At 33.1% G+C, this 72,089-nt stretch overlaps 6 protein-coding genes and 1 long non-coding RNA gene across 10 annotated transcripts; 2 read left to right on the forward strand and 5 right to left on the reverse strand.

Annotated features, from left to right (window-relative positions):
- Nucleotides 1–225: 225 nt before the first annotated feature.
- On the reverse strand, nt 226–2,906 carry LOC132729216 (sec1 family domain-containing protein 1-like). Its single transcript, XM_060714933.1, has 2 exons — nt 1,922–2,906; nt 226–1,226 (listed from the first exon to the last, which is right to left on the reverse strand). Exons 1-2 carry the CDS (start codon nt 2,854–2,856, stop codon nt 266–268), a joined length of 1,896 nt encoding a protein of 631 aa, XP_060570916.1. The 5' UTR covers nt 2,857–2,906; the 3' UTR covers nt 226–265.
- Nucleotides 2,907–8,109: 5,203 nt separating this feature from the next.
- Nucleotides 8,110–20,129, forward strand: LOC132729209 (lysosomal aspartic protease-like). 2 transcript variants are annotated; one of them, XM_060714926.1, is made up of 9 exons: nt 8,110–8,263; nt 9,752–9,887; nt 12,231–12,354; nt 12,855–12,973; nt 13,378–13,577; nt 14,176–14,298; nt 14,934–15,075; nt 15,875–15,973; nt 19,872–20,129. In XM_060714926.1, the coding sequence occupies exons 1-9, from the start codon at nt 8,202–8,204 to the stop codon at nt 20,046–20,048; spliced, it is 1,182 nt and encodes a 393-aa protein (XP_060570909.1). In that variant the 5' UTR covers nt 8,110–8,201; the 3' UTR covers nt 20,049–20,129. The 2 variants fall into 2 exon arrangements, with proteins under 2 accessions (XP_060570909.1, XP_060570908.1); XM_060714925.1 differs by lacking the exon at nt 19,872–20,129 and adding an exon at nt 16,591–18,572.
- Nucleotides 20,130–25,052: 4,923 nt separating this feature from the next.
- LOC132729211 (succinate dehydrogenase assembly factor 2, mitochondrial-like) lies at nt 25,053–31,500 on the reverse strand. Its single transcript, XM_060714928.1, has 4 exons — nt 31,341–31,500; nt 28,392–28,579; nt 27,696–27,805; nt 25,053–25,983 (listed from the first exon to the last, which is right to left on the reverse strand). The coding sequence occupies exons 1-4, from the start codon at nt 31,416–31,418 to the stop codon at nt 25,871–25,873; spliced, it is 489 nt and encodes a 162-aa protein (XP_060570911.1). The 5' UTR covers nt 31,419–31,500; the 3' UTR covers nt 25,053–25,870.
- A 265-nt stretch (nt 31,501–31,765) lies between these two features.
- On the forward strand, nt 31,766–43,555 carry LOC132729210 (prohibitin 1-like). Its single transcript, XM_060714927.1, has 6 exons — nt 31,766–32,013; nt 37,037–37,198; nt 37,422–37,564; nt 40,946–41,062; nt 41,635–41,730; nt 42,758–43,555. Exons 1-6 carry the CDS (start codon nt 31,929–31,931, stop codon nt 42,971–42,973), a joined length of 819 nt encoding a protein of 272 aa, XP_060570910.1. The 5' UTR covers nt 31,766–31,928; the 3' UTR covers nt 42,974–43,555.
- Nucleotides 43,556–44,614: 1,059 nt separating this feature from the next.
- On the reverse strand, nt 44,615–50,009 carry LOC132729227 (tumor necrosis factor-inducible gene 6 protein-like). Of its 2 annotated transcripts, none has more exons than XM_060714948.1 (5): nt 49,822–50,009; nt 48,482–48,572; nt 47,005–47,129; nt 45,830–45,979; nt 44,615–45,219 (listed from the first exon to the last, which is right to left on the reverse strand). In XM_060714948.1, exons 1-5 carry the CDS (start codon nt 49,886–49,888, stop codon nt 44,993–44,995), a joined length of 660 nt encoding a protein of 219 aa, XP_060570931.1. In that variant the 5' UTR covers nt 49,889–50,009; the 3' UTR covers nt 44,615–44,992. The 2 variants fall into 2 exon arrangements, with proteins under 2 accessions (XP_060570931.1, XP_060570930.1); XM_060714947.1 differs by lacking the exon at nt 49,822–50,009 and adding an exon at nt 49,295–49,783.
- A 3,627-nt stretch (nt 50,010–53,636) lies between these two features.
- LOC132729225 (uncharacterized) lies at nt 53,637–60,355 on the reverse strand. 2 transcript variants are annotated; one of them, XM_060714945.1, is made up of 8 exons: nt 60,244–60,355; nt 59,024–59,063; nt 58,060–58,254; nt 57,304–57,500; nt 56,997–57,052; nt 56,518–56,727; nt 56,048–56,176; nt 53,637–55,057 (listed from the first exon to the last, which is right to left on the reverse strand). In XM_060714945.1, the coding sequence occupies exons 3-8, from the start codon at nt 58,252–58,254 to the stop codon at nt 54,681–54,683; spliced, it is 1,164 nt and encodes a 387-aa protein (XP_060570928.1). In that variant the 5' UTR covers nt 59,024–59,063; nt 60,244–60,355; the 3' UTR covers nt 53,637–54,680. The 2 variants fall into 2 exon arrangements, with proteins under 2 accessions (XP_060570928.1, XP_060570929.1); XM_060714946.1 differs by lacking the exon at nt 60,244–60,355 and adding an exon at nt 59,340–59,442.
- A 2,387-nt stretch (nt 60,356–62,742) lies between these two features.
- LOC132729226 (uncharacterized) lies at nt 62,743–65,600 on the reverse strand. Its single transcript, XR_009625579.1, has 2 exons — nt 65,529–65,600; nt 62,743–64,873 (listed from the first exon to the last, which is right to left on the reverse strand). It is a non-coding gene; the product is annotated as an uncharacterized LOC132729226 (long non-coding RNA).
- Nucleotides 65,601–72,089: the final 6,489 nt, after the last annotated feature.

Below are 72,089 nucleotides of genomic sequence, written 5' to 3' on the forward strand. Positions count from 1 at the left end.
TAAATTAGCGCCTTTGAAATTTTGGTTGCAAAATACAAAATTAAATTGAAATTTTGGTTGCAAAATACAAAATTAAAGAATGACTAATTTACGGTTAGGTTCCCAATAAAAAAAAAATCATATAATTATGGATGTCTATGAAAATTAGGATATACTTCTGACTTAATAATTACAAATAAATAGCCACCTCTTTAAAACTGTGAGCACTTTGACTATATTGCATGTAAATCAAAAAATTGAAATGAATAACTATCACATGTATGTATTACATTTCTTGACCTAAATGAGATAATTGTTTGAGGAACTGTGATGCATTTGACAAGTCACTACAGCCATAAACAACTCTTTTTGGCGATGTTGCTGATTTTCCTTTAGCATAGTCTACAAGATTCTGGTACTCAATGTAATTACCCCCACCTACTACAAACACATATGCTTCCTGGAATGGAGATTTGTTACGGGGAATAGATGAATCTGCTCTTAGAAGTTTTGGGTCAAAGTAACGATAATCTTCAATGTCTTGCATTGTTTTCAATTCCATTAACGCATCTACAATACGAGTTGCAGGGAGATTATGTCTTTTAATCACAAGATTTTTCACACCTTCCATGAAGAATTGTGACCCCTGTGACATTAATTTTGAAAACATGTTCACAGTTTTAGTACCTCCTCCACCATATTGACTCGGAGCTGCAGTCATCTTGGTGTAAGCTTTCCATCTTCTAATATATTGCAGAGCCGACACATCACAATTAGCGGCTACTAAAGCATCCCTATACTGATCAATCTGTCCATCGCTCAAAGTAGGCCCACAGATGAGAGCAATAAGAAATAACCTTAGCTTATCCTCTGGTGTCCCTGCTTCAGGATCTGATATAATCTCCATTAGGTTATCAAGCATAGCTTTACTCATAAGCTTTTCTTCAGTTTCGAAATAAACATCCAATTTACGACTTTTTATCTGATCGAGAAGAGCTGTTGCAATATTAGTGTGCATATCAATCAAACGTTTCTTCTCCAGGAGTTCTGGTAATGAGCTAACAGCAGAGGTTAACTTTGCTGTATTATCAGACAGCATACTGATAGCTGATTCATCCTCTCCCTCTATTCCCATAGCAGCTTTCAAGCTTTTCACTTCATCTTCCTTTGCACGGTAAGCATCAAGTTCTTCTTGAACTGCTTCTGCTACAGTTGGAAATGGATTACCCTTTTGTATCTGCCAAAATCTGAAAAACAACAAGTAATTATTTAAAATATTTATTGAAGCCAATGTCATTTATAACAAGATACTCCATTGATATTTTAAATTAATTATTATTACTTTAAATATTGATGAGTAATAGACTCTTTTGGGTACCTTTGTTATTATGTTGCATGATAAATTTTGATAGTGCAAATTAAAGGGACCCCACTGAGGTTGTTTGACATGATGGGACTGAAATTATTTTTTCCAGATAAATGTACCATTTGATGAAGGTTTTGACCACTATTGACTAATCTTTGTGCAAAATCTAGATCATTCGCGCACTTTGTTTTTCCAGAATAATTATTCAAATTGTAAAAAACTGACCCAAAATGAAAAGCGTTTAAACGCTTTTTACTCAAATTGGGCTAAGAAAAGCATAAAAATTCGATTTTCAATTTATTTCAAAGTATATTTCTTATTTATCTTTGCATATATTTCTGTTTAAAGTGCCCCAAGCTCATTTATGCAAGAAATTCAAATGTTATGTTTTTAGGCTTTTAAACCTCAGTGGAGTCCCTTTAATCACATTTAATTTTATTTATGCCAAACTGATGTGAGTTAGAATTTCGAACAAAAATGTTTAAAAACACTGTGACTTGCTGCATCATATATCTCACAATCATAAAAATGAATTAATTACTTGTCAATTTGACAAATCTCATATACACTACACACCTATCAGTATTATGCATATCATATGATTTTTTCTTTTTAATTGGCCTTGTTCCTCCAGGTGATCTTACTTCAGAGGCTTCTTCTATTTCAACTCTGTTCAACTTAAAGTCTAGAACATCATGACTAAGTGCCTGATATGTCCATGTATGGTGAAGCATTGTTGCTATGTCAAGATTCCTATCCAACAACACTAAGAGAGGGCGTTGAAAACTGAACTGTCCAGCTTGAACACTATCAGATGTAAAGAAACTATTGCGGGCATCTCTCAGATTTTCTCTTAACTTTTTGTCCAACTTTTCTGCTACCATTTCTGCAGCATTACCTCTGGGGCATCGTATAATTGGTACTGTTCCTAATGTAACAAATACTGAAAACAAACTCTCTACTATAGTGTCCATTATTTGTTCCATTTCGGAATCTTTTACATCTCCGCGGTTGATCGAGTAGTATGATATACTGTCTCTATCCTGATGTCTCAATGTAAACATGTCATCTTCTAATGAAATAAAGTTCAAATATTGGTCAAACACTTTAGAAACTTGTGTGACACTGCCACTGCTGATGGCAGTACTTGCCAAGTCTTCCAATTTCTGTCTGGGGATGGCAGAAATAAAATTTAGGTAGTATGACTCATACAACTGATTTTCGAGATCTCTGCAAATTCTCTGGACATTGTCGTCTGTTGGCATGACAAAGTACACGGCTGGAACATCTGGTATCGTGTCTCGATCAGAGTGCAAATTCAGGTGTAGTGTCACTCCCAAGTCACGCAGTTCTTTCACTCCAAGAAGAGGCGAAATAATGTCCTGGCCGAAACGATCATAAACAAGAACTTTCCACTGAGGTTCAACATTAGTTGTTTTGTTTATAGGGGCGTTAAAATTCAACATTCGCTTTAAAGCAGTAATTTGTTTTTCTCTCAACGAAGTCGCCATTTTGACACAGCGACACCGGCTATGACGTGGCGATAATTACGTTGCAAAAGGGAGAAAACTCTCTAGCGCTTATTAGGTCAGACGCTACCATTCGAATTCAATTTGTATGAATCTATATTCTGGATTACCTGCCCTTTTCTCTCCGTTCAATAGTAAAATTTATAGTACGACGGGAACCAGACTAGAATCTATAGTGATATTTTCTTCTAGATAAGTAAGAAATCACATTTTTTCAAGAAAGTTCAAATAAGATTTGATCAATATCAGAGACTTTTATTAAAAATAAAGCTCTGTGGCAAGGAAAGCACGACATGTTCGTGCATTTGACAGAATCCGCGTGGGATCGAATTTTACGGTTTAATTAAATATACTGTAACACAAATCTTTTTTTATGGTTTTATATTATAAATATGATGCTCAAATTAATATTTATCAATTTTGTAAATTCCAAAAAGCATTATTTATAAAGATATTACTAAATTTAACATTTCATGTAAATAAAGGGAGGTAATAAAGAAATTATTTTCTATAAAGTCTAAGTCAAATTTTTCAATAAGAAATGAATGCATATATTTTAATGATTACATATAATATGTACAAATATTTGCAGTACATGTACATATTTCACATATTCTTCGATGTTAGAAAACTGTTTAGATTATTATAAGCATAATTATATACATATATATAATTTCACATAAGTGTGGTATACAACCTCAATTACAACATAGCCAGGATCTTTAAAGTACTGGAAAAAAACAAAAGAAAAAAAAGAAGAAGAGAAACGCACGCCTGTTTCATATGGATTTTTATACGAAAATTATTTAAAAAGGGTCCCATCAAATGTATATCGAACATCTTAGTTTTCTACTTTTGCATGGGTAAGTATTTGTTTTACATCTTGGATGGGTAGCACTTTATTGGCGGCAAATGAAAAAAATATCATTTGGTCATTTATATCTAGATCTAGGCACTTTTTTTAAACATTAAAATTTTATGTCATCTACAAAAAAACAACTTTGATTTATATGACTCAGAATGCAATGGTCATGAAAGGGGCCGGTCAATCTTCTTTTAACAAAAATAACGCTGTTTTTTTTTTCATTTTGTTCATAATTATAGAATCTAAAATGTACGTAATCTAGATCTACCTGCAATATTATAAACGAGAAGTGTTTTTGAGGCTCAAAGAGCACGCAGATCTATCGGGTAAGTATGGAACAGAATTAATGCATTTATTCAATCTTGCTTGATGACATTGGAACTTGCATTATGCTTAATTCCATCTTGCTTGATGACATTGGAACTTGCATTATGCTTGATTCCATCTTGCTTGATGACATTGGAACTTGCATTTTGCTTAATTCCATCTTGCTACATGACATTAGAACTTGCATTGTGATTGATTCCATCTTGCTTTATGATATTTAAACGTTGCATTATTCTGGATTCCATTTTTCATTATTTCATTCAAATATCTCATACTGACCAATTCTTTCATTGAGTGATAACTATTAAACTGGAACAAGCCATTTGGAATACTAAAATGTTAACGTCATATACCTTTCTGTATAAGCTACCTTTCTTCATCTCTATACAAACTATTTACGGTTTAGTTTTTTTGTATTACTTTTATGTAGAAGTCATTTAAAATTGACTACTTTTTGTTCCCTGATATATTTTGTTAAAATGGGACTTATTTGATTTATAGCTCGCATGGCGTGATTACTATTAGCTTTCGCTTATATCCATTATTCAGTGTTTATGCTTAATAAAGCACGGTGTCTGAGGCTTTGTGGATTATGTTTGATCATCTTACATTATGATAGACAATTTAAACAATGTCTAGCGATTTGTGAACTGTTAAGGGGCGAGAACTCTGTTAGCGAGATCAACGGATTTTTTCCATGATTCGCCTATCATCGGAATTTTCCGTACATGTATATATTACGGAATACCGTTAGGGCCATCGTGGTTATACGTTAAAATACAGAGGGCGACAATGCTATAAATACGTACCAAGCGCTTTATACATAAATTGCAGTGGAAAGAATATAAATACAAGTAGTAAGGATTATGCAATATAATTTTATGCATGCATATGTATACAGTCTAATAGAAAAAAAATATGCTCGTAAACAGTTATTCAATGGGGCAGTTATACGTACAGTGGCGGATTCAGGCCATGGCTTAAGGGCTGCACCTACCCCCAAAGATACGTTGATGAGCTGGGATGGTTTATATACGTGTAAGTTTCATGCAATAGTGGTCATAGTGTACTCCCTTATCAAAACATATAATGCTGTCATCCAGTTGTTAAGCACCTGCCCAGGTACTGCGATTGCGAAGGTCTTTATCTAATGGCTTGGACATTAAAAGCAAAACTTATTAATTGGCCTTTTAACTTAATAAATGTCTCAGAGTCACTAATAGTTGCGAATAGGTATGTAACACATTAAAATATACATGTATAATAAGGAAAGAAGGAAGTTGTTTATTTTTGTGACATGTGCATAGTCAATTATAAATGTTAGGCATATGAGTGTCTGATTATAGATCAGACATCCCGCACACACCACCACATTCACATACATTTGTGCTTAAAGATATACTATGATCTTTCAGTAATATATTTTTATCACAGAAATTTATTGAAATCTATAAAATTCTTACTAAATATGTTTTATTTAAATAAAAACACATACACATAATGTATAGGAATCTGCTTTCCTTATTACGGGTCAAGTAAAGTTGTGCCTGTCTTTAAAAGAAACTTCCATATATATTTTTGTAATAACACTATATATGAATATTTATACTGCCCACTTACAGTGTAAAGGATTTAAAGCACAATGTTTGTGTGAAGCCAAATTATATTTATTTTATTTTACAAAAAAAAAAAATCAAGTTTGTACTGTACTAAGTCGTGGCCACGAGTTTCTAAGTGACATGTGTGTGTTTTTATTTATCTCGTGCGCACGAGATACTGTGTCGTGGCCATGAGCTACTAAGTCGTGGCCACGAGATAGTTAAGTCGTGGGAACGAGATACTATATCGTAGCCACGAGATACTGTGTCACGGCCACGAGTTACTAAGTCGTTTAAGTCGTGGGAACGAGATAACTAAGTCGTGCAGACGAGATAGTTAAATAAGATAACACCATGATTTTTTAAACTTAGAAAATTTCTGTTTAAAGATTTACGTGCAACATTAATCTTTGAAAATACTGAAGTGTTCACTTTGAACTTAATACATGTCTTTAGGATCATAAGGCCCATAAATCAAAGGCCTGTTAACATTGTTCATACCATAACTTGAGAGGGACTTAGTCCTGGTTTTTTTATTGGGAAGGGACATTGCCCATGGACAGTAGATATCCTATAAGGATGTTTGTGGTCACAGGTCAGGTAAACATGACACTGCATGTAAAATCCTTGTCTGATGAATGATAAAGAAAGAATAAGCCGTAGTTTATATAACCTAAAAAGATCAGTAGATGGCACCTAATAATTTTTAGGCAATTTGGTCAGAAATAAGGGTCACAATGACGCTAAATCTTTGACCAATCAATAACTTGTATAAATGGCACTTTTACGGGCAAGTGAAGTAGGGGCATCCTTGTTAGGAAAATTCATTTAAATAGTGTAATTTGATTGGTTATTTATCTCGTTCGCACGACTTAACTTTCTCGTGGCCACGACTAAACTTTCTCGTGGCCACGACATAGTAACATGTTCCAACGACTTATTCATCTCGTGGCCACGACTTAGTAACTCGTGGCCACGACTTAGTTATATCGTTCCCACGACTTAATTATATCGTGGCCACGACTTAGTAACTCGTGGCCACAACATAGTATCTCGTTCCCACGACTTAACTATCTCGTAGCCACGATTTACTTATCTCGTTCCCACGACTTAATTATCTCGTGGCCACGACTTAGTAGCTCGTGGCCACAACATAGTATCTCGTTCCCACGACTTAACTATCTCGTGGCCACGACTTAGTAACCCGTGGCCACGACACAGTATCTCGTGCGCACGAGATAAATAAAAACACACACATGTCACCTTTGTGCCACCTTAAGTTTGATAATATTCAATTTCACTTATCACACACGCTCAAAAGAAGTGTAAACAATTGTATAAGAGGTGAGTTGCCACTTGTAGGATGAGTTATTAGAGACATATATAACTTTTTTTCCACATGCTGGCGGAATCTTCAAAAACACGCACTTTTCGTCTGTCGCATCGTGTTCTCTTGTTTTTCAGTAAATTTACATGTCAGTCCCCAACTAACACTGTTCTGTATACGCCCCTATATAAAGTGGACGTAACTGTGCCAAAATACGGGATCATCCGGAAAATAACGGGATGTACCGACAAAGCGACACCTGCTGTCATAATATGAACACAAATTATTGCAACTCGCAGCAGTGATCATGTATTGCATTATATTTGTAATCAGTGAATATATTGAAGCATATGAATGCTAAGACACATCAAATTCGCCAAATATTGATCAAAATGAATATTGACATAATGTCGACAATATAAGTGGCAGATTTATAGCAAATTAAAGATACAATTAACTACCATGTTACATATAGTTATAATTAAAGAATGTTATCTTAAACACCAAACATAATACGTTGTCCTTAAAAAAAGATGCAACTAAACATATAGCATATTAAAATATGTGAGTTTGATGGTTTAGTAGGGAACACACAAGGTTGCAATTACATGAAAGTGCATTCAGTAATCATAAAGCATGATTGAATTCAGCAAAACGCAGGCTTTCATTGTCATAAAGAAGTATAGAAGCAAGCATAATGAAAGTTCCGATATCATAAAGCAAGATGGAATAAATGCATTAATTCTGTTCCATAGGTAAGCTTAAACTGCCCGTGTTTACCTAGGTAAGTCTAGAGGTTGGCTGTTGAGGTGTAGAATCTGAACATAGATAAGATATATCAGAAAAAAGATCTATAAGACAGATAGATGATATCTTCATCTCTGGAAAGATCTAGATTTTATCTAAAGATGGCAAAAAAACAACAACAAAAGTGCGCGTTTTAGTATGTTACTTAAAACCTGTTTTCTAACAAATTTTCTCTATCTCATCTTTAAAGCTCCAGTATATGCAAGAGCTCCTGAGCTCAGACATTTCATTTTAATAGTTTTGTCGGGCATTTGACGTTTTTCTTTTAAAATTTCCCGCCAAAATAAATTTTGGTCACGTGATACCATGACTGAACAATGTCACATGATCTTCACGCGAGTTGAACATCACATGATTCTTTGTTTTAAATCCTCACTTTGCAAGTAGTGGACATAGAAGAAGGATGAAGGGTTTAGCGCTGTTACTTTTGGGGGTTATTGTATCCATGTGCAATGGACTTGAAAGGTAATTTATGCTTTTTAGACTGTCATTCCGGTGAGTAATGTATGTTACTGCAATAGTAACCGGATATGATCATATGTTTTATATTTTTGGATGACACAATGCATTATCCTATTCCACAGTTCCTGCATTTTTTAAATTTTCACAAGGGGCCAGTATCTATATATCTATATAACTTTCTATTCCCATTTTAAAACATATATACATTTATACACCTAAAATAATAGTAGATCTAAACATATTCGCTACTGGTCAGGGACTAGTCGAAATATCAACGCGATCAGAGCTACGCCCTTTTGACCATGTCAAAAATTATCTAAAAATCCCGTAGGTTAAAATATTTTGACTAGTCAGGGACCATCAACCGGACACTTTTTGAACATTTTTCTATACAAATTTCATAATTTTAAAGCTAAAGGTACAAAAATTTGACACAGTACAGCTAGGTTCTTCTCCTAACTAACAAACTAGTTTGTTTAGTTCTGATTATGTTGACACTTATATCCGAGGCCCGTCAAGGAGGGTATCAAAATTACCTAAATTGTACATACTACAGTACCATGTGTCCGGACAGATATGTAATAATGTTGATTTAATACAGATAAAAGCTTTGGTGTTCTTTTTTTTATTTTTAACATGACACACAATATTTCAGCAGCAAATGCTGAAGTTTTGGATATTCTATTGTTTACTTTGCAAATAATTATTGCTGTTATATGAGGTCAGGCATTGCTTTCTTGACCCCCAAATTTCAACGTCAACATTCTTGAAATAGACATTAAAATATTACCATTTACGGAGGTTGAAATAAATTTATTTACTTAATTATAGAAGAAACATGCATTTATTGTTGATAAAAAAGTGACTGACAACCACTGAACAAAGAAAATTCTAAATCAAGCATTTTCGGGGCCGTCCGGGTTTGGTGGTTGTCTGGTTTTGGTGGTCCCCAACCAGTACAGCTGGAAAAAAGTTACCTATATTTTTTTAAAACTATTTTTACAAGTTTTTATAGAAGTACACCTGTACACAATCATACACATTATTAACCTTTGAAATTCTTTAGGTAAATTTTGAACCAAGAAGCCACATAATTTTTCTTAAAAGGCCTTTTTAAAAAAAATGTTATGAGGAGGCCCTGGCACAAGAATGAGTGATTAAATTAAGTCAAATGATGCTAATAGTCAGTATATTTGCCAAATAAAATCAAATATAGCTGAAATTCATCTTTGAAAATTGAAATGAATTGTAACTAAACCTATGAAATAATTCCTACAATGTATAATGTATATGATAATGGGGCTAAAGCTATTTTTGTTACAATGCTAAGACAGTTGCATAAAATGAAGATATGCAAGTCTTTCTAAACATACATTGTATTGGGTTTCACAGCTAAATAGTTCTATATGTAACCCTTGATGGGTATGTATACATGATTGTTCTCTTTAGTCATTACAGATAAAGATATAATCAAATCTTTTGATATTACAGGATCAAATTGCACAAGATGAAATCTGTAAGGCGTACTCTCCATGAAGTTGGAACATCAATTGAATCTCTTAGATTGAAATATAACAGTTATCCTATAGATGGCCCAGCTCCTGAGCCACTGTCAAACTATCTTGATGTAAGTTTTTATTGTTTAACTACCTTGATAAAAGTTTTTACTGTCCAGGTACATTAATTAGTTTTTACTGGCCAAATATCTTGGTAAGTGAATACTGTCTATCTTGATGTAATTTTTTTACTGTCTAACTACATGTACCTTGTCTTGATGTAAGTTTTAACTGTTTAATTATATTAATGTAAATTTTATCTGTTTCTGACTTTCACTACCAATATATAAGTTTAACTAACTTTACTTTTGATGTTTATACTTTTTAACTACCATTAAGTCTTTACTACTTTGATGTTACATTTGAGCTGCTGTCTGTCTGTATTTGTTTTTGAGGCACTGTCTAACTACTTAGTTTTTTTCTGCAATTTCTCTGTATAATTTTTAATATGCTACTTTTTCTGTCTTTGATTTATTTCTAATTTTCTAAATGGATTAATTTAAACCATGCCAGACTTTCAAACATTTGGATTACATTTAAATAGTAATACTTATTAAGAAGCAATCAGGGAGTGTCTCCAAGCCCATCTTTTCCATTAGGAAGATTTCAATGTTTATTTATGATACAAAATTTAAAAACAAAAAATTAAAACAATCAAATCAGCCGAAGATAATTAAGACACACACAACTATAAACTTTATAAATCATACCATATACATTATCTTAAATCATTGTTAACAACTTGTTTATTTCTGAAAAGACTTTGTTCCAGTGGCAATGAACTTGAGTCATGAGGCAACATGATCATTCATGTGAAAGTCCTACATCTTATTGATACACTTATCAGAGTCATAAGTAGATAGGGGAGATTATTCAGTAGATAACAGTAACCTATTGTTCTAGTTTATGTATAGAATAGTATCAAGATACAGTTCATGTACGTACATATAATAAATTGTATGATTAATAAAATGCTTGATGAAGACAATTTCTTCTATGCTTTTTAGCATCATTTTTCGAAGAGAATTTTCCTCATTCTATGTAGACTTATTACTTCAAACTTGGTATACATGCTCGCTATTAAATGCGACACAATTTGTAAAGAAAATATAATCCTAAATTTAATGTTTGCAAAATTATGCCCCTCCTTTTTCTGAACATTTTTGTGGAGGTCCATTATTATCAAAATCTACAAAACAATTGCTTTAAATTTTGTAAGGTTTGTTCACTATACAAAATTGTATGCCTATCAAAAGGGAAGATAACCTGCAACTTCATTTTGCTCAGTAGGGATATTTACTTCAAACCACTATCAATACGGGATCCCATTTTAATAAAGGGCAATTAATCGTGAGTAGTATTTTTGCACAGTTATTCCCTAATTGATATAGCATTTTAATATCTCCCAATTGACATAGCATTTTAATTTCTCACAATTGACACAGCATTTTAATATCTCCCAACTAACACAGCATTTTAATATCACAATACTGACACAGAATTTTTGTTTCTCTCTATTGACACAGCATTTTAATATCCCCAACTGACACACAGCATTTTAATATCTCCCAACTGACACAGCATTTTAATTTCTCCTAATTGACACAGCGTTTTAATTTCACTCAATTGACACAGCAATTTAATTTCTCCCATTTGACACAGCCTTTTAATTTCTCCCAACTGACATAGCATTTTTGTTTCTCCCAATTGACACAGCATTTTAATATCTCCCAACTGACACAGCATTTTAATTCTCCCATTTGACACAGCGTTTTAATTTCACTCAATTGACACAGCAATTTAATTTCTCCCAGTTGACACAGCCATTTAATTTCTCCCAACTGTCTTAGCATTTTAATTTCTCCCAATTGACATAGCATTTTAATTTCTCCCAACTGACATACCATTTTAATATCTCCAAATTGACACAGCATTTTTGTTTCTCTTAATTGACACAGCATTTTAATTTCTCCCAATTGACACAACATTTTAATAACCCCAATCTGACACAGCATTTCAATCTCTCCCAACTGACACAGCATTTTAATTTCTCCCAATTGACACAGAGTTTTAATTTCTACCAATTGATATAGCATTTTAATTTCTCCCAACTGACATACAATTTTTGTTTCTCTCAATTGACACAGCATTTTATTTCTGTCATTTGACATAGCATTTTAATTTCTCCCAATTGACACAGCAATTTAATTTCTCCCAGTTGACACAGCCTTTTAATTTCTTCCAATTGACACAGCATTTTAATTTCTCCCAATTGACACAGCATTTTAATATCTCCCAATTGACACAGCAGTTCTATCCCTCCCAATTGACACAGCATGTCTGTTCTTCTCAATTGACACAGCAATTATGATGTTTTCTGTTTAAGTTATATAGCATATATATTTGTGTTCTAGGCTCAATACTATGGACCAATTACCATTGGTACCCCTCCTCAGAGTTTCAATGTTGTGTTTGATACTGGGTCATCAAACCTGTGGGTACCATCTAAGAAGTGTAAACTCTCAGACATTGCCTGTTGTAAGTATTTATCAACAAAAACAATGATTTTATGTTATGTACTAATAACTTCTAGTTGAATGGAATTTCTAAACGGCAAATGCTATCATCTTAACTGTAAAGAATTAATGTAATTGAACATAGGATAGACATATCTGATACCAGATTTCTTGAGAATTAATTTGAAAGTGTCTTGTAATTATAATTAAACCAGAGTTCTCTGATTACCTGGTAACTAGATTAATCTACTTTTTTGCTTTATTGATTTTGAAAGGGATTTATTATCATCCAATAAATTTCCTAAAACATTATGTGATGTAATATAATGCTAACTTTACCATGGTGTCAGTCTTAATAAGTATTTTGAATTTAGCTTATTGAGTATAGCTTATTGCAATACAGATAGAGACTTTTTTCCTCATAAAACCTTTATTAATAGTGAACAAACATTTTTCAGTACTTCACCAGAAATATGACAGCACCAAATCTAACCTTTATTTATAGTAAACAAACTTTTTCAGTACTTCACCAGAAATATGACAGCACCAAATCTTCAACATACAAGGCTAATGGAACAAAATTTGAGATCAGATATGGATCTGGATCTCTTTCAGGTTTCCTAAGCACAGACACTGTTACAGTAAGTTAATCTTAATCATAACACGCCCTGATAGAACCCATTTACTTTTAAATTATTTATAGTTATTTTAGATGTTCAAAAACCTTTAAAAACACTTTCTTTCATTGTAAACGTTTGTTTGATTTTCTAAAATGAAACCATTGTAGTTTATGTAATGATATAGAAATGCATGCTCCCTATCTCTGTTGGTTTGAGTTATATCCTGATTTTGATTTTAAACTATTTTATTATAGTATTAATATATAGTATCAAACCTAATTTCAAAACATGGAGTTACATTGCTGTCACATACAATCATGTACAATGAAAAGAGTTAACCCATTACTGCACTAAGGTGACGATTATAACTAACAATATAGATTTTAAGAAGACTTTGAAGGAGTATCATTTCCTCTTTTTTTCAGATTGGATCTTTGAAAATCACTGATCAGACATTTGCAGAAGCCACCCAGCAGCCTGGTATAACATTTGTTGCTGCTAAATTTGATGGTATTCTTGGTATGGGATTTAAAACAATCTCTGTTGATGGTGTTACACCAGTATTTGATACAGCTGTTGAAGAGCATTTGGTTCCAAAGGCAGTTTTCTCATTCTGGTTGGACAGGTATGTATAGCTACTTTTTTAATGCTGCACTCCCTTCTTGTTTTGGGGAACAGTACTTGTAAATTCCATGATTTTTTTTATGGAAATTTTCAAATTTGTGACTTCTAAAGGAGAAAAAACGAAATTAAACTTTTAACAACTGAGAATGCACTGTTGCCACACATTAAATTAAAATTTCAATGTAATTAATTCCATGCATTCATGCTACATGTATTTTCATATTCAAATTGTCATGTCTGGAGAGGTTTAACCAAGGATGCCTTTATTGTTTTAATATACATGGTTATAAAAAAAACTAACTGTAAAATTCCTAAACAAAATAGTCACCTGATATTTCTAGGTGGTTTAGCAATAATTTCATTTGTGCATTACCCGTATTAATTGAAAATTTACTTACATCATTATTTCAATTAAGGTACTTTAGTACAGATTATTTTAAAAATGTTATTTTAGCTTTTGTAATGCAACAAATTAAGAATATTTGTTTCAGAAGTCTTAAAATGTTTCTTCTTTTTCAAGGGGTGAAAATGTGAATCAGAATATCAATAATCATGTAAATTGTTTGAAATCACAAATTTATTATTTTATGGAATTACAGAAACCCGCAAGCTGAAAGTGGTGGTGAGCTGATCTTTGGAGGCAGTGACCCAAAATATTACACTGGTAATTTCACATATGTACCTGTCACTAGACAAGGATACTGGCAATTCAAAATGGACGGGTATGTTTAACTTGATACTTATTGTAAAATTATTTAGATTTGTAGACACCCAGTATTGTGAGAAAGAATAAAAATTGTTGAAACATGCTCTTAAAACACATTCAATACATTGTATACACTTCACTTGTATATGTAGGTGAATATTGTATGCAAGATGTAAATAATAGTAGGTTTTGTACATTTAGGACAAGATAGGCAATACCTGTAAAGTACTTCGATATTAGTAAATCATAATTATATGATCTTGTATCAATTATTATGATACATCCTTTAACTTGCATCTTAGTACAAATATACCTACATACTTGGAACAAAAAGAGCTTCTTTGAACAAGAGGACCAGCTTGGTACAAGAGGACCTACTTGGTACAAGACTAGTGGAACTTCTTGGTACAACAGGCTAGCCTGGTACAAGAAAAGCATCTTGGTATAAGAGGAGCTTCCTGGTACAAGCAGAATTTCTTGGTACAAGTGGAAACTTGCTGGTACAAGAGGAGTTTTTTGGTACAAGAGGAGTTCCTTGGTACAAGTGGAACTTCTTGGTACAAGAGGAACTTCTTGGTACAAACAGAACCTCTTGGTACAAGAGTGGCAACTTGGTACAAGAAAATACATGTATATGTTTGTATATTACAGCATCACTGTTGGCTCTAGCACTTATTGTGATGGTGGATGTCAGGCTATTGCTGACACTGGTACTTCACTTCTTGCTGGACCCACTGAGGAAATTGCAAAACTTAACAAACAGATTGGTGCTACACCCATTGTCGGAGGAGAGGTTAGTTATTATTATACTAGTTTTTTCATGGTAACAAAGTCAACTTACAGCTTAAGGGGTGAATAAAAACCTCTGTCACTCCTCTATGCAAGTGCACAATTGACCATTTCTGCATTATGTGTTAAATTCAGTACATTTGAACATTTCTGCATTATGTGTTAAATTCAGTACATTTGAACATTTCTGCATTATATGTTAAATTCATCAAAATTTAGTACAGTTGATCATTTTTGCATTATGTGTTAAATTCTGTACATTTGACCACTTCTGTATTATGTGTTAAATTCAGTACATTTGTTCATTTCTACATTATGTGTTTTTTCAGTGAGTACATTTGACCATTCCTGTATTATTTGATAAATGCATTAAAATTTAGTATATTCGATCATTTCTGCATAGTGTGACTAATTTTTTCATTATTTGATAGATTAAGAATATTTGATCATCTCTGAATATATAATAAAGTCAGAATATTTTATCCTAATTATTATTTCTTTATATATTTATGATTTTAGCTCGGATTTATTAACATCTGCATCACAATTTACAAGTTAATATCTCCAAAACTACTTAATTGAATGGGTTGAAACTTCACACACTTCACTTAATTGAGAGCTAAGTAGGAGGTCACTGCACAAGGCCTATAACACTAACATGGTTTTTGACAGAATTATGGCCTTTTTTTAACTTAGAAAATTCTACATTATCCAGGCTCATGTTTTATTATCAAGCACTTATAAAAGTTGAGCACACTGTCCTACTGACAGCTCTTGTTTACTTGTTTATTTAATTGTTTCAGTATATAGTTGACTGTGGCAGCATAGACAGCCTTCCCCCAGTTGTGTTTACACTTGCTGGAAAGGAATTCACTCTTACAGGAGCAGAATACGTCCTAAAGGTAATTTTTCATTCTTTCCCAAAACCAGTCAGTATTACCCATCAATCCACACATAATTTTCTTATATTCCATATTTGCACAGGTAAATATTGCTTACAGGTTTACAAATATCCAACTTCTTTCAATGTAATGGTCTTTTCCGAAATTATTGATGGCTGTGGTGGTGGGGATATATGTTCAAAATGAATTCTTTTTTTATTTTCATTTAAACAAATTATCCTGTGTTCTTGGTGGAAAAAATGTAAGAAACTGTAAGATAAGATTAAAAATAATTTTTTTTTTAAAATTCTGATGCCAAAATTTCTATTTTATCATTTATATTAAGTGCCTCAATGTTTAAATGTTAATGACCATGCTGACTTGGCTAAGCCATCAGTTTATGACCAAGTCAGCCTGTATATTGGTACAGTCTGACCACACTTTTGACTGCTCAGATTTACCATAGTAGTCTGATACCGATTATAATAAAATCAACATTGCAGTGTGTGTAATTAAATGTAGACAAAGCCAATACCTTTTAGAGTAAGAAACATATAAATCCCTGTAAACCCTTTCAATCAATTATCCTGTCTTACCCATGCACTTATTTTACACCACTTTCCCCATTGTTTACATAGGTCAGTGAGATGGGACAGGAAATTTGCATAGTCGGATTTATTGGTCTTGATGTACCCAAGCCTCTAGGTCCGTTATGGATTCTTGGAGATGTTTTCATCGGCAAGTACTACACAGAATTTGACGAAGAAAATAGCCGTGTGGGGTTTGCTACCGCTGTACAGAATACAACACAGTCCGGAAAAGAAATGCCAATGTACAGGTTACAGCCGGCTAAAACTGTCCGGGCGGACAAGAAAATTTCTGTGATAATGAATTAAAGACTTTTTCAAAATCTATGGATAGCTTGAGCAGTGCCTGGCTTGTGTTAATTTGACTAACTGTTATCTCTTCCCTCAGATTATATTAATTTGGAAAGCAGTAAATTTACTAGGTGTTTTGTTATTCAATTTCCTTCAAAAATGACTGCAGGTATGATATTTGTAAGATAAAGTTGCATCATATTAGAAATTATCATAAGCTTTTAACAGATATAAAATTTTTATTTAAGTTATAGGAATTGGAAAAATAATTGCAAATTTTTTAATCAGACTGATTTATATAAACATCACAGTACTGGAAAAGGAAACGTTTGTGCTATATAGCAAGAAAAGTGCTCATTTTCAAAGATCTGTTTCTTTAGAATAACAGTTTAACCGCATATATAATTTGCCATACAGTTATAGTTTTTGTTGTGTCATCATGTATGAAATATCACATAATTCTACCGAATATGAAATAATATTTTTTTGATGGTTTGAATTTTCTTGTTATGGGTGCATATGATTTTAGGAATATTCATCTGTGTTCTATTTCATTTTTCTTTACTTTAAAAAGAATCTCGGTTGTTTTATTTGAAGATCTTTTAAAATAGTGAAAGTGGACTTCTTTGCTCTGCTTAATTTGTATTTTACAAATAGAATTGTTAAGAGTTTCTTCCTATTTTTTTCTTGTATGGAGATTTGCATCGCACTTGCTCAATGAAATTGTGCTTAGATATATATTTTTTTCCTGGCACTTATTTTTCTTTGTACATATTGCAGTATAAAATTCAAGTCAGCAATTTCTTGTATATTAAAGTTGTTGTACCTATCGTTTTTAATATTTATGAATGTCAAATGGATAAAATTATTGCATAGCTTTATTTGATTGATCTTTGGGAAAAATAAAATTACTTCACAGAAAATGTAACATATGGGAAATACTAAACTATATTTATGGTACAATGGATAACAGTAAAACTTGTCTTTAAAGACCAGTCTTATGTAATAAAATTGTGATCCTTGTTGACATTAGTAGTCTGTCCAAACAGAAATTTTATTTAAACACACTGGCTGAACATAAAAGATAGGTGAAGATTTTATTTTTATTGTTATATTTTTAGTATAATGGAAAGAAATTATGTCTGACACAGGTTTGACTGTAATGAAGAAAAATCTAATACCAAGAAATTTTTTTGAAAATGGTTGTACTAACTAGAATTTCTTTATTCTGTACACCATCATTCCATTTGTATCTGTGTTATTTTTCTTGTTGTTGATATTATAATAAATGTTTTTGTCCTTGTTGCCTGGCAACACTATATATGCTTTCGTCCATTTTTATCACAGTGAATCAACAAAATGTTTGGATTTTGGTACAATATTGTTGTTGTTCACTGACTTAAGACTAAGGACTTGTGGAGAAAATTAAATACTATATAACTTTATTTCTACATATCTATGATTATTTTGTTGTATATTTTTGTCTTTTGCAAAAAGATCTTATTTACTTAGTGTCATTATTTTAGTGACCACAATAGTCTGTGCCTTTCTTACTAGTTTTGGTTCTCCTTTTTGTAATTCAAATATTAGATAGCTATTTGGCATTTTTTTTATGAAACATCATGCTTATTTTTTGCACAGATAGACTAGTTTTCATTTGTAAAAAATGACATAATTTTCTTCTGTGTTTACCTATAGAATGTGTAATATGTTGTCAGATATTACATGTAATTTAAGTTAAATTATTTGAGTTGTTGTTCCTTTCCACCATTTCCCTTACCCCCCCCCCCCCCAAAAAAAAAAAAATAAATAAAAATATTGCACTTTTATTTAGTGAAAATATACATAGCACTCATTTTTACCGTACTTATTCTAATAAACAGTTGCCTATTTGTATTTATATATATATATACATATATATATATCTTTTATGCTCACCAACCAACAAATTTAAGGAGTATAAGTTGCTACTTCATTCTTATGTATTCTGTCACATACATTTGTATATGCATATAGTTATGTTTCTATTCCTTTACAACATTTTAAGTTACTTTGAAATGATTTTTACTGACAAATTACATCATGTAATATTGTGAAAATTTATTCAACAGATAATTATCTGATACTTAAGTTAACTTAAGTTTACAAACAAAAAGGTTTGATAGATAAACAGATAAGTAATAGAAAGAGCATCAAAACACGAGGCTATCTGATTTGTACGAGGGGTCATAGCCCCTGAGTTTAAATCAGATTGCCGAGTGTTTTGATGTTCTTTCTCATTTGTGTCATAGTCAAACATAATAACACGTTCCCTGTTGTCACAATATGAAACCCCGGAGAAAAGTAACCAATGAATGAGCATCTAAATATGACATTTCTGTCGCTTTCCCTTTCTGCCGTCACAATAAGTAAACCCCAGCAAAAATGAGCCAATCAATGGGTATGCTCTGGAGTGCGGGTAACTAATACCTGCACTCCAGTTAACGCACTGTGCATGTATATGTATACGATTTAACTCGGACACATTTTCAGCAGAAAGGTCCCCAAACTATGATACAATTGTCTATTATTTAACTGGTAAGTGGTTGCAGTTATGGGCATGTGTTAGTGTTTTTGGAAGTTAGATACTTATTTGTTATTTATCTAACAGAAAAAAATATCTAGGTAGTCTGTGTTGTGTTAACATGAAAACTACTAGTTAGTCAGATAGTTAACGTGGTAATTATATGGTTAACTGTTGGCAGAAAGATGCCAACATAACCTACCAAATAATTATGGGAGATATTGATCAAAAAATAAAGTTGCTAGAAGAAATTTTTGAAGTTGGACATAACCAAATCTTGTTTGAAATTCTTTCCTCTGAAGTTATCGAGGTTGTTTCAGAGGAATACTCGGTTACTAAAGTGTTTGAAAACAACAAGGGAAAATGGATTCTTTTTTTCTTTAAAGTCTTCAAAGCAGTGAATTTATGCTGCCATATTACTCAGCTATTACAGAAGGCTAAAATTAACCCTTATTTTAACGATATTTTTTTTGTGCAGGTTTCACAGGGAGGTCAGACACAGTGTATCAGTGGCTTCCTTGGACTAAATGTGCCACCCCCTGCAGGACCTTTATGGATTCTTGGAGATGTGTTCATCGGACAATTCTACACAGAGTTTGACCAGGTTAACAGCCAAGTTGGCTTCGCTACATCAGTGCAGCCAGGCAAAAAATGAGAAAAAAAATAGACTTGAAAATTAAGAGAAAAAAAAGAGTAAAATGTGTGTTATGGAAAGATATTAAATTGATTTCCACTCCTGATATTTGTTTTCTTTTTCATTCTTTTTCAGGACAATTTGGAAAAGGATGTTTTTTTTATTTAAAATTCCTGGTTAGACATACTTGTACATGTAATATGTAATGTGCAAAATTAAAAAAAAAAAACAACATAATTTTTCTTGCATTTTGCATACGGTACCAGTGTACAGTAATACTCCAAGGGGTAACCTGTAACTGCCAGTTTAACATTTTCAATAAGATCTATTAGACAAAAATTATTCTTACAAATAAATTCAGTATACTAGTATCCTAAGCCTGTAAAATTCAGAATTGTCAGTAAAATTTTGGCCTGCCAATTCATTTAGAACAGCAGGATTCAAAACTAAAATAGCAGTCAACTCCATATTAGCTGCGCACTTTCAGAAAACTAGATCAGATATTAGCAGTTAATGAAATGAACCTGAAATAATCTGTTCATAAATGATAATAAATATCTACTTGACCTTTACACATGATTAGTGTACCATTTGTTAAAATACTTTAAGATTAGTGTCCAGTCACAATGATATTTATACAGATAATGCATATAATACAGCCCTTTTGGTCACACTTGGCTGTGTCACGAAGTATTGAGCTAAGCCAGTCTGAACATACACAGTATCTGATCAGACATGTTACTGATAGGTGGGCTCAGTTTTGATAATAAAATCCCCTTCCCTACCCGCAGATTAACAATGGACTTTTCCAATATCTAAGTAAGACAAGACCATTAGAGTAAATGTTAGTAAGAACTTGAGGGTTTGAGTTTTGATCATACAATATTTTATGACTTTTTGTTAAGCACATCAGTGGTGATAATTATTATTTAACCCATTACCCCATGAGCATTTTGTGAAAAATGGCTGTTTTCATTGAAAAGTCTCCCCTTACAAGTTCAAGTTGCTATAAAACTATAAAAACTGCTTCAATACTAATCAAACTTGGCACAAATGTTGACTGGACCATTGCCTTTGTAACAACATGCTCAGTCTTAAATTTCCTGTTACCATGGCAACTAGGGGACATCTCAAAATTGCCAAAAATCACTATTTTGCGTTGATTTTTTCCATCAAAATTGATTTCAAAGTGCTGCCACTTCTCAATGGATTGAGTTAGAGTCAAAGGCTTTTCAGCATTGGTTACACGTTACCTTACGATCAACCTGGGGTCATTTTTAGCCTCTCACAAGTCCAAAATTTTCTTGGCGATGAGGGGGACTTCGCCCCCCTTCAAACCCCCCAAACAGAAGGGGGCACATCCCCCTTCATGCAACCCCTGATGTATCTTTTGGATGGGGGACGGCGCCGAAAAAGTGGTCAATTTTTTAAACAACATTTCTCAAACAAAAACAAGTGTTTTGGGGCCTAAATAAGGCAATTTTTCACCATTTGAGAAAGCAAAAAGGGGGGGGGGGTGAAAAAAGCGTAGAAAGGCGTATATATCTGGTAATGGGTTAACATATATGCGACCTATAATGCAGCAAGGTAATAATTCAGGACCAGATTTAATTTCTTTCAGTTTAACAGTAAGAACACCTAACCCTAACCATGATTAATATCTTAAATGGAATTGACCATCTTTGAATCTCGCAGGATAAAACTATTTATCAATTTTAGGGGGGAAAAAATTGTACTGAGTGAAAAGCTAACAGTGCAGACCATGATCAGGAACCTGATGGATGTGCTGTGTGTAGACAGGCTGGTTTCCACTGATTGCACAAGTAGATTTAGTCTGTCTGCAGGCTTCGGGGGTTAACCAAGCAATGTACAGTTCTAAAATGGAATCATAACAACCCCATTGTCTGGTTCCTTGCCTAACATACTTTCATAATTAAGTTATAATATCTATCTAACAGTTTGTAAAGTTACATACCCGGTACATGTAGTATCAGGGGCATCATCAATCATGACTAGACAAGCCCAGTTGAAATAATCAAAGGCTAACCTTTAAATGATACATATGATTAAACAAAATGATACATTGATAACCTATTTTTATTTTCTTTGCAGACTGATTGGACAGGTCATGGTCCTTTCTTAATCTAAGTTTAGCATCATATCTAAGTCAAGTCCATTCCATGTGTCGCAGGGTCATATTGATGTGTTAATGTTTTATGTTATTTGTAAATGTATGTCCCGTATTGTACACCATAGATTATGTTATTTACATGTCCATGTCATGTCTGTTGTATTTGGTAATGTATATATCTTGTGAAGTCCTATATTTGTGTCCTTTTCCTATATTCCATCCATTCATCCTTTTATTCATTTACTCATTCATTCATTTCTTCATTCATTCATTTTACTAACCATTGGTACGGGCCTCAATTCTAAATATTCTATTTCTGCACTAAGTACCTTCACGCATGCGCACTCCTACTGAAGATAATCATGGCGCGAGCCAGACTTCGTATTCATTGATAATAAATATTTTCTGAGAGCGTATTTCTGTATTTTTTATAGGTAAATATGAATGTCTGTATTGATCCCTGGTGATACTTGTTATTCTACATTTCGTCATTCATGATTTTGTGTCATTTGTCATTATTTTGTATTTGCACTGCTACTGAAGATTTTCATGGCACGAGCCAGACATCGTATTCATTGATAATAAATATTTTCTGAGAGCGTATTTCTGTATCTTTATAGCAACCCTCAAGCCCAGAACCTCTTAGCAGCACCTTTCCCATATCGTTAGAGTGCTGCGACTCATGTGACCTTTATATGGTATAAAAATCCTACCTCTTTGACCTTAAAGGGACTCCACTGAGGTTTAAAAGCCAAACAACATAACATTTGAATTTCTTACATAAATGAGCTGGGGCACTTTAAACAGAAATATATGCAAAGATAGTTAAGAAATATACTTTGAAATAAATTTAAAATCGTATTTGTATGCTTTTCTCAGCCCGATTTGAGTGAAAAGTGTTTAAACACTTTTCATTTTGGGTAATTTTTTTACAATTTGAAAAATTATTCTGGAAAAACGAAGTGCGTGAATGATCTGAAATTTTGCACAAAGTGTTCTAAACCTACATCAAATGGTACATTTATCTGGTATAAATATTTTCAGTCCCATCATGTCAAAAAACCTCAGTGGAGTCCCTTTAACACCAACTTGACTAGTGTGATCACATTGTCCCCCGATTTAATTTTAAAATTTACCACTGCTTATTTAAGGGTATACAATTAATGATGGTGAAATTTTTAGTAAAAAGCCACTTTAAAGAAGTTAGTAAGAGTAAAGTGCACAAAGATCTGGCTTTATGTTAGTGGTGTTATCATTTCAAGCATACAATGATTTTAACCTGCTGGAACCAAAAGTGATAAGCCTCAGGTGCCAATATAAAGCCAGGCCAGCTTGCATATCAATGCTGTCTGACTAGACTCAACACTGTTGGTTGCTTAATTTTTGATATTAAAATCAGAATGGAAATTCTAGAATATACAACTTTTTACCACTGTATCTAAAGGAGAAAATTGGTAGCCCTTACTTAATCATGACTGAAATGACGTTTGAGATGTTAAACAATTTTAAGAATCACAGTCATTCAAGTGATTTTTGTGTTGCCTCTACAGAGAAGTGGTGACATATATAGATTACGTCACAAAACTTGTCCCAGTGATTTTCCTGCTTACATAACAGACTCCGATAAAGGCCTCTTCCCAAATGCAATTTTCTTTAAAATCATGCAGTTTTCTTAAAAATCTTAACATAAACCTGCTTTTTACCTTCCCAAATTAGCAATTTTAGCGATAATTTTTCCCAAAATCAAGAGGCTAAGGCCTCTTCCCAATTAAGTGAGAAAAATCACTGTGTCTGGACAACTCCTCAAAAACTATTGGCGCAATTTCATTCAAACTTTACAGGAATAATCAAAAGTTTTTGGCAGAGTTATAGCCCTTTAATAATTTTTATTTCTAACGTTTGTCCGGACTACTCTTACACCACTAAGGCAATTTCAATGAAACTTTACAGGATTGGTCTATAGCTCAAGTACTTGAGCATTTTACACGCGTTTTCAGGTTGAAATGATTTTTGGATTAGTTATGGCCCTAAAATAAAAGTGTTTTTTTATTTATTTTTGTGTTGCCAGCTACACAGAAGCTTGCCCGAACTTCTCCTCAGAAACTACTAATGCAGTTTAATCCAAATTTGCATGTATCATGTCTAGTTGTGCATCTCATCAACATTTGGTGCATTGATTTTTGTCAGAGTTATAGCCCTTTAATGATTCTAATTTTTAAAATTTGTCCGGACTACTCTCATGCCACTTATGCAATTTCAATGAAACTACAGGATTGATCACTAGCTAAAGCAGTTGTGCATACTACACCAGTTTTCAGGTTGAATGAATTTTGGTTGAGTTATGGCTATCATGAGGCAACATCACTGATCGCTCTGCTTTATTCAAAGACAATAACTTGGCCAAAAATCATTCAACCAGAAAACCTGTGTAATATGCGCCAGTACAGATAAATCCTATAAAGTTTCATTGAAATTGCATTAGTGGTATTAGAGGAGAAGTCCAGACAAACTTTAAAAATCCTTAAAGGGCCATAAATCTGGAAAAAAAATATCATTGAATTGGAAAATGCCGATGATATGCACAACTCATTCCTGTAAAGTTTGGATGAAATTTCACTAGTAGTTTTTGAGTAGTCCAGACAAGTTTTGTGATGGACAGACAGACGAAGTGATCCCTGTATATGTCGTAACTACTCTGTTAAGGCAACACAAAAACTTGTTTTGCCCCGTTAATGTTGCCTCCTGCCACACAGTAGCTGCAACATGCCACTGGCTATCATGAGGCGACACATTGATCACTCTTGTTTATTGTATCAAAAGTTGTTACTATAGTCAATGTGGCAAATGATAGAAAAACATATTAAGTAAATATTCATCAAGTACATCACAGAACATATTGCTTGTAAACATTTATTTGAACATTTTTTACAAATGTATTTTTTCTTAAATTTAACATTCTGTTTATGTATTATAATACACATAAGTCTTTTGAAAACATTGACACTTGTAAATGTCCAGCAATACTTTAATAAAATTAAAAATGTTCAAAGCAAAAGAAATTAAAGTGCTCTATCACATAAAAATTTGCTAACAAAAGATTCACAGCAAATGTAGAACCATTTCTCAAGAACACCTGAGAACTTCACTAGTTGGAAATTTTCTCTCATGTAATTATAAATGTACACTATATATAAATGATATGTGTATGATTAAAGTACAAAAAGAACAGCCTACTTTTTTCTTTGAATGAATGCAAATCATATCTCACTGAAGAGTGAAAAAATTCAAATATTTTTATGTCAGAATGAAATATCTCTGAAAGTATTTCTTTTATTTATTTCTCAGTCATCGAATTTAGCACTGGCCCAAATTAGTTTGGGCCAGTGAAAATTTTAAGAACATTTAGTTAAATATATAGTAGAACAAATTCAAAACTGGAATTTGGGGTAGTAAAATCAAAATCTTAAATTCATTGACTGATATCTAATACATGTATCTTCCTTTTTTATACGTTACGCTATTTCATATAAAAGAATAAGTTTATTTTAACAATGATACAATGAGTGATATCAAAATTTGAAAAGTCTTTTAAAGTTTATTTTTACAATCATACAATAAGTGCTATGAAAAATATTTCACTGATTAAACTTAGTATTTTATCAACATGCTCTGATCAAGAATTGTGTGTAACAGATCTACAAAGGGAGAAAATCTATGTATACAATGCAGGCTGTTGTAATCTAACATTTCTGTCTTTATTTTTTGCATGATCTTTCAGCATGTCCATTACAGAATTATCATATTCTGGTGGTGTGGGTTTATTTCCTGAAAAGAAAGAAACAACCAATAATAAAAACATTGTAATTATGTTAATTTTGTCAAGGGAATTACTGGTTACAGGGAAGTATTTCAAACAAGTCTAAGAATACCAAATGTTCAAAACTGAAACCTGTTACAAATTGTGTAACAGAGAAATAATGTTGGCAAAAAACCACTATAAAGTTTATATATATCTATTGTAATATATGCTAAGACATAAGGTTGCCACTAATGCAAACATGATAGAAGCAAATACAATAAGATTTTTTAGTTTTACTTTGTTGAAATTGATAATGAGTAGTTTGGATAAAATTCAGTTACAAACAAGCCAAAAACTGGTGGTGCCAAATAATTCCCCCTCCAAATTCCATTGACCAGTATGGGAGGGTGGATAATAATATGAAAAATATGTAACATGTTGACTGCAACTGTCAATAATATGTCACCTATGCCAAGATTATAACAAGAGCCATGTTACCCACCGTATGTGTTTGCTCATTGGAAGAATGTATATGTAGTTGAGCCGAATAATTCAATTTTAAGAGGTCTTTTGGTAATGAAAACTGATGGCTATGTGATTACAGATTAGAAACCTATGTGAATACTGATGGCTGAAAATAACAAAGGGCAATAACTGAAAAATAATGCAGGGTAGGTTATCATTCTTGTGTGCTGCACTCCTCCTCAATGAGATCTATCCACCTATGAAGTTTCAAGTTGATACCTCTAACATTTTTGGAGATAAGCTCCGGACAAAAAGTATAAAAAATAACAAAAGGCAATAACTAAAAAATTAAAAAGGGTAGTGTTATCATTCTTGCGCACAGCATTCCTCCTCAATAACATAAATCCACCTATGAAGTTTCATGTTGACATCACAAAGAATTTTGAGTTATGCTCCACTCAGGTGAAAAATTAAGTATGAAAAATAACAAAGGGCAATAACTAAAAAATTATGATAAGTTGAGTTATCACTCTTGTGCACTGCACACTTCCTGAGTGAGATATATCTACGTATGAAGTTTCATGTTGATATCTCAAAGGCTTTTTGAGTTATGCTCTGGACAAAATTTATGTTTGAAAAATATCCAAGGGCAATAACTGAAAAATTATGCAGGGTAGAGTTATCATTCTTGTGCACTACATTCCTCCTCAATATGATCTATTTACCTATGAAGTTTCAAGTTGATACCTCAAATACTTTTTTGAGATATCAAGTTGATACCTCAAATACTTTTTTGAGATATGCTCTAGACAAAAATGTCGGATGGAAGGACGAAGATTAATAAAGGCAGGTCAATGTGTCTACCGGTGCAAACTGACCAGATTCTATACTATTTGCTTATATAAGTCAATTAAAAATTTGGCATCTAAATTGAGTAATATTAACAAGTTGTGTATTAAATTCAAAGGGTGTGATTTATCTGTTATCCTGTAAGAAAATGAAGACAACAACCTTAGGTCTGTTGTAATGAATTAAAAATTATGAGGTTCCATAAGGATTGCGAATTGAAATATTTTCTACAATAAACCAAGAACCCATGTTTTTGATGAACATGAATGCCCTTGGCTCTGATTCTAAAATGTTCAGTTCCAAACTTGTCAAAATGATTTACCATTCACTTACTAATGGTTGGGAAGATTGCTAAAAAAAACACAAGACCTAAAGAACAGACCGTGACATTATACATCCTGATATAGATACTGTTATAACATACCTATCATCCAGTAATATATTTCCCAATCATTTGTTGGTTTATTGATCAAGCTGTCATACATTTTTAGCTGCTCTTCTGATAACTTGTCCAAATGTAGTGAGGCAAATGTACTGAAAGGAAAAGAAAACCTGTAGCAATATAAGCACATGTATGTGATAGTCAATTATAAAAGCAGCATGCTGATGTAAGCAAAATAAATAAGGGATAGCAATTGTCACAAGCACAAGTTTTCCTCCAATACTTACAGGCTGACCTGATACTTCAACATTTATTACATGTACTTAAACAATAGTAAATGAAAAAAAAAAAGACAACAACAAAAACAGTCATTATTTCCAAAAGCCAGATTAAATTACAAAACCCTAAACATATGTGGCAAGACAGTTTAATGATAATCATTCTGTAAAAATATGGTTGTGAAAATTAAGGATGACTTCTCAATTATATACAGATAAAAATCTGTACAACAAAAGCACTGCACTAACATTGATTAAATCCTAATACCCTGATGGTATACATTAAGGGCACTGTTTTAAATAGTTCAAAGTTTGGTTGAAATTCTTTTTGAAAGAATTGCTTCTACAGCTACTTGGATACATCCATCAATCTAATAATCTGTGTTTTCTTTCAGGAAGTAAATGACCTCTCTTAATATGATTATTTATCGTAGATTTATCAGCAGATCTATTTTGTTACCTGAGTAAGAGGCCATTTTCCGTCATCCCTCTTTTTCTGCTCTGATATAATAATCGAGCCTTTTTATCGTCAATGGATTCATTACTCCCTCTATCAACATATTCTGGAATAGGAGGTGTATGATCTGGTGGGTCTAATATTCTGTCTGACAATAATCTAGATGAATTAAACTTGGCCTGATTAACTTTCTGAAAAAATAAAACTGAAAATTAAATCACTGGCATTTTCCCCTACAGTATTCAAACTATATATGTACAGCAATAGTCCAACTAGTCAAAATATATTGACGTGCCAAAGCTTGATTCTGAGATATTTTCGCTCTGGGGCATAATCTCGCTTTAAGAGGCGAGATATTGCCCAGACACGAAAATAGCACAATATCTCGTCGCGCAGTACAATCAGTTGGACTATCTCGTCGCGCAGTACAATTAGTTGGACTATAGTACTATTTAATACTAATTGTACTGCGTGACGAGATATTGTGCTATTTTCATGTCTGGGCAATATCTCGCCTCTAAAAGCGAGATTCTGCCCAAGAACGAAAATATCTCAGAATCAAGCTTTGGCACGTCAATATATTTTGACTATGTAGATCTAGCTATACAGCAAGTGTTCAAGAAAAGCGCGTAAAATTAAATACAAGTGCAAAATGAAAATTCTAACAGCTTGAAAACATAGATTGCTTGGTCAGAATATATAGCCCGTTTGTTGAAAATACACCAAACTAAACATCAAATATAATTTTTTTGTAAATTGTTCATCATTAAAAGATCTGACATATATTGACTGTCTTAAAAAGCTTAAACTGCGAAGTCTAATACATCGCAGATTAAGAGGGGACATGATTCAGACTTTCAAAATAGTAAAAGGCTTAGATGACTGTGTTTTTGAAATTTTTTTTAGTTATTCGGCATCAACAAGGGGACATAATTTAAAACTAGAAATGCCTCGTAGTAGAACAACTCATTGCCTACATCAGTTTTCAAGACGTGTAATTAAAACATGGAATAATTTGCCAAAATTCATGAATTTAAAATAAAACTAGACCAACACTGGACCGGAGACACTCCATATAAAGTTTAAAATGTTTATTGAAAAATTATGCTGTTAAAATGATACAGCAGAGTGAACAGAAATAGATAAAAGTATATATAATTAAACATAGAAGTGGTGAGAGCAATAAGAAGAAGTAGTGAAAGATTGTTAAAAGAAGAGGGGCTTAAAAAGGGCTTGGTCCTTCTATCAGAGCCCAGAATCATCCTACAGGTATCCTACATTTGTTTATAACATGATAAATAACATAATTTGTGAAATATTTATAAAATCCTACATTTTACAGTAAGATTAAATGAATTATGGTGGTTTCGTCGAACTACCGGTTCGGCTAACTTAATTTATGAAGAGGTGCGAAAGTGGTTTCGTCTAACTGATGTTATATAGTAATTAAAGGCAAAGTAGACGTGGTTCATATATACTGTAAAGTGTTTTTATCATCAATATTTTGTTATAATTAAATTATGACGCAAATATCATTAATGAATATAATATATTGTAGAAGTATGTTTATATAAAAATTATTATACTTATTTTGAAAAGTTTTTTTCGTTATTTGATAAATTATTTTTGAGTCAAGAATAAATTACAAAAAAAAAACAATATTATTTTGTTTGCAAAATTAATTGTTTAGTTAGGTCTTGGTTTACGAAATAAATCAATTGTTTATAATAGATGACAGAGAAAGTTTGTTTGTCTTATCAGCCGATCAGTTAACACGATACGCCCGAATCCATGGAGCCTTATTCGACGCCTGGGACAAGTACGAAGATGATGAGATGACTACTTCCCAACTACTGAGACTATGCAGCCACATTACCGGAATAGGATGCAACAACATCAACGACGGGATTTATGAGGACGATTTTTAAGTGTTATATATAAAAAGTGATGAATAAAGAATAAAAAAATATTGTTGAATACTACGTAAAAGCCATGGTGTATACTCGGGTTGTACTTTTAAACGTATATATATTTCTATGATGTTGTTTGTTCACTGAGATCTTGTGTTATTATTTTATGTAAATATCATTATTATACTAAAGAAAAGAACAAATAATATGTTTAAATTTTCAATATTGTGTCTTTAATTGCATGAAAATGTGTGATAAACCACACATTAAGACCCGCGATAATTGATGTGCCCATTATACAATAGCTATTGTTCACTATATAAATTAAGTTAGCCGAAACCACTACCTTTTTGGGCAGCACGAAATACCCAAATATTGCCCAAATATTGTCCAATTATACTAAAAATAAATGTTTTATACTAAAAAAGTGTTGTTTTAATCATGAATACAATATACACTTTCACTAAGATATAATCAAACATACCCAAATATACATTTTCCTATCATTGTATACAGTATATATGTACTCCATTAAAGCTATTTTTTTTAAATAGCATGGACACTTGTATAATTATGATATGAAATTTCAACAAAATTACACCTTAAAAATGTAAGTGTATACAACAAATATCATATCTTGATTTAAAATTGCAAGTACATTCATAAAGAACCTATATACAGTACGAGTAGATAAGCAAATGTCCCAACTTTATTTTCTTACAACATCTTAACTGCCCATTTCAACGGAATGAATGAAAGTTATAGCAGGTTAAGTCATATTATTTTATAAATATTTATTTATTTCTCATTATAATCTCATTATAATCTATATTTTATACAAACAAAAATAAATATTGCTATATTTGGGTATATTTGGGTGTATTTGGGTATATTTGGGTATTTCGTGCCGCCGACCTTTTTTACTATAGAAGATCAGTTAGACGAACCGGTAGTTCGACGAAACCACTCCCACCCAGATTAAATAACGGACCGTTAAATAACATTTATAAACATATAGGTATAAATAAAAAGTTTGGTGTACAAGAAGACGTGTGGTATAACATCGGAGACAACTTGATGTGATCTGACGAAAAATAAAGCACCCTGACATCTTTGACATTTGTAAATTTATATAATAGTCACGTAAGAGTGATCTCCCTTTTTCAACATGTATATACGGTTGTTCACTACTATATTTTTTCAAAAAGAAGCTAGTTATTTCCCCTGATTTCCCTGACAATTTCACCTTTCTTTTGTAATTTAACGAAAACACAATGATGGAAAAATAAACAGTTTTCAAGCACCACTCCCTAAAAAGTGCTATGATATTTTCCGAGACTGAACGAAATTATTACATTGATATTATCACGGATTTATATTACAATATAATTATATATAATATTGTTTTAGTCCTTTTCGCGCTGGAGATTATTTTTCGCATTTTAGTTGATTTCAACTTTGCGCACGCGCCGGCTTTTCACTTCCGGTAAAATACATGCTGCAGTTTCGTCAGATTGACATTGAATTATTTAACATCTTGAATTGCATGATCTAAATCGAATTTTATTGAAATTTTAATTTCAAACACATTCGTCAAAGAGATACATTTGATATATTGTTCACTTAGGTCATGTCTCGTCTTCTTAACTCGATTGGAACCATTGGTGTAGGTCTAGTCGCCGCCGGGTCAGTCATAAATTCAGCTTTATATAATGGTATGACCTAGTATTTGTTTACAAAGTTAACTTGAAATGTGTAGAATTATGATGTGTTATGATTTCTTGTGAGTTCAATTATCTAATTGTTGTTCGTGCTTTATAAAATGATCCTTTTCGTTTTTTGACATTAAAATGGATTTCTTCAAACATCACAGACACATGCCAGGCTCTGAGACAGACGATGTTTGTCAAGGAATGACAGACTATTCTCTCCCTTACCAGTTTGTCCAGTGTCTATTCTAGGACGCGCGATTGCGCGATTCACGCTAGTATTTCACAGATCGCGCACAATTCAAAATCATGTACGTGAAAATCGCGCATCTATAAAAAAGTTAATAAAATCGTAAAAAATTCTGGAAACAAAGTGTTCCCTCGGTCTCGCATTATATTTGGTTGTTTTGTTTACATTTACACCGGAACCGAAGGGAGGTAACTGTAAGCTAATTGTAATAATTTAGTACTGTATGGTACTGGTTACGTGAGTTGACGGAAATTAATGGAATGTTCCGTACCGACCGGAACTAGTGTGCTAGGTCTGAGAGTTGGGCGCCATTTTAGTGAAGTAAATAATAAAAAAAATTAGGCAATTCCTAGCTTGGCTACGATCTAGACGTGAAAGATAGGTCGATTGTTTGCATTGTCAATCCCTTGATAATCAATCGCGACAGTTCTATAATAATTTGTTTTCGTTTAAAAATTAAGTGGGGATAACTTCTGCTGCCTTAAATAGATATTTTTGTTTTGATTATTTCATCGGTTGAAGGCCTCAGTGTAAAATTAATGCAGACGATTTAACATTGGCAGATTATATTGGCACCCCTTGATTTTGAAAATCGCCCCCTTTTTTGAAATAGAGGGGGGAAAATCACCCCCATTTTTGAATTCCTAGAATAGACACTGTTCCTCCCCCTGACGGTTCTCTCCAAAACCGTTTCCTCCCCTGACGGTTCTCTCCCAAATTTGAAATATGCAGACAGTTCTCCCCCAATTTTTTTTTATAAGTTATCATTTTAGTTTTTACTTAATCTAATGATATTTCTTTATGAAGATTATTAAAAGAATGTGTTTGATATTAAGTGAATTTTATGTTTTATTTTTATCTGAAAAGTGGTTGTGAATATAACAACTTTTTCATTTATTTTAATCCTATCAACACCTTCATGGTGAGAGATTAAGATAATTGGACAGTGATTGATATACACGACCTGTAATTATGTTAAGGTCTGGTGATATTCATTCATATGTTAAATAGGCTCTAATTAAGGTGGTAACAAGTATTAAAAAGGAATTAGTAACGCTTCACCACACTAACGATTCGCCACATAACAATTCGCCACAGAGTAATAACGATTGGCCACAGTTAAATATTGATTCACCACAGTATGATTATAACAATGATTTTTTTAGTAATCAACAAAAATTTTCCTTTTGTTTTAATAATTTGACAATGACAATAATTTAATAATGTTTCTTAATACAAGTAATATGAAGTTCAGACCCCCGTCGCGGATTTTCAATTTATCAAAGTAACATTATTACAGGAGTACATTTACAAGAAAGTAATTATATGTTGAAATAAATACTGAATTAATTATAAACATATATGTCAATTTATATTTATTTCTTGGTGCAGGTAAGAACACAAACGTGCTTGTATATATTTTATTAAGCTAGTCACAACTCCTTTGTATATTATACAGAGCTAATACATAGAGAAGACTGCGTATATTTTTTAAGCATGCGCAGTTAACATTATAATTAAAGCATCATGGCAAGGTCTGTATTTAGTATGTAAATCAAATACTGTTACAATATTTTATATATGTCAAATATTAAAAAAAAAGTATTGCAAAAACATGTGATCATTAGATTAGACATTACGAAAATTGATTTACGATAATTGATCTTAAACATTTGTCACACCTTTAATTTAAACAAGCCAATCACCTTAGGACTGTTGTAGAAATATTTAATTGACGCCAAAATTATCCTTTAATTATCTGACAATGTGAGCTGATTTATGTGAGCGATATATGCCGATTTAGAGGGTTTAAATACACCAGCATGCACAGCTTAAGCACATACATAAAATAGTATACAAAAAAAAAAAAAAAAGATATCAGAATCATGCCAGCTCCTCCTTGTTCATTCTGTTTAAGACGTATCTACAATAATTCACGTTAATAACAAAGTGTAATGTAATTTTGGTAATAAAATATATTTATGTTCATTTTGTATAATTTTCCAATTTATATGAATAACGAAGTTTAACGCATCTACAGTGTGTGATGTAATTTTGGTAATAATATATATATATTTTCATGTGTTTTTATTCTATAAAAGTTGTTAGTATATTATTCCAGTTTATATAAATAGCGAAGTTATAAAATGTGTTATTTAATTTTGTTAATAAAATATTGGAATTGGTTTTTTTTGTGATTTCATTCAATAAAAGCTGTATTTAGTGTAATTAATTTATGTAATTAACAAATGAAATATAAAATGGAAAAAAAGTTTTCCATCAACAGTTTGAAAACAGGTGTGAAAAAGTTTGTATTTGAACACGTGGCGAATCGTTATTTAACTGTGGCAAATCGTTATTACTCTGTGGCGAATCGTTAGTGTGGCGAATCGTTACATTACCTTAAAAAGTGTAATAGGACCGTATTTTGATAAAATATTTAGTTGTCAAATTTTTACCATTCATTTGTCGTCCATTTTGGCTTCTTTCCCTAACGTTAATCTGTTAAAGTCCTCTTGATTGGCTCTTTCGATTTAGATTTACATTTTTATTGGTCCACTTGATTAATATAATTCGATTAGTTCAGAACTTGTTATGAGTAATTTTGACCAATCAATCTTATAGTTAAGCATTGTCATGACTACCAAAAGTGTATAAATACCGGGTGAATTTCAATATTTCTTGTCTTGGGAACTGGCCGACAGGTCAGTTCACTTCAAAGCTTTAGAGCTTTGGCACTCTTTCAAAACTTAATAGTTTTGACTCTCTTTGAAATCTATATGATTTGAGAATTTAGGCTAATCTTATTAATAAATACTTAGAAATTCTTTTTAAATAAATAACTCGTTGTTGGTAGATTCTGCTTAAATATATAGTCTTATTCATACTTTTGGTAAATAAATTATACGATTGTCGTTTAAATAAGTCTATGATTATCGTTTGAATAAATCTCGTAATGTTAAATTTATAAAGTCTTGTGTTATACTTTCTTAATAAGAGTAAATTAAAGGTAGCGTCCTACACCACCATCCTAGCCACTGGTTGGCAATTAAGAGTTCAGAGAACCTGGGTAAAGTGCCGTTTAAAGATATATTTGTGATCACGTGTCGTCCGTTTAGTAATTTGGCCATTTATATTTTAAGTCTGTCCAGAGCGCCACTGAGTGTTGGGCTCGAACCAGCTTGAACCACTGATAATAAACCGGCACTATTACAAAAAGTATACATTAGATCTAATAAAAAAAAATCAGAATAATTAATTAATATGCTAAAACAAAATCTAATTTATATCGATTAATAATAAACTTAACCATTTATTAAACATCTAAATACTTCAATAAAATATGTTTTCCTCTTATTTATATCAATTGTAAATAATAATTTATCCATGTATTAAACATCTTAATACCTCAATAATGTTTTTTCTAACTTATATAAATTAATAATAAACTTACCCATTTACCTAACATCTAAGTACTTCAATAAAATATTTGTTTTCCTCTAATTAGTCTAATTAATATGAATTGATAATAAACCTACCCATTTATAAACACTTCAATAAAATATATTTTTTCTAATTTATATCAATTAATAATAAACTTACCCATTTATCATGTTTATTTCACATGTAAATACTTCAATAATAATGTATTAATAAAAATAGAAAAGGGGAGGAACTGTCTGCTTATTTGCAAATATGCAGACGGTTCTCCCCAAAAAACAGGGAGAGAACCGTCAGGGAGGAAAAGTCATGGGAGGAACTGGTAAGGGAGAGAAAAGTCTGACTACCTTTGTCAAGCCAAACGTCTAAATCATTATTGCTCGTAATCGCGTCATAAAAATTAAAAAAAATGTTTATTGTCTCAAATATTTTGTTCAAAAATATTACTTAGAAACTGTTGGCTAATTTAATTGCTTGCATTCAATTAGCAAATCAGATTTCACAGACTGTGTGATGGCCTTTTGTTTATCAGCTGTATAAGGAATTTAATTAACTAAAAGCTGCTGAATCATGAATTCGAGTGTGACAGTTTAATTATTTTGTTAAAAGGGAGTTCTTTTTTACTTTTGTTCATGAATAAGTTGATTAAGTCAAAATTAATGAAGTTGTACAGTGACTTACATGTCTTTTTGTTCAGCAAGTTTTTTATGAGGAACATGCTATATGTTTATGAGCAATTACGATAAGACATTGCTTTGAGTTTGACAAGAAGTAAAAAAAATCTGGAAGCAACATCATATTTATAGGACTAGCCAGCCTTCAGCAGTCAAGAAAACACAAGAGCCTGAATGCCACCATATACAGTTGACTGTCAAGCTATTTTATTTAATGTGTCTGTACCAGAAGCCACTTTAAGATCCTTCTAAGATACAGATAATGATGATTGATGCCCTAGTTTTGTTAAAATCTGGAATTATACTTTTTGCAGATACAGATAATGATGATTGATGCCCTAGTTTTGTTAAAATCTAGAATTATACTTTTTGCAGATACAGATAATGATGATTGATGCCCTAGTTTTGTTAAAATCTAGAATTATACTTTTTGCAGATACAGATAATGATGATTGATGCCCTAGTTTTGTTAACATCGAGAATTATACTTTTTGCAGCAAAGGCAGCAGAGCCAGGAAGCTTGTCTTTTACATGCAGCTATTTCTTATATCCTTTTTATGTTTACAAAGCTGTAAGCCTGTAAGTTGATCTGCATTTCTGAACTTATTTTATTCTTCTAAAATAATTATTCTACTAATCAATGCATCATCATATCGCTTTTTAGTTGATGGTGGACACAGAGCTGTGATATTTGACAGGTTTCGTGGTGTACAGCAAACTATTATTGGAGAAGGAACACATTTCCTCATTCCATGGGTACAGAGACCCATTATATTTGATATACGAGCAAAACCAAGAAATATCCCTGTCGCCACAGGAAGCAAAGGTTTGCATAGTTTTGTCATATTTTATGATACAACACGTTCATATATGAATTTGCTTTGTATGTCATCGTTGTCTTGTTTTAATAATTTATATTTTTAAGCACTTGACTATATTTTTTTATTAATACGGCAACAGTTAAGGCTGTAACATAATTTTCTCATTGTCAAAAGAAATTGATATGTAATTCAAGTTAGTATCACTTTCACAAATTTATTTTTATTCAGATTTACAGACAGTGTCTATCACATTAAGAATCCTGTTCAGACCAAAACCAGAAGCATTACCACAAATATACACAAACCTAGGTGTGGACTATGATGAAAGAGTGTTGCCATCAATTACAACTGAAGTTCTCAAAGCTGTTGTTGTAAGTGTTAAGAAACTGTGTTTGCTTATGTGCACAAGCATTCTTATTAGCTCGACTTTTCTATGAAAAGGGGAGCTATCCTACTCGCCCCGGCGTCGGCGTCGGCGTTAGCGTTGGCGTCACACCTTGGTTAAGTTTTTCGTACCACCCCACTTTATTTCAGAAGTATTACAAGTATGGCTTTGAAACTTACCATACTTGTTCACCATCATAACCTCCATCTACAGACAAGAGTACATAACTCTGTCAAGGTTTTTGACAGAATTATGCCCTTTTTTGACTTAGAAAGTGTATTGAGCTTGGTTAAGTTTTTTGTACCACCTCACTTTATTTCAAAACCATTGGAGGTATTGCTTTGAAACTGACCATACTTGTTTACCATCACGACCTTCATCAACAGACAAGAGGACATAACTCTGTCAAGGTTTTTGACAGAATTATGCCCCTTTTTGACTTAGAAAATACATTGAATATGGGTAAAATCCACTTATTGCCTTAACCCTTTGAGATATTGCTTTGAAACTTTTAATGCTATTTCACATCATTACCCCCATCTGTACGCAAAAGAAGGTAACTCTGTCAGGGATTTGTTTTAAAAATTAAGGCCTTTTATCGACTTAGAATCTTGGTTAAGTTTTTTTGTACCAGTCAACTTTTTTGACTGAACTGGTTGAGATATTAAATTGAAAGTTGGAATACTTGTTTACCATCATGGTCCCAAACATGGGCAGGAGAAGGTAATTCTGTTAAGGATTTTATTTGAATTATGGCCCTTTTTGACTTAGAAACTCAGTTAAAATTTTCATTCTTGTCCACTTGTTGACCTAACCATTTGAGATATTACTTTGGAAGTTGGAGTTCTTATGTGCCATCATGAGACCTATCTGTAAGCAAGAGAAGATAACTCTGTGAAAATGTTTCTTGATTTGTACTTAGAAATTCCTAGTTAAAGTCTTGTGTGCCCTTAACTGTCAAAGTTTTGTTTTATAGGCAAGCACTAAAAAAGTCGAGGGCGCTGTCCTTCTGACAGCTCTTGTATATATATGTGCTAGTGTATTGTTATATATATGTGCCATTTGTCAGTTTTATCCTCTAGCTATGTAAGTCAGGGTATGTTTTTACCTGTATTTGCAACAATGTGTCATGCTTCATGCATTATTATATAAATTTGAAATCTTTAAGTGTGTTAATCTTCAGAAAATTGGGTACATTTACTTCTAACAAACCAATTGAAACATCCACTTTTTCTAGAATGGATTTTTAGCTCACCTGTCACAAAGTGACGGGTGAGCTTTTGTGAACGCTTTTCCGTCGTCCGTAAACTTTTACTTTAAATGACATCTCATAAACCACTAAGCCAATTTCATCCAAACTTCACAGGAATGTTCCTTTGATGGTCACCTTTGAAAATTGTTCAAAGAATTTAATTCCATGCAGAACTCTGGTTGCCATGGCAACCAAAAGAAAAAACTTTAAATATCTTCTTCTAAAAAACCCAAAGAGCTAGAGCTAAGATATTTAGCATGAAACACGTTCTAGTGAGTGTCTACCAAGTTTGTTCAAATAAAAGCCCTGGGGTCAAAATTGGCCCCGCCCCAGGGGGTCATTGATTTTCCCTATATGCATATAGTAAAAACTTAAAAAATCTTCTTTTAAAGAACCCAAAGAGCTAGAGCTAAGATATTTAGCAAGAAACATGTTCTAATGGATTTCTACCAAGTTTGATCAAATGAGGGCCCTGGGGTCAAAATTGGCCCCGCCCCGGGGGTCATTGATTTTCCTTATATGTGTATAGCAAAAACTTTTGAAAAAAAAAAACAAATAGCTAGAGTTTAGATACTACACATGAAACATCTTCTAGTGAGTGTCTACCAAGTTTGTTCAAATAAAAGCCCTGGGGTCAAAATTGGCCCCGCCCCGGGGGTCATTCATTTTCCTTATATGTGTATAGTAAAAACTTAAAAAATCTTCTTTCAAAGAACCCAAAGAGCTAGAGTTTAGATATTTAGCATGAAACATGTTCTAATGGATTTCTACCAGGTTTGTTCAAATGAGGGCCCTGGGATCAAAATTGGCCCCGTCCCAGGGGTCATTGATTTTCCTTATATGTGTATAGCAAAAACTTAAAAAATCTTTTTTGAAAAAAACCAAATAGCTAGAGTTTAGATACTAAGCATGAAACATCTTCTAGTGAGTGTCTACCAAGTTTGTTCAAATAAAAGCCCTGGGGTCAAAATTGGCCCCGCCCCGGGGGTCATTCATTTTCCTTATATGTGTATAGTAAAAACTTAAAAAATCTTCTTTTAAAGAACCCAAAGAGCTAGTTTAGATATTTAGCATGAAACATGTTCTAATGGATTTCTACCAAGTTTGTTCAAATGAGAGCCCTGGGGTCAAAATTGGCCCGGCCCCGGGGGACATTGATTTTCCTTATATGTGTATAGCAAAAACTTAAAAAATCTTTTTTGAAAAAAACCAAATAGCTAGAGTTTAGATACTAAGCATGAAACATCTTCTAGTGAGTGTCTACCAAGTTTGTTCAAATAAAAGCCCTGAGGTCAAAATTGGCCCCACCCCGGGGGTCATTCATTTTCCTTATATGTGTGTATAGTAAAAACTTAAAAAATCTTCTTTCAAAGAACCCAAAGAGCTAGAGTTTAGATATTTAGCATGAAACATGTTCTAATGGATTTCTAACAAGTTTGTGCAAATGAGAGCCCTGGGGTCAAAATTGGCCCCGCCCCGGGGGTCATTGATTTTCCTTATATGTGTATAGCAAAAACTTAAAAAATCTTCTTTTAAAAAACCCAAGGAGCTAGACCTTAGATGTTTAGCATGAAACATCTTCTAATGGGTGTCTACCAAGTTTGTTCAAATAAAAGCCCTGGGGTTTAAACTGGCCCCGTTCCGGGGGCCTATATACAGATGAGCAACTTCAGGGCCATCGTGGCCCTCTTGGTTTTTAATGAAAAGGTCATGTATTGGATTGAGGGGAGGTGACCTTAACAATCTTGAGGAATTTTTAAGAGCTTTGACAATTAGAAAAGGCTAATATTCTGCCTACATTTTAGGCATTAAATAAATATCATGAAAACAGAAAATGTCCAGCTTATGAGAAAAATGAACTACATCAGCTTTATATGAAGTTAGGAGCATGTTTCATGAATTTGTCAGTTATAAAATCAGTTTTATTTTTGGAGAGGGGAGTAGGTGAGTCAACTGATACGAAAAAGGTTTCACAAAGACCTTGTACTTTATATTTGAGTAACAAAGAAACCTTCACAGTTAGATTTGGGAAGTCAGATTTTTGCTTTGTTTGGTTTATTACTACTTTATTATTGTAATCAAGGATTGCATCAGACCTGTTTGTTTTATTTTCAGGCACAGTTTGATGCCTCTGAGATGATTACACAGAGAGAAATTGTATCAGCAAAGGTCAGAGAAGAACTAACAAAAAGAGCAGCCTCCTTTAGTTTATTGCTTGATGATATTTCATTGGTAAGTTAGATTTAATTGTGTTTCAGTGCCAGTATGTTTCAGTGCCAATATATACCAGGGAGCAGAGTGGTTAAGGGGTTTGCCTCTCAAGCCAAACCAGGTATTGTAGATTTGAGTCGTTCTTAGTCAGGATGACATTTCCTTATACTGGTGATTGGATAGAGATTGATATAAGTTTCACAATCAAGCTAAGATGAATATGTTCAAACTAAAATATAGAAAAGCATTGGACATAGAATTGACATCTTTTTCAAACAGCTTTAGTAAAAGTAAATGTTTTTCAATTGCTATGAGACTTTGATCATTCTAAAAAGTGGTCTGTATAAACTAAATATTCAAAGTTTACATGTCAGCTCTTACTGAAATTGACATTTCCCAATTTACATAATTTCACTATTCAAAACACTGCCATTGAAATAATAGTTTCCCCAAAAAGTGGGGAAAAACATTTTGGTTTTTATTTTTTCTTGACTATCTTCTATCATAATTATTAGTAAGGTATGATATTTTATGCATAATGTTAAAAGTTTATTTACATATTTTATTTTCATATTTATGTTTATATTTTGTAGACACATTTAACATTCATGGCGGAATTCACCAGCGCTGTTGAACAAAAGCAAGTTGCTCAGCAAGATGCAGAACGTGCAAGATATCTTGTAGAAAAGGTCTGTTAAAATTCTTGTTGCTTTGAATTTATCTCAAAATTATTTTTGTTTTGAATTTATCTCTAGTTGTAAGCATAGTTTTAGTCCAATAATAATGGTTCTGTTGAAATGTAAGAAAGCAGTGTTTTATTTTACTCCACACCACATAATATGGAGGGGGCTGGATTCCCTTTATGTTATCAGTCTGTTGGTTTGACCTTGGAAGGTCAGACATTTTGGTGACTGTTCTAAAATTTGATTTTCTTTGACTCAAATGCTCACATCAGCAGGGTAATGTGCAGAAGAACCCATGCTGTCATTGTGTGTGCTCAAGATCAAGATTATCCTTGTAGGTCAACTGTTGGACAATTTTTTGTTCCCACTATAAATGCTTTACCTCTTGATGGATTTTAATATAGCTGTAAAGTCCAGCCCATGCAACCCTTTTGCTGACTCAAGGTCATCCTTATGCTTCACATGTCAGGCAATTCATGTCTGCTTTATAAATCTTATACCCCTAACGGCCCTTGAAGGATTTTTTTTTAAAACGGGTTACAGTTGTTCACCATAACAAGTTGATATGCAGAACCCATGCCACATTTGTTCTGGGTCAAGGTCACACTTGAAAGTTGAATGTCAAGACAAGTTTCTGTCCTCTGCTTAAACCCAATACCCCTTGAATGATTATCTTTGGCTGAAATCAATAAGGTAATGTGTGCCGATGTACCAGTTTATTTCACCCTTGCAGGTCAAATGTAGGACAATTTTTGTGTCGGCACTCTGTGTTCTTTAGTCTTTTCTTCAGTCTTAGCTCAAATGTTTACCTTCAAAAATGATTAATGGACTGAATAAGTATTGTGAGTTCTTTAACTTTGTAAAGCATTTAATTGGTTTGTTAGAAGAAATAAATTAACTGTATTTATTAACATTTAAGTCTTACCTTTGGGTTTGACTTCGTTAAATCTATTTATTTTCTTTCATAAAGGAAGGTATGACATTTTGAGTGTTAATAGGATAATTTGATGCAATTTTTTTTGTCAATTTACAGGAAGAACAAGTAAAAAAAGCCGCCATTATTCGAGCTGAAGGTGAATCACAAGCAGCTAAACTTGTTGCTAGGGCCATAGGAGATGCAGGAGAAGGTCTTGTAGAACTAAGAAAAATTGAAGCAGCTGAAGACATTGCCTACCAACTATCACAATCACGGAATGTTAATTACCTCCCTTCCGGACAGCAAACTTTATTAGCTCTACCATCACAGTAAATAAACCCAAAGGAGGAAAAAGACTCTGAATAATTGAGAGAATTGAAATAAGTGTTCTTGGAGATTTTCACACAGTATATTGTATATTAAGAGACAGTTATGCTTTACGATATATTGTAGTGTTAATGATGAACAGATTTATCTATAACAAAAACACACGGTGAATAGTAAATCCACATACTTAAGTTGTATATATATGTATTATATATATATCAAACATATTTCTCTATGATTCTCATATGTTTAAAGGGTTCAAGGAATAAACCTTAAAAGTGATTTGTAAGTTTTACTTGCCAACTTATATCAAAACAAGTGAAATGTTTTCCATAGAATATATTATATTCTAGATACAGAAGTTAAGAATAATATCTGATTGCAAAATTCTTTGAATAATTGTTTTTGTGTGTGAACTTTAGTTACTTATATAGGATTTTATACCTGTTCTTGAAACCAGCTATAAAATGTACATTTGCATGTATAATAACAGTTATAATGACTTCTTTTAATATAGTAAGGTAAAAGTAAATACTTTTGTTAATGATGTTTGTATGTGCTGGTAAATATTAAACCTTGAGAAAGTTACAGTCTTTATTTTGTTGATGATATTCCACATAATTTCCTGTTGTGTTTTTAATGTCAGTAATGGACATGTTTTTAGCTTGACTTTTTTCGAAGAAAACAATATAGACACATGTATTGTTACAGTCATGTCTGCATTCCTGTTGCCGCCCACAAACTATAACCCTGATCATAACTTACTTGGTTTCTGGACGACTACTAGAGTTTAGAATGAGGTTTTGTAATCAAACATGGTATAAAGCAACCTTATGTGGAAACCCGGTTGGTATTGCATTTGGATTCCCTGGGATCAAGGTCATCGTAACTAAAATAGAAAATGGTTTCCGGACAATTACTAGAGTTCGGAATGAGAAATGAGATATTGTAATCAAACTTGGTGTATAGCAAGCTTATATGAAGATCCCGTTTGGTATTGCATTTGGACCCCCTGGGATCAAGGTCACCGTAATTAAAATATAAAAATGGTTTCCGTACAATAACTTAGTTAGGAATAAGATATTGTAATCAAACTTTGTTTATAGCAAGCTTATGAAGACCCCGTTTGATATTGCTATTTATTGAAATAATTATTTGTACACAGTTGATACTTCATTTACTAAAGGCTGCCATAACTCTTATGAACAAGAACAAGGCTAGAAAATGCGCATCTCCTTTTTGTATTGATAATTCTTATAATCAGCCAGTAGTTGCAGAGAAAAAGTCGAGCGTGGCCCCTGCGATGGTTCTTGTTTGATATTGACACTATCATAATTATATGCATATTGCTTAATTTGAAAAGCAGACATCTTTTATTGTAGATATATCTACATGTAGCTTTTATAGTCTTGTTAATATAATTATACAAAATAATAGTACATTTGTATCCTTAAAAGTTAAAAGTTGTTTGTTATGAATTTAAACATTTGTTAAGATTATTTATTAGAATATTTTTTTCAGATAACAATGAACTTGATTTGTCATGAGAGCATTTATTTCCGAGTTATGGTATTTTTGTTTGTATGTCAACCCGCATTGATTAAAGACAAGAAGTATGACCTGCACGTCACAGATATATATAACCATGCCAGGCACATTATATACACCTTTAAGATATTGGATTTGTAACAATCATGTACCAGTAGTGTCGTAGAATTACGCGGACTCGCATAAATGTAGTTATGTCCTTCACTGTTGAGCAAGACAGGGGACTAAACTTAAACAGCCATGCTCTTTGTTTTCCGGATCATGACTTTAATAATTAGCGAAGGTGCTTGAATTCATTATCCTATCATAGAGGTTTGTTCACATACAACACATCGTGTGTAAGTAACTCAACAGTTATCGAAAAAGTCAAGTGTATTCATAGACTAAATTCTAACCCGTTATTGAAGAAGGACGGAAAACAAGAAACATTGGTACGAAACATTGCAAGTCTAAAATATCACAATTGTTTTTACACAACTAGATATGTGTTTTGTATTCATCGTCATCTAAACCGTATCCTGAGAATTGTATGTCCTCGATGTTAGACTGTTTCTGGGCACGTGCTTGTCTACGTTGAAAGTAGCAGGCGAAAACTATTGTGATTATTAATGCCACTAAAATTAGCACGAACACGACGACCACTACTGTAAACCAATGGTCACTATAACGTTCTGTATAATAGTCATCTCTTTCCCTGCTGTCGTCTGAAAATGGAAAGGTTAGCTGAAACATAGCGATTCCGTGTAACACTTTACTCACATGGCAATTATACGCTTGCCGCAGATGGCAATTACCCACTTGCCGCACATGGCAATTATACACTTGTCGCAGATGACAATTACACACCGTACATGTCAATTATACGTATGATGTAGATGGCAATGAGACACCTGTCACAGATGAAAATGTTGCTTGTGTTTGTGCATTCTAAGCTTAATGACGGTCCATCCCCCCTTTGCAGACACATGGTACGGACAAATGCTGCTGGATCACCTCGATTAATGATTTATTTAATAATTTGTAGGCTACACTAACAAATTAATGTGGCGTTTGTAACCCAATGATCAATATAACGATCTGTATGAGAGCTGCGGTACCGGTACTAGTAGTAAAGTCTTTAGATACATGTATGCAGATCTATTTTAGTTCGATTGTGATGGCAACATAAGACTTATTCTAACCAATCTCGACAGTCGCGCCCATTTCTTGAGCGAAAGAATCGTGGTGTTACGGACCAGGCTAATGCCGACCGACTCTTTATTCCATGTATTCTCATTTGTTTCAATTAAATTAAAATAGAGAAATTAAAATTACCATCAACCATGTAGTACTGTAGGACGAATCCTGTTCGTTCGATATCGTTGTTAGTTTTGAAAACAATGGTGACATCTCTACCGAGCTTCAGTGTCTCGTCAGCGGCTTCATTTCCACATATCTTAACAACAAATTCGTCTCCTTTGTAATCTAAGAAAATATCAAAAGAGCCGCGTCACGACAAAACCAACATAATGCGTTTGCGACCAGCATGGATCCAGACCAGCCTGCGCATCCGCGCAGTCTGATCAGGATCCATGCTGTTCGCTATCAGTTTCTCTACTTGTAATAGGGTTTATAAGCTAACAGCATGGATCTTGATCAGACTGCGCTGATGCGCAGGCTTGTCTGGATCCATGCTGGTAGCAAACGCATTATGTTGGTTTTGTCATGGCGTGGCTCATATCAAATGATTATAGGGTTAACCTTTCCAAGCTAATTATTTGTGTTCTTAATTTTTGCATTCTTTTGAAATTTAACAAAAACCATTCCTTGTTGATTATACAATAACAAATTAGAAAGCCAGCTGATATACAGCCAGCCCCCATGCCGGTTTTGACAATCGGAACTTCTCGGCTGAAGTTTTCGGGAAAGGGCCGGCAAGATGCGATCGATGGCCTGTTTTGACCGCACGGCACTGCACGATGACCTGGCTATATGCTGGTGGTATAGACAAATCATTATACCTGTTTGTTTTCAGATTGTCGAAGATTTACAAATGTGAAGAATTGATAGGCCAGATACTGAATGCAATGTCTATTTTTTCACAAATCTTTACATATTGACAGAATGGTCAAATGCTCTTGTATATTCCGTTATAAGAACTGACGTATAGTTCACAATACTATGAACTTCTCCAATGATATCATTTTGAATTATTCCATGGCTGAATGTTAAAGGGCGGTGACTATAAACGTTGCCGTTATGGGTTTTAATTCCTAAAGGACTGAATTGTTCCGAGGAGCAAAATTAATCATCCTTCTCTAGCAAGATGTTCGCTATTTTAATACACGGATTGGGAATGTAAGGGTTTCCTGTCAATAAAGCTTGAAATATATGCGACAGTTCAGTATAGAGTAATTACGGTGTTCCGTTGGAGCCATCGTTTCTTCGCAATGGCTTCCTCTGATGCGAAGAAATGATGGCCCTATCAGAACACCGTAGATAATACATACGTTGATAGATAGTGAGGCTGTCATCATCACAGTCATTGCTGTCCTCTATATCAAGATGTTTGAACTCAATATAGATATCACTATAGAAATACACTGATGATATCCACCAAGTACATGTCGTATTCCTGAATAACAAATGCATGTTCAGTTTATGTTAATCATGGTCAAGCCTTTTGTCCATCTTAAAGGCCCATTATGCCCCAGACATGATTTTATTTTTACTTCTCCTAAATTTTTTTTAATATTTTTGATACCACGTTAAGAGTTTCCGAAAAATTATCCATTAATTGGCATTATTCCTAAACCATCTTTTGCTTCTTTTGCCTTAAAGAAGTAGCACAGTTATAGTGATTTAGAATTTTGAGAGAAGTAAAAAAAAAACTACTTTATTTACATTTTGCTACTTAATGGTAAATAATTTCAGATTCGGCGCTACTTTCTTCAAGTGATAAGTATCTCAAATGCTTTAAAGCAATTATTTCAACGATATAAAACTCGAAATATAAAGAAGAATAAAATGCTGTTCTGAGGCAAAATGTGCCTTTAAATATCAATAATTTCAATAGGATTTAACCCTCATCTTTAATTGATGATAACTCGAACGAGTAGATGAAAAGAAGACACGATCTAATAAAATACTCATAAGGAACCGAATAAAAAGAAGGAAATGAACGATGTTAAGTTAAGCAACCTTCTACTTCACACACATGTAACCGATTATATACTAGAGTACAAGATGCGACTCAATACTCTTGGTTTCTCAAATCTAAGTTTCTTTTAATAGGACAAGACCGTTATTCAGGACGGCAGGAAAACGGTTAAATATCGCAAAGGTTGAAATTTAAGAATTGCATGGTTTGCCGAATCATTTATTTTGTCTGTGCTGAGTACGTGAATGGACTGTCTGTGTTTGGGGTAAAAGACATTGACGTTTATTTAAGGTGAATAATAAAATACACAAGCGCGCGACCACACGCAAACACACACTTAAGTAAGTAACCAATAGAATAGCTTGTAATACTGAATACATGGATAAGATGCTTGTATCTATATATGTAATAGAAAGAGCCTCGAAACACGAGGCTATCTGATTTGTACGAGGGGGCGTAGCCCCGAGTATTAATCAGATTGCCGAGTGTTTTGATGTTCTTTCTCTTTTGTATCATAGTCAAACATAAAAACACGTTCCCTGATACCACAATATGAAACCCCACAAAAAAGTAACCAATGAACGAGCATCTGAATATGATATTTCCAACGCTATCCCATTCTCTGTCGTCACAATATGTAAACCCCGGACAAAATGAACCAATCAATGGGCATGCTCTGGAGTGCGGGTAACTTATACCTGCACTCCAGTAAACGCACTGTGCATGTATATGTATACGATTTAACTCTGTGACATTTTCAACAGAAAGGTCCCCAAACTATGATACAAGGCAGTTTTATACTTTATAGATACATGTATTAATCTTACCTCGGGTACGGCAGCGGGAAGTTCGGGGATGTCAGATTCTGCGGATCCTCAGTAGCTCGTCTGCGTACCTCGCCACAACCATTATTTGTTGCTATGACAACCATGGGAAAAATCGACATGGAAGAGATCGTACAAAATATTTTAGTACAATTATTCGAACAATAGTTAACAATAATTGACCACTATGAAAAAGGTATATGAGCCCCGTCATGACAAAACCAACATAGTGCGTTTGCGACCAGCATGGATCCAGACCAGCCTGCGCATCCGCGCAGTCTGACCAGGATCCATGCTGTTCGCTATCAGTTTCTCTAATTGTAATAGAGTTGGTAAGCGAACAGCATGGATCCTGATCAGACTGCGCGGATGCGCAGGCTGGTCTGGATCCATGCTGGTCGCAAACGTACTATGTTGGTTTTGTCGTGACGTGGCTCATATAATATAATTTGGATAAATAATAGGTTGTTCTGTATAATATACCATAGGTCAACCATAGGTTCGGTTACTATAGCTGTGATACACGTCCAAATATATTCCCGTATCATGCAGTAAAGATTTTAATAACATATGAATAATACTGTCTTGATAACTACTCATTAAGATGCTTCAAACACGTCAATGGCTTAACGATTTGTTTTGAATTTAAAAACGGAGCTAGTGGCACTAATGGTTGTATGCATAATAAGACGCCGTTCATTCAAATTGAACCTGCATCGTTTCAGTATACACAGTGTTAGCCGATTGTAACATTCCCAACAACAACAACAACAACAACAACAACAACAACTACAACAAAATAATAAAATAGCATACCTGCGGAAAATGCGCATATCGCATTCAGCAAAACAAACAGTTCTTTATTATTGTAAAATGCAGTCATATTTTATATAGAAATATAATTTATTAATAAATTATATATATTTCAATTCCAGAACACATGAAGTGTTAATATTTATTTTTTAAGTTTCTCAAGTACGGCAAGAATTTTTAAACCTCATGTATGGACACTTTCCCAAAATGTATTCAAACAATATTTCCGTACAGTAATATACGAATAGTACCGTCATAACTACTCATTGAGACGTTAAGCTCATCAGTGAATTAACGATTCACTTTTATCAGTTATTAGTTTTGAATATTAAAACGGAGCTTGTGGCACTAATGGTTATATGCATTATTAATTTGCCGTTCATTCAAACTGAACGAACATACATCGTCTTCATATGCACAGTGTTAGCCGATATTAAATGTTATCACATTTTACCATTTCAAGAATGCTCCAAACAACAAAAACAGCAACAATAATAACAACAAAACAGCAAAACAATGAAATAGCATACCTGAGGAAAATGCATATATCGCACTCAGCAAAACAAACAGTTCTTTATTATTGTAAAATGCAGTCATATTTTATATAGATCTAGAAATAAAATCATTAATTAATGATATATATATATTTCAATTCCAGAACATGCGAAGTGTTAATATTTATTTTTTAAGTTTCCCAAGTACGGCAAGAAGTTTTAAACCTCATTTATGGATGCTTTCCAAATATGTATTCAAAAACAATAAATATAAAAACCCCTTTATATTGTAAAGCATCACTGGATAACCAGTTTTATAGTTAAAAGACATTTCGTGCTTTAAGTTTTCAAAAGAAATATTTCACTTTCAAAAGCATATGTTAAATTTATTGATCCTTTTTAATGTTTCATGCCACACTGCATTTTATCATTGAAAAGAGTTTGGAAGTTAACTGGATGAATTAATTACATATTTATTTAGATTCGGCACACGTATATGGCCGTTATTTTGCGAAATGGTTGCGTTTTCCTTAAAAAGGCCAATACCTTTCAATCCATACAATGAAAACTGTGTTTCAAAGATTTAAAACATGTTTAAAGGTACATCATGCTGATGATTTTGATAAAATAATTGTCATTATCAGATTAAGTTATTTATATACTCATATATAATGTATACTTAGTTAAACATTACAGATTGTCTCCGTTATATATCATAACATATTGAGCCGCGTCACGACAAATACCAACATAATGGTCGGTGTGCGACCCAGCATGGACCCAGACCAGTCTGCGCATTCCCGCGCAGTCTGATCAGGATTTCATGCCTGTTCGCTTACAAACCCTATAGCAAGTAGAGAAGAAACTGATAGCGAACAGAATGGATCCTGATCAGATTGCGCGGATGCGCAGGTCGGTCTGGATCCATGCTTGGTCGAAATCCCACTATGCTGGTTTTTCATGACGCGGCTCATATATCATAACATTGTTTAATAATTGATAGTGTCTTTAAACACGTTATTTATTTTAGGCAAATTTTACATACAGTTTTCTACATTTCCTCACAGGGCATTTATAGTATATAAGCAATTGGCGCAGGATCGTTTACCCTTGCATTGGTTCGTTAGGGATCGATGCAATCAAGGTCGCCGAGTCCAGATATTTATGAGTTTCTTATTTTGATGTCCAAAATACAAGCGCAAACAGAAGTAACCGAGATTGGCATTACTGTCTGACATGTAAGTGAAGGAAAAGGTGAAAAGTGCGAAATGACAGTAGTGGAATCATTGAAATCGGAGTCCGGGCTCACCGCGCTTCCCGCGAATACAGGGCATGCGGGCGAGGAGCAGCTTGACACAAAGAAGGCAAGAAAACACATTGCAGTCGGCGCACGTAGCGTCGAGAGCCTGGTGCAGTGAATCCGAGAGAGGGACAGGAATGGACAAGAAGGGTACTAGGGGGGTGTGAGCCCCTGTAGTGACACAGAGCGGCGTGGGAAGCGAGGAGATGGGTGAACCAACAAGCCCGTACAAAATGAAACGTCTGTCCGAGTGTGACTGGGGTTATGTAAGGTAGCGCAGGACGCGTGATGAGAGGGTGTGGCCGGTAGTACTACTGCGGCTAAAAATCGCGTGGTGGCACAAACTGTGGATGAAAGCACGGCTAAACACCACTCTAGCTGCCACAGAAAGAAAGTTAACATGCCGGGCGACTGCTATGCAAAAAGCGACAGTGTGCATACGAAGGTGGTCCTCATAAGCATACACAACATGACAGACGGGGAGGGAGAATGCGCACACGTCGCACAAACCAACATAACAGACATAACAACCAACAAGGTGCAGAGTATCATTCACAAAGTAAACGCAAATCTAAGTGAATACTGAAAGAATAAATGAACAACAAATACATGCAAACGTTGATATCAAGGAATAATCAATCCGTACAAAGAAGATAAACAAAAATACAAACGAACAAAAAAGCATATTAACCCACCCCACCGAATGGACGGAGCTAACAAGAACAGAAAGTGTCAACAGGGGAATGGGCAAAACGGTATCAGACAGGTGGTGTGCCATGTAAAAAGAAAAAAAATGAGTGAGATAGAAATAAAACGTACAAGAAATAGATAGCAACGATCAGACCACGTACCCTTTGTTTACTTTTATGACCCTCCATCTGACCACTTGGTCTCACGTGGTAGGGAGTAATGCCATAAACTACCTATAACCGAAAGGTTATCAATCACTCGCCCACTTTGTAGGTAGAAGGGTAGAATATGGACTAAGAAATGCCTATATTATGGAAGTAATGTTGTGTGGCATTGTGGCACAAGAACACAACGTAACTATCCTGCCATAATGTGTTAAATTTATTGCACTTTGACCACCATTAATTGTTTATCATTGTGAACACATGTTGAACTTTGTCCAGGAACATATACTCATAAAAACTATAAGAATGAACCGCTAATCAGGAACATGAAAAGATTAAAGTTAAGGTTATATAGCAGTCTATTGTTTATTTGTGTGTACTTTTTGTCAGCTCAATTTGTCCGGTGACATAACTTTAAAACGTATTAGGAGATATCGAACATGAAAACTTTGTAGGTAAGCTAGATATCGATTTGAGATAGCTGAAATCTGCCTCAATGCTAACTAAAAAGAACTGAACCTCTAAACAAAGACATGCTGGCTCTTACTATGCAAGATACTTTTGGGAAAGAGATTAACATATGTGCTCCTCAGTTATTAGGTTGGATGCCTTTCATTATCACGTATTTACCTGAATTGTTACGCCGAAGGACATGATAGTCTGAAGTATAATCTGTGTATAATGGGATCAATACAGTTCGAGGGAGTGATGGTGGATAATAGAGAGAGTGGTAGAAGGTCTCAAATTTGAATGAAGAACCAGGGGCAGTGCAAAAAAAACATACTCTGCTTTGCCTATATTGATTTGTTCCTATTGTTACATTTTTTATTACTTTTCCGTGCTGTCCAGAACCGGTTCTTCGGGGAGCATCACCGTGGTTTCAACAGTTTCTTTTTCTAGTGCTGTCCATATTGAACGTCTCATTGTGTTAGGCACATACTCAATACTATTTTCCTGAACAATTAATATTTTCTAATTTTGAGAGTGCGGCCTTGATGGCAAATGATTTTGAATCCATGCTTCCACCTTTTTGTTCTGTGCGGAGTATGTGGTGTCTGGGGTTGGGGGACCTAAAGGGGACTATGCCTTGACTTTATTTAATATAACAAACAATAAAAATAAACACGGATGAGATTATTATTCAAAAGGGACGTTGCTTGCTGTAAATTATGTATGATTATATGTGAGCATAGAAAGAGATGAAATAAAGGATGAGTGAGTTAACTAAAGATTTGCGACTAGATGCTAGTTTTGAAGTAAGCTATAAACAATCCTGAACCTACTATGTGACTTACAGTACTTAACTAAGCAATCACATAAGTACTAAAAACGAATCATCCACCTACAAATATCAATGATAGTCAATACAAAACAACAGGTCGACAGATAGTGTACATCATTCTTTATTACATATAGAGCCCGGTCCCATTGACAAAAGCGCTAACAAAAGGGTTTTGCGACCATACATGTGGATCAGACCAGCCGGGCTGACCAGCCTGCGCATCCGGCTGTCTGTGTGATCAGGATCCATTGCTGTTCCTTACAAAGCCCTGATAGACAAGTAGAGCGAACAGTAATGATGTGACCATGAGGTCGCGGCATGGCAGCTATTGAGATCAAGGCTGGTCGCAAATACCCCATTATGTTGGTTTCTTGTCATCTGGCGCGCCTTCTTCGATCATCAACTATGTTAAAATATTAACACTTGAATAATTTCCTGACTAAATATAATATACACTGATAAATAATAGTAATATCATATATTTACAAATTGGATAAAAAACAATTAATGGAATTCTTATGTGTTACAGCCTGAGCAAAAAGTGACCAAACTTAAAAAAAGATCATGATTGTTTCTGGAGATTGATAACAACGAACCATAATAAAAATCAACAACAATTTTAGTGCTATATTTGAAGCAAAAAATAACATCAAAATATTTGTGTAGCCATATTTTAACAAAAGATAACATGCGAGTAAAGAACCAAAATAGTTTTAGCCATATTCAGTCTAATAACGATAAGAAATGTTTTATTTCTTATATAGCTGTTAATACATGTAATATTTTTTAAATACTGAAATTAATTAAATAGCAAAAAAAAAACTATAATCATTTTTTCTTATTGTTAGAACTACATGTATAAACATACTATTTTGTATCAACTACCTGAACGATAAATTAATCATATGACCCTTGTGTTTCAATCTTACATAACCATTTTCCTTATATCGTTAAATATATAATTATAGGTCGTGAAACTGTCATTAAGATGTTTTTTTTCGGAATGTCCTGGCATATAATGTGATAAAAATCTTACATTCGTTGACGCTATAGACTTACATTAACTTAACCCTTAGCCTGCTGGACCGGGTTGTTCAAAACGTTGGTTAAAATTAACACTAACCAATGTTTGAACAACCGGATCCTGGTGGCAACAGATTCTACTCATGTTACCCGTGCAGACCATAACCTACCGGGACACTCGAGCTGTCTGATCATGGTATGTACTAATAGAAATGTAGTCAGTTAATATTTTGAAATTTCCACTAAATTTGATGAATAATTATGTAAATGTTGAAAAACAGACAAGTCCATTTAAGATATCTACCATGGTAAGAGTTAAAGTTGTCCGAACAATGCGATATAGCTCCACAAAGCCGCCATTTATATAATACTTTATCAGATTTGTTTAATGTTAGCCCATATCAAAATGACAACTCGTGTAAAATCTTATATATCTTTAACATTCATCTACATTACCCAGACCTGGCTGGTTTTCTGGCAAATCTAGGACCTTGCCTACAACATCATTAAAACTTGCCATTTCTAAAGCTTTACAAAGATTTTTCAGGGTAGCCTCTTTGTCCGCATATTGAAGCCATATTTTCAGTACTTCCAGAATGTAAGCAGGAAAGGAACATAAATTCTTATGAAACTTCTCTTCCTCAGGCGAGGTCTTGGATTTAGGTAGTTTTAGGTAGGTTTCAAACATTTCATGTCTCCTCTCACCATGTATGTTGTTGGCAACGACATCTAACGTTTTATCGTCTTTGTGTAGAATTCTGTCAAAGTTCGGGGATTCCAGCCGTTTAGAAGACGAACTAAAGCCCATAGCCTCTGTTAGGAAAGAAGTTAGAATTATTATAAAAAAACCCATACAATATCGCAATAAATAATGGTACTACCGTATTTTGTTTGAAGATAATGCTAGTTTGTTAGTTATTTATACCATATCATTATTTCTATATGAACATGTATATTTCAAGTTCAGCTAACTATTTAGTGTAACTCTATACGTTTAGAAGTGCATGTATGCTAAGTTACCAAAAATATATTACTAGTATTCAACCTCTTCAGCACTTATATACTGTAACGATATGTTTAATTAATAGGAGTTTCATAAAAGCAATTAAAACTAATGACTTATCACGCTGTTCCATTAATATTTTATGCTGTATCATTAATATTTTATCGTCTCGTTATACAAGAACTAACCAGTACGCATTTGAAGGATATATATATATGAATGAAACAAGGGCGGTTTAGAAGTGTGTACCAATATACACGTAAATTAAGGTCAGGGTGGACATTTAATCCGAATCTGTTACATTTTTTCATCATCTGTGATCTATTTGAATTCTGCATAGTCAAGTGCTTATTTAAAGATCCTGTATGTAAGTGAAGTTTTATATATGTATAACATTATTATTCTAAAATAATTTTCAAACATCCAAAATAATGTTAAATATGTACTGCAAATGTTTAAACGCATTATATGTGATCATTAAAATGTATGCTTTCATTTCTTATTGAAAAAATTGACTTGGATTTTAGAGAAAATAAATTTCGAATTACATGTACCTCCCTTTATTTACATGAAATGTAAATTCGGTAATATCTTTACAAATAATGCTTTTTTGGAACATATGTATGATATAAAACCATAAAGTTACAGGATCTTTAAGGGACACAAACTGTGGAGCTTTTATATATCAGTGCATCACATTTTATTTAAGGACTTAACTTCCACTTATTGTTTTTTCTTGTTCTTAATGTTTATTTGATTCTGATTTATATTAAGACTATTTCAGTTAAATTTTCACCTACCAATCTCATTCAAAGTTACGGCTACCGGAAGTTCTCCCCTGGCCTTGACACCGTGGTCACCATCTGTTTCCAAGTTTTCTTCATCTAATCTACTGCTATTGCTTATCAGACGAATTTTCGAGTCATATGCTTTTGGAACATGAAAAAAACAACACAAAACACATCCGAAATGAAACACAGCTAGTGAAATTTAACATAATAATAGGTGAAATATTATGTAAATGGAAATTTTGCGATACAAAGATTATAAAAATTTCACAAAATAAAAATAGAACAAAACAACATTAACCACACCATCGAAGAAACAACAACAACAAAACAATAAAAAATCCAACAAAACCGAAAACATCGAAATAAACGGAAGAAACAAAGAAAGAATCGGACGAACACAAACATACACACACGCACACACACGCAAACACACACAATCATCTCAGTGAATATGAACATGTAAATTACTCTAAGCATACCAATATCAGTCTGTGCCGATGTCCTATTTCTCTTTTGCCAAAGAGCAGCGATAATCCCAAAAGCTATTACTGCTAGGAATGCAATAAACAGAATTCCACCAGGAATCCATATGGGAACGTTTGCTAAAGGATTAGGCTGACGTCTGTTCTCTTCCAACCTGTGTTCCGTAGTTGTTGTTTTCTCCGTTACTGTTTTCACATCTTCATCACCTAAAATAAATAAATAAATGGAGCATTTTGAGAAAATTTCCCTGGTGTTTTGACGTAAATTTTAAAGACAAAATCGCAATGATGACCCTACATCTATCACTAAAATAATCGTTACATTGGTTTCTTTAAAAGTTGTTCAAAGATATTTTCCTCACTTTTTCCTCCGCTGACATCCCACGATGCTTTTGATTGAGCATAACAAAGGTACATGTATCTATTAAAATAGCTATGAACAATGGATGTTCCGATCTTAATTTATTTGTACATACCTTCTGTTGGCTTCAGGGTACATCTACTGTTAGATTCCTTCGAAGTGGCGTAATACCTGTAACATCGGCGTGCAATACATAATTAATAAGGTAACAATAATACGGTTAATGGTCACTAAATATTCACAGTAATGATTAAATTCAGTAATGTCTTACGAGGGTGCTTCAAAAAGTTATGTTACTTAAGTGTTAAATCGGACAGTTTTGGTTCAATAATTCTATTCAGATAAATACCTACACAAGCACGAAAATCGAATGCAAATTGCTTAAAAAAAAGATATCCAATTATTAGTACGTATATTATTACCCAGTAAAACACTCTCCACAATGTCCGGGATTCCCTCCTCCACATCTAACGGAACCATACCTGTTCTTAGCGACACAATCAAGGCCACACGGCTCGCATTTCGAATCATATGATTCCAGTACACGGAATGTTCCCGGTTTACATTTCTCACACTTGTAACACGACCTGAAACCATGCTCATCTTTAATCCTTGTTTCCTGAAAAAGTTGTTGTTTTTGTTGTTTTGTAAATAGAAGCAGGCTACATGTTTTATACTATACTTTCGAATAACTTGAAGCTTGCTTTACATGACATGTATGTTATTACCAGCTGTCTGTATATTTAATAGATAAACACATTTCTAAAGTCTTTCAAAACATATTTTAAGCTATTATAAGGCAAAAAAGAAATACCTATTATTCTTATTTTATGCTTTTATAAGACAAAAAAAAAACCTTATCATTCTTTTTTTAAGATATTATAATACAAAATCACTACTTATTATTTATATTTTATGCTGTTATAAGACAAAAAAATCATTATTCATATTTAAGGCTATTATAAGACAGAAATATTTACTATTCAAAATATTCAATAAATAACAGCAACATAATTAACGACAACATTTTTCAAATAAATGATCAGATTCTTTAACAGACGGTAGTTAAGAACGTAGCAAGATAGAAACCAAATATAAATGAACTAGATTTCCAGGTCTGATTCTACAACATATTAAGACAATCAGATATAAAAAGGTCACATTATTTTTATATTTACAGTTATATTCCATCCTATTCCTCCACCAATACATGATGGACATTCCTTACAAAATGCTTGCCCATTTTTCTTCACTTTGTAGAATGTGTACCCCGTACATATCAATTGGTCATCACCATTCGCAAGTACGATGACATTCACAAAGTAAGCAAGGGATACTACTCCAATAAAAATCTGTTGTACAGGTATTCCCATCTGTGTATAACAAATAACGCATTGTTTATATTTCATTATTAACTTATCATACATGCCATATTTTAATAATATTTGACAAACAAATTTTAAATGATCAAAAGTAATATATAGTACATACATATATATTTTCAAATATGAGTCAGTTGTTATCGACTGAATATTTAATTTGTTCTCGATATATTGTACATACAACAGTTAAATTGGAAAATAAATCAATTCCTGTCGAATTTACAAAATTGAGATGCAAAAATGTTGCGGTTATGTAAATGTCACAGGGTGAGAAAAATGTGCAGTCTGACAGGGACTCGAACCCGGGACCCTCGGAATACCATTCCGCGGCTCTACCGACTAAGCTATCCGGCCACTTGTAAACACATCTTCTCCCCTAACTTGTGAACAGTTCTGAATCGTGACATACTCCCCTCCTTTATTGAAATTCGACCTCGAATTTCACAGAGTATCAGAGCAGTGTAAATTAAACTCTGAGCTATATCAGTCACGTCCCCGTTGGGCGCCAAATGTCACAGGGTGAGAAAAATGTGCAGCCTGACCGGAACTCGTACCCGGGACCCTCGGAATACCGTTCGGCGACTCTACCGACTAAGCTATCCGGCCGCTTACACATCTTCTCCCCTAAATAGTGAACAGTTCTGAACCGTGATATAAATTTTTGTTGATACTCGGAATGTTTTGATAATAAGCTCGTACTTTATGAAACGCGATTCATTTGACTACTTGATGAAATTTTTAAAACATTGAAGTGTCTTACCTACTTGTCCACAGCAAACATGTATATGGTAACACTAATTCTGAAAAAAAAAACAACCGGAAACATTTTAAAAAAAAATCAGTTTTAAATGCATTTTAAACGTGAACACATATGGCGATGTAACATACACGTATACATACTATAATACATACATAGTATAGCAACACAACATGACTTTGTATATAGCAGGACAACGTAATAAATTATGTGACCTTAGCCTAAATCATCAAAACAATAAGTTGAATAACAAACACAAAATCCAAAACCACAGGAACTTGAAATTCTATCAAAATTATTGATAATATCCAAAATGTACCCTCTATACAGTATAAATATACTGCAGTACATTGTAGGATGATATATAAAAACATTCAATTAAATTATAATTGAACGAAAACACAGTAAAAATGTCCGGTTAGTATTTGTGTCACGTGATAGGCCTACTTAATAATATATTTTTATTTGTTTCTATTTTAAGAATATATGGGAACCCAAGTCTCGTGATTTATTATTGGATTCTCGCCAACTTTACTCGTATGGAAATTTCCTCAGCAAATATTTCATATACACTGAAATTAAAATGTTTTACAGACATTTTTATAGTAAATACAGAACGAAATGTGTCAGAAATCTTTTTTTTCTCATACAACCAGTTAATATAAGACAAAAAGACTTTTTTGCATTGCATCATCCACTGTTTGTAAACAAAATTGACCTAGTTTCATGGAATGCAAAGTATTTGTCGGAGGAAATGTTACAAATGAAATCATATCATTGTCAATAACTTATTTACCTAAAATATAATAGAATATTGGCCAAAAAGTGTTCAATAAGTTATGAGCCATTAAAATAACATGGAAATCAGTAGGATTTTATGATACTTGGTAGATATATTAACGAATGAATGAAGTCACATGACATGTCTTGCATAAATTAAAACTGCGACACAATGATTTTACAGCCGAATTGATCATGTTTTAGACTTTGTAACATAAATAAATATATTTTTGTCATACTCACTATTTCTAGTTTCATTCCGTTCTTTAAAAAAATTGAAATTATTTTGAAATTTTTCAAAATAATTTGTCACTTAATTTGATAATTATATATATATGGGTCAAGTTAGTTAAATTTTGCAAATAGTTGTTGACCGTACAATATATAAACAATGAAAATAGTGATTATTATGAAATACAATGTTAAACATAAATTACGCCTACCTTCTAAAATCCTATAACACGCTGACTGATTATTGCAAAATACTACAAACGAATGAATCACAACATATCACTACGCGTCAATGAGATTTCTTTCGCCCAGATGAAGGTAAAGCGGTTTAAAAAGTTGATCACTTGCCAAAAGTTTGTTTACCATTGGTAACTCTTTTTTCACTCCTTTAGATATAAATAAGAAACTATTCCAATTTTACGTATGAGTCTATATTTGTACATATATTTAGAAACAACCAAACGTTCTAGCATGTTAATTTATAGGACGAAGCTAATATAAAGCTATGGAAATTTACAATCGGTACGTGTGCATGGCAGACGATATATGTTTTATTTGTACTCAAGTGAACCTGTTTCATTTACAATTTGACAAAATATAAAAGTTTTTTTTTATAAATGACATATCTTGATCTTATATTTATACGACTGGAACCGTATAGCCTTTGCCACCAGTTTACTTCACATCGACTGACCAGGCCCTATACTACTGTCTGACCGCTTTCTAAGCGGCCACCTGGCAACAAGCAAATTTATTGGCAGACTTGATTCCTGTTGCAAATGGAAAACATTAACTTTCAGCCCCAACAAAATAAATGCACAACCGAAGTATCGGATACACTGCTGCAAAATTTGATTTTTTTTCATGTTGAAATTTTTTATAAACTCGCAGTTGAGAATTCTCCAACCAGAGAAAACCCATAAATTATTTCAACGTAGTGTGCTTACTACGGTTTGCGTCACCATAAACAAAATGTCAATACATGTTTATAAACAGAACTACTTCTTATGGCGTAGTATTTTACTATGGAATTTTACAACATATTAAAGTGTAGCATGTCCAATGATTTGTTTGTGTCGTGTTAGGTTAATATTGATAATGTCTAGCGGTTACGTGTCAATGTCATTCAATAATAAGAAAAGGAAGAGTTAAGAAGCCAAACATTCCGAAATCCTTTCGATTGATTGGTTCAGAAAATATCGCCTTTATTCGCGTTATTACGCCTTTTGATTCGCGAAATAATGCCTTTATTCGCGTTATAAGCCTTTGCATTTTTTTTTATTTTATTTGACACTATTAGGCTTGTTCGTTTGTTTGTTTGTTTCATCTTACGCCTTTTCCCAACAGTATTTCAGTCATATAGGCGAGTAGTTTCATGGAGAGTTACACCAGTACTAGACTACCTTCCTCCGTGCTAAACTACCAAAGCATCTCCCGGGAATCGAACCCACGCCAGAGAGGTAACTGGATTAGAAGTCATCCACTTTAACCTCTCGACCACGGAGGCGGTACACTATTAGGCTTTCTTTCGTAGACTTGTATAAAAAGCTTACTTCTTTTAAAATGTTCTTTTCACGGTTAAAAACATAGCCTCGCAGTTCCCATGGATCAAAATTGAGCGTGCTCTGGAAATCATTTATTTGCACAGGGCATATAGTACATCAGCAATTGCACAGACTTTTCCCCTTGTATTTGGAATGGAGCTGAAGTCAGATATTGATGTTTCTGTTTGATTCATTTGAAAAGTCGAAATAAAGCGCAAACATAAGTAATGGATATATATTACTTTTCTGGACATAGATAATAAGAAATTTGAAAATCGAAATGCATACGTGTAAAATTCTATGGATAATTCCGGTATCGTTCTTCACTCTTTCTTCCCTGCGGTTTTCGAGGTATAGCTTGGGCACCAAGAATGTAAGAAAACAGTAAACTTTATTCTGCGTACTGCAGGTACCGGTATCCTGTCTGAATCCGAGGAGAGTGACCATAATCAGTAGACAGGAATGACAAGAAAGGTTACTAGGGTGTGTGAGCCCCTAGTTTGTACAGAGGGCCTGTATGGCAGACTATTTGGTTGGAACCAACAACCCTTATCAAAGAAACCTACTTCATAAATGTTACTTGTTATTGTATATTTAGGTGCTAATTGACCGCCACATACAGTGATCTACTTTTGACTAGAAATTCTTCTCTTTGGTTGCAGTTGCACGGAGGAAAATTATCACCACTCTATGATTCCAACATAAGAACTGGTAACAAGTCCGGGGTTCGTCCTCTATGCCAAAGCGACATTGTGTGCATGTATGGGCAGCTGTCCCTCATTAAGGATACATACGCACATACACACACACACACACACACACACACACACACACACACACGTTCCCACAAACGCACACATACATACCCGTACAACCAACAATGATATTCAGATGTTAATCATCACAGTAAAGGCGCAAAGTTCTTATAAGTTTATATTACTTACATAATAAATCAACAACAATTTATCATTTCAAACTTTTTATTATTTCAAATGATATGATTCAATTTCTGTACAAAAATACAAACTAGGAACAAAAAAAGAGCATAAAACATCGAGTATATACATGTATATCTTGTTAACAAATATATATTTCGTAACAGAGAATTTCAAAACGTTAATTAGGGATATTTTGCATAAAAAAGAAAAAATATATAAAAATATAAACTTTTACAAAAAATAAAACAAGCAGAAGTATCAGTACAGACAACTCTGAGTAACTCTGTACATCTATTTTATTTACTACAATTTCAGTAATTTACTTAATAAATGAAATACATTCATATTTAAACAGATCTTATTGACATTCATAATCAATGATATTTTTTATGGTTAAATATCAAATAGAGACATAATTATTAAAATTTGTTATTGTAAATTAAGTAATTTCCGCTGATATACCGTATTGCCGATGACAACGTGGTACTAATCTGGTCATAGACAAATTTGCATACGAAGCAGATCTTAGAAACATGTCAATCTGAGCAAATGACCGTAAGAGTATTAATTTTAATTGTTCAATTAGCTGAAAAAAATAAGTTCAAAAATAAGTACCGCGGTACTTAGAGGGACATCCTACTTTATTAATATAACAAACAATAAAATAAACCGGAATGAGATTCTATATTCGAAAGGGACATTGCTGCTGTAAATTATGGATTGAGTTATATTGAGCAAAGAAAAGATGAAATAAAGTAACGTAAAGATTTTCGACTAGATGCAGTGAGTAAAGCTATAAACAACTGAACAATGTGTACTTACAGTACTAACTAACAATCACATAGTACTAAACGAAATCATCACTACTAAATATCAAATATTAGTCAAACTAAAATCCATCAATGATAGTGCACATATCTAATACATATATAAACTACGTAAATTATTAACAAATGAATAATTTCCTGACTAAATATAATATACACTGATAAATAATAGTAATATCATATATTTACAAATTGGATAAAAAACAATTAATGGAATTCTTATGTGTTATAGCCTGAGCAAAAAGTGACCAAACTTGGAAAATTTAGATAATGATTGTTTTGTTATAACAACGGGCCATAATAAAAACAACAGTTTTAGTCCTATATTTGAAGCAAAAGATAACATCAAAATATTTTTGTAGCCATATTTTAACAAATGATAACATACGACCAAAAATATTTTAGCCCTATTCAGTCTAATAACGATAAGAAAATGTTTATTTCTTTTCAAAATTGTTAACAAATACATGTAATGACTTTTTAATTATTTTTTAATACTGTAATTGATTCAATAGCAAGAAAAAACCTACAATCATTATCTTATTGTTAGAACTTTAAACATAATATTTTGTATCAACTACCAGAACGATAAATTAATCATATGACGCCTTGTGTTTTAATCTAACATAACCATTTTCTTTATATCACAAACGTTAAATATAATTATATGTCGTGAAACTGTCATTAAGATGTTGTTGTTTTCGGAATGTTCTGGCATATAATGTGATAAAAATCTTACATTCGTTGACGCTATGGACTTACATTAACTTAACCCTTGGCCTGCTGGACCGGTTTGTTCAAAACGTTGGTTAAAATTAACACTAACCAATGTTTGAACAACCGGATCCTGGTGGCAACAGATTCTACTCATCCTACCCGTGCAGACCAGAACCTACCGGGACACTCGAGCCGTCGGATCATGGTATGCACTAATGTAGTCAGTAAATATTTTGAAATTTTGACTAAATTTGATGAATAATTATGTAAATGTTGAAAGACAGACAAGTCCATTTAAGATATCTACAATGATAAGAGTTAAAGTTGTCCGAACAATGCGATATAGCTCCACAAAGGCGCCATTTATATAATACTTTATCAGATTTGTTTAATGTTAGCTATCAAATGACAACTCGTGTAAAATCTTATATATCTTTAACATTCATCTACATTACCCAGGCCTGGCTGGTTTTCTGGCAAATCTAGGACCTTGACTACAACATCATTAAAACTTGCCATTTCTAAAGCTTTACAAAGATTTTTCAGGGTAGCCTCTTTGTCCGCATATTGAAGCCATATTTTCAGTACTTCCAGAATGTAAGCAGGAAAGGAACATAAATTCTTATGAAACTTCTCTCTTCCTCAGGCGAGGTCTTGGATTTAGGTAGTTTTAAGGTAGGTTTCAAACATTTCATGTCTCCTCTCACCATGTATGTTGTTGGCAACGACATCTAACGTTTTTATCGTCTTTGTGTAGAATTCTGTCAAAGTTCGGGGATTCCAGCCGTTTAGAAGACGAACTAAAGCCCATAGCCTCTGTTAGGAAAGAAGTTAGAATTATTATTATAAAAAAACCCATACAATATCGCAATAAATAATGGTACTACCGTATTTTTGTTTGAAAGATAATGCTTTTATTTGTTAGTTATTTATACCATATCATTATTTCTATTATGAACATGTGTATTTCAAGTTCAGCTAACTATTTAGTGTAACTCTATACGTTTAGAAGTGCAATGTATGCTAAGTTTACCAAAAAATATATTACTAGTATTCAACCTCTTCAGCACTTATATACTGTAACGATATGTTTAATTAAATAGGGGTTTCATAAAAGCAATTAAAACTAATGACTTTCACGCTGTTCCATTAATATTTAATGCTGTTCCATTAATATTTTATCGTCTCGTTATACAAGAACAAACAAGTACGCATTTTTAAGGAATATATATGAATGAAACAAGGGCGGTTTAAGAAGTGTGTGTGTCAATATACATGTTTTAAATTTAGAGCGAGGTTTGACAATTCATCCGGATCTGTTAAATATTTTTTCATCATCCGTGATGGTTGATTTTTAAGGTTGTCAATTTTGTGCATAGTCTGGTGCTAAGGGACACAAACTGTGGAGCTTTTAATCAGTTCATCACATTTTATTCAAGGCCTTAATTTCCACTGAATGGCTAGTACCTACCTATCTCATTGATGGTTACTGCTTCCGGACGTTTCTCCCCTCACCTTGACATCGTTATCACCATCTGTTTCCTACTGTCTGTTTCCAAGTTTTCTCCATCTAAACTACTTCCATTGCTTATCAGAGCCCTTTTAGAGTCATATGCTTTTGGAAACATGAAAAAAAATAACATCCAAAATGAAAGCGTCGATTCATAAATACAGCTAGTCAAATATAACATAATAGTAGGTGAAACATTGTGTAAATTGCAATTTTGCCATACATTAGATTATAAGAATTTCTAAAAATACAAATAAAACAAACAACAACAACAACAACAAACCCCAAACCCTACTACCACCACCAAACAACAACAACAACAAAGAAACAAAACAACACAAAAAACCCAAACCCTCTAAAAAACCAACAAAAACAAACAAACAACAACATCCCCCCCACAAACAACAAAGAAATAAAAACAACAAACAGAAAAATTGAACAAACAAAACTAAAAACAACATTAAAAAAAATAAACAGTAAAGTCCAATAACAATAGCAAAACACACAACACATAAAAGCAACAAAACAAACAAAATCAAAACCAAAAACATTCAAATGAATGGAAGGAACGAAGACAAATACATCTTCGTGAATTTGAAAATGTAAATTACTCTTTAACATACCTATATTACTCTGTGCCGATGTTTTATTTCTCTTCTGCCAACGTGCAGAGATAATCGCACAAGCTATTACTGCTAGGAATGAAATAAACAGAATGCCACTAGGAATCCATATGGGAACGTTTGCTAAAGGATTAGGCTGACGTCTGTTCTCTTCCAACCTGTGTTCCAAAGTTGTTGTTTTCTCCGTTACTGTTTTCACATCTTCATTACCTAAAATAAATAGGGAAATGGGGCATTTTGAGAAAATTTCCCTGGTGTTTTGACGTAAATTTTAAAGACAAAATCGCAATGATGACCCTACATCTATCACTAAAATAATCGTTACATTGGTTTCTTTAAAAGTTGTTCAAAGATATTTTCCTCACTTTTCCTCCGCTGACATCCCGCGATGCTCTTGGTTGAACATAACAAAGGTACGTGTATCTATTTATATAGTTGTGAACAATGGATGTTCGCATGTTTCAATCTTAATTTATTTGTACATACCTTCTGTTGGCTTCAGGGTACATCTACTGTTAGATTCCTTCGAAGTGGCGTAGTACCTGTAACATCGGCATGCAATACATAAATAATAAGGTAACAATAATACTTTTAAAATGGTCACTTAATAATTTGATTGACAGTAATAATGACTTACGAGGGTGCTTCAAAAAGTAATGTTACTTATATGTTTCCATACTTAAATCGGACGGTTTTAGTTCAATAATTCTATTCAGGTAAATACCTACACAAGCACGAAAATCGCGTGCAAATTGCTTCAAAAATAATAAAGATATCCAATATATTAGTACGTATATTATTACCCAGTAAAACACTCTCCACAATGTCCGGGACTCCCTCCTCCACATCTAACCGAACCATACCTTTTCTTAGCAACACAATCAAGGCCACACGGCTCGCATTTCGAATCATATGATCCCAGTTCACGGAATGTTCCCGGTTTACATACCGCACACTTGTAACACGACCTGAAACCATGCTCATCCTTAATCCTTGCTTCCTGAAAAAGTTGTTGTTGTTGTTTTGTAAATAGAAGCAGACTACATGTTTTATACTATACTTTCGAACAAATTGAAACTTGGTTTACATGGCATGTATGTTATTACCAGCTGTATGTATATGTAATATAAAGAGCACCGAAACACGAGGCTATCTGATTTGTACGAGGGGGCGTAGCCCCCGAGTATAAATCAGATTGCCGAGTGTTTTGGTGTTCTTTCTCTTTTGTATCATAGTCAAACATGACAGCACGTTCCCTGTTGTCATAATATAAAACCCCAGAAAAAATTAACCAATGAACGGGCATTTGAATATGACATTTCTGCCCCTTTCCCTTTCTCTACGTCACAATATAATAATAATAATAAATACCACATTTATATAGCGCCCTTTTCATTAAAATGTTCAAAGGCGCTTTACATCAATCATATATGTCTAAAACAATATAAATGAACAGGATTATGAACATTAAAAATATTTTGCATTAACTAATTAAAAGTATAAATTATGGAATTATTTTTACATATTAATACAATATAACTTAAAGATCCTTAAAACTCACTTTACAATATTATTGTCATACATTAAAAATTGTCTTCAATATATATAATAATAGATAAGATCTTGCTAAATCATCGTTATAAAACAATAGAAATACTAAATTGATTTAAAAAATTGTTTGTTTAAAAAAAGTAAACCCCAGCAAAAATGAACCAATCAACGGGCATTATCTGGAGTGCGGGTAACTGATACCTGCACTCCAGTTACCGCACTGTGCATGTATATGTATACGATTTAACTCTGACACTTTTTCAACAGAAAGGTCCCCTAACTATGATACAATTAATAGATAAACACATCTTTAAAGTCTTTCAAAACATATCTTAAGCTATTATAAGGCAAAAAAGCAATACCTATTATTCTTATTTTATGCTTTTATAAGACAAAAAACCATATCATTCTTTTTTTAAGATATTATAAGACAAAATCACTACTTATTATTTATATTTTATGCTATTATAAGACAACAAAATCATTATTCATATTTAACGCTATTATAAGACAGAAATATTTACTATTCAAAATATTCAATAAATAACAGCAACATAATTAACGTTACAAATAACAAAAACATTTTTCAAATTCTTTAACAGACGGTAGTTAAGAACGTAGCAAGATAGAAGTCTGATTCTACAACATATTAAGACAATCAGATATAAAAAGGTCACATTATTTTTATATTTACAGTTGTATTCCAGCCTATTCCTCCACCAAAACACGACGGACATTCCTTACAAAACGCTTGCCCATTTTTCTTCACTTTGTAGAATGTGTTCCCGGTACATATCAACTGGTCATCACCATTCGCAAGTACGATGACATTCACAAAGTAAGCAAGGGTTACTGCTCCAATAAAAATCTGTTGTACAGGTATTCCCATCTGTGTATAACAAATGAAGCATTGTTTATATTTGGTTATTAACTTTTTTACATGTACAAGCCATTTTTTTGTAATATTTCACAAAAAAAAATTAAATGATAAAAAAGTAATATACAGAAAATACATTTGTTTTCAAATATGAGTCAATTGTTATCAATTGCATCTTGCTAGTTTACATTCTAATTTGTTCGATAAATTCAGTTACATTGGAAAATATATCAATTCCTCCCCAGTTAAGTGATATGCAAAAATGTTGCGATTATGTAAACGTTTGTTGATACTAAGACTGTTTTGATTATTAAGCATTGCACTTTATGAAGCAGTAAGTTCATCATAAACCTATTTGTTTCACCATTTGATAGTGAAGTGTCTTACCTACTTGTCCACAGCAAACATGTGTATGAGAACATAAATTCTGGAAAAAAACGGAAACATTTTTTTAAGATTCAGTTTTATGCATTTAACTACAATACATGCACACATAGCAACACAACACAACTTATATCATAGCATAACAGCACAGTATATGCGAATCACAACATACATCAATACGCGTCAATCTGGGTGAAGGTAAAGCGGTTTAATTACATTGTAAAACACACCAACACAGCACGGCACGACAATAATATAATTTCATTAAGTTTAGTAGATTTCTCTATTAAGCTTACACTCATTTAATATGATCTATATAACGTAACATAACGTAACTAACGTAACATAACATAACATAATAACATACCATACCATACCATACCATTACCATTACCATAACATAACATAACATAACATAACATAACATAACATAACATAACATAACATAACATAACATAACATAACATAACATAACATAACGAAACATAAGTTCATTACAAAGCATACATTTCAAAACAAATCAAATAAAGTTCATAACACAACATAGCAGAGCATAGCTTAGTATAGCATAACAAAGCAGAACAAGTTAAATGTTGATGCTGCACATCAAAGACGCCGCCAAATGATGTGAACAGTCAATCAGCATTGAAAATCGTTCTCTATTACAGTTGAATATCCAAGCACAAATCATTTTTTTCTCCATGTTCTTGGTATGTGCTTGTTGTTTAATAATAAAGTTGCATACTTTTGTGAAAAAGTAGAACCTAATCCTAAATTCACAAAATAATGTCAGGTCTGAAATTCTTAAATGTTTGTCTGTTGCGACAAAGACTGAAAGGTCTGGCCGAATCAAAATAAATTGGATAACAAATAAAATTGAAATGATTGGTATACTTAAAAAAATTCAAGACAATATGTGCCGAGAATATACCCATTTAAATATTGGTACGAATTGCATAATGTTCGAATGATTTTGAGGACAAACTATTCTGCACTGATCTCCCCTTACAGACCGTAGCGTAACCAGTTTGTTGTACTTTCTTAACGGTTGGGTGAGAACCGCCTCTCTGATAGTGGGCGTGGTTTAGGCTTTTAATGATTCGACAAGTGATATTGATCAAAGTTGTACTGGTTCCCTCCTACCCCGTCAACGAAGAATAAATGAGCATAATATTAAATTTTATATGACAATTTAAGGCGGAGCCGAACTTCAACAGAGGCGAAGCAAATGAAGTAAGTGACACTGCCTCAGTTTGTCACCTCCCTCAACGGTTAAGTTTTAGAACGATTGACTATAGTTTGGCTCATGGGCACGTTATTTATTATGTAGATAAAATCGCAGGGACCCAGCACAGTGTTGGGATAGTGTAAAAAACTAATTCTAGAAAAAAAATATACTGTATATATAATATATAGACAAGGGGTTGAACTCGCCAAATCGGCCGAATGTCACTAGTCCAGTATAAGTCAAAATTGCAAAGTCATTTTTACGTAAATCATATAAAGCTATATATCAAATTGCAGCTAAATGACATCACTAGACGTTGACAATAACATAAATGTCCCCACTTATACCGTTTTTGAACAACAAACCGATATTTCGGATAGAATATAGTATTTTTGCTAGGTCGGACACGACCGCGTAACCTGTCCTCCACTCGATTTTCTACGTGTAAAAACACAATTTCAAACCATGTCATTGTACCAACCCGCAATAAATCGATAAAACAAATTCAAAGAAACAACTTAACTTAACTTATAGTATTTTTTAAAGGGGGTCATTATTTACAATTTTTTTTTTGGTTTTTGACACTTTTAAGATGAACACAGGTTTTATTATCAATCTGGTTATATTTTTTCATCCCAGGTCCGATACTCGTGCCTGTGCGTAACACGTGACCTTAGCTAACATTCCCATATTGAGATATCATCATTTAATTAAATGTATCATTATCATTGAACAAAAAAAAAAATGAATAAAAAAAATGGTGGCAGTAAATATGAGTTGGTCTTAGATTCAGGTTAGACTGTATACATGCATACTTTTGTCACAAATTTTTGCCCGTTATAAGCGGTTGTTTGTTATACGTAATAATCTATTTTTATTTGTTTCTATTTTAAGAAAATATGGGAATCCAGCATACAATGTATAATTTTAAAGTCTCGTGATTTGTTGGAGTCTCGCCAACGTAACATGTGACCTTAGCTAACATTCCCACATTGAGATATCATCATTTAATTAAATGTATCATTATCATTGAACAAAAAAAATAAAAAAAATGGTGGCAGTAAATATGTGTAAATTCAGGTAAGACTGTATACATGCATAATTTTGTCACAAAGATATTAAGATTTTTGCCCGTTATAAGCGGTTGTTTGTTATACGTAATAATCTATTTTTATGTCTTTCTATTTTAGGAAAATATGGGAATCCAGAATACAATGTCTTGTGATTTGTTGGAGTCTCGCCAACTTTACTCGTTTATGAATCGATGCCATGGAAATTTCCTTTTCAAATATTATATATACACTGAAATTAAAATGTTTTACAGACATTTTATAGTTCTTACAGAACGAAATGTCCCACCAGATATCTTTTTTCCTCATATAACCAGTCAATTTAAGACAAAGAGACTTTTTTTGCGTTGCATCATCCAATGTTTGTAAACAAAATTGACCTAGTTTCATGGAATGCAAAGTATTCGTCGGAGGAAATGTAACAAAGGAAACCATATCATTTAAAATAACTTATTTACCTAAAATATAATAAAATATTGGCCTAAAAGTGTTCAAAAAAGTTTTGAGCCATTTAATAACATGGAAACCAGCAGGATTTGATGATACTCAGTGCTATATCGACGAATGAATGTAGTCACATGTCATGTAATGAATGTCTCGCATAAATTAAAACTACGACACAATGATTTAACAGCCAAATTGATCACGCTTTAGACTTTGTAACTTAAGTAAATACATTTTTTTTTCTAGTTGCATTCAGTTCTTTGAAAAAAATTGAAATTATTTTTCAAAATAATTTGTTTCAGCTAAAGGTCACTTAATTTGATAATTATATGGGTCAAGTTAGTA

This window comes from Ruditapes philippinarum, unplaced genomic scaffold (genome assembly GCF_026571515.1).
Source record: "Ruditapes philippinarum isolate M1 unplaced genomic scaffold, ASM2657151v2 ctg396_1_1_1_1, whole genome shotgun sequence".
NCBI classification, from domain to species: Eukaryota; Metazoa; Mollusca; class Bivalvia; order Venerida; family Veneridae; genus Ruditapes; species Ruditapes philippinarum.

Bases quoted from the DNA above. Each gene is read 5' to 3' on its own strand.
- LOC132729216 (XM_060714933.1), bottom strand. From the start codon at position 2,856: ATGGCGACTTCGTTGAGAGAAAAACAAATTACTGCTTTAAAGCGAATG. The intron at 1,227-1,921 runs GTGTGTAGTGTA...GTTGTTTTTCAG, and splicing joins GATATGCATAATACTGATAG to ATTTTGGCAGATACAAAAGG.
- LOC132729209 (XM_060714925.1), top strand. From the start codon at position 8,202: ATGAAGGGTTTAGCGCTGTTACTTTTGGGGGTTATTGTATCCATGTGC. The intron at 9,888-12,230 runs GTAAGTTTTTAT...TTTGTGTTCTAG, and splicing joins CACTGTCAAACTATCTTGAT to GCTCAATACTATGGACCAAT. The intron at 13,578-14,175 runs GTATGTATAGCT...ATGGAATTACAG, and splicing joins TTCTCATTCTGGTTGGACAG to AAACCCGCAAGCTGAAAGTG.
- LOC132729211 (XM_060714928.1), bottom strand. From the start codon at position 31,418: ATGTCAAAGATGTCAGGGTGCTTTATTTTTCGTCAGATCACATCAAGT. The intron at 27,806-28,391 runs GTAACAAAATAG...TTTTCCTTTCAG, and splicing joins GAAAATGGCCTCTTACTCAG to TACATTTGCCTCACTACATT. The intron at 25,984-27,695 runs GTATGTTATAAC...CTTTCTTTTCAG, and splicing joins AATATATTACTGGATGATAG to GAAATAAACCCACACCACCA.
- LOC132729210 (XM_060714927.1), top strand. From the start codon at position 31,929: ATGTCTCGTCTTCTTAACTCGATTGGAACCATTGGTGTAGGTCTAGTC. The intron at 41,063-41,634 runs GTAAGTTAGATT...TATATTTTGTAG, and splicing joins TGCTTGATGATATTTCATTG to ACACATTTAACATTCATGGC. The intron at 41,731-42,757 runs GTCTGTTAAAAT...GTCAATTTACAG, and splicing joins CAAGATATCTTGTAGAAAAG to GAAGAACAAGTAAAAAAAGC.
- LOC132729227 (XM_060714948.1), bottom strand. From the start codon at position 49,888: ATGACTGCATTTTACAATAATAAAGAACTGTTTGTTTTGCTGAGTGCG. The intron at 48,573-49,821 runs GTATGCTATTTC...TGGTTGTCATAG, and splicing joins GATATATGCATTTTCCTCAG to CAACAAATAATGGTTGTGGC. The intron at 45,220-45,829 runs GTAATTTTAATT...TTCCATTTTCAG, and splicing joins ACAGTACTACATGGTTGATG to ACGACAGCAGGGAAAGAGAT.
- LOC132729225 (XM_060714945.1), bottom strand. From the start codon at position 58,254: ATGGGAATACCTGTACAACAGATTTTTATTGGAGTAGTATCCCTTGCT. The intron at 57,501-58,059 runs GTAAATATAAAA...CAACTTTTTCAG, and splicing joins GAATAGGATGGAATATAACT to GAAACAAGGATTAAAGATGA. The intron at 56,728-56,996 runs GTATGTACAAAT...TATTTATTTTAG, and splicing joins TACCCTGAAGCCAACAGAAG to GTGATGAAGATGTGAAAACA.